Source organism: Aegilops tauschii, chromosome 2 (assembly GCF_002575655.3).
Source record: "Aegilops tauschii subsp. strangulata cultivar AL8/78 chromosome 2, Aet v6.0, whole genome shotgun sequence".
Lineage (NCBI taxonomy): Eukaryota > Viridiplantae > Streptophyta > Magnoliopsida > Poales > Poaceae > Aegilops > Aegilops tauschii.
The window spans coordinates 126,152,201-126,224,289 of NC_053036.3; positions in this window are offsets into that span (position 1 = coordinate 126,152,201).

The following is a 72,089-nucleotide window of genomic DNA, read 5'->3' on the forward strand; positions in this document are numbered from 1 at the left end:
CAGAATATAATATAGCATGAAGCAATCAAAAATTATAGATACGTTGGAGACGTATCAGCCCACGCGTAACTCCTCCTGCCGTCACTCCTCGATCTCCACCGCCTCCTACATCTCCAGCTCCCGCTCGGCGATCTCATGAGGAAGCAGGTGCCCCATGGCCGCCGCCGCCTTTTCGGATGTGGGGTGCAAGCTGGATTCTGAGGTGGCCTGGAATATCTTGGCGTGTGCGTCCTCGATCTTGGCATGGATGGCCTCGACCCGGTCCAGGGCGACATCGACGGCACGGACAGCAGCTCGAGCATGATACGTCCATTTTCCATCATGCTTTTATATCGATATTTATTGCATTATGGGATGTTATTACACATTATGTCACGATACTTATGCCTATTCTCTCTTATTTTACAAGGTTTACATGAAGGGGGAGAATGCAGGTAGCGGGAATTCTGGGCTGGAAAATGAGCAAATATTAGAGACCTATTCTGCACAACTCCAAAAGTCTTGAAACTCCACGGAAGTTATTTTTGGAATTAGTAAAAAATATTGAGTGAAGAAAGTACCAGAGGGGGGCCACCCACCATCCACGAGGGTGGGGGCACACCCTACCCCCCTGGGCGTGCCCCCTGCCTTGTGGGCCCCCTGGCAGGCCTCCGGTGTCCATCTTTGGCTATATGGTGTCTTTCACCCTGGAAAAAATCATAAGCAAGCTTGCGGGACGAAACGCTGCCGCCACGAGGCGGAACCTTGGCGGAACCAATCTAGGGCTCTCGCGGAGCTGTTCTGTCGGGGAAACATCCCTCCGGGAGGGGGAAATCATAACCATCGTCATCACCAGCGATCCTCTCATCGGGAGGGGTCAATATTCATCAACATCTTCACCAGCACCATCTCCTCTCAAACCCTAGTTCATCTCTTGTATCCAGTATTTGTCTCAAAACCTCAGATTGGTACCTATAGGTTGCTAGTAGTGTTGATTACTCCTTGTAGTTGATGCTAGTTCGTTTATTCGGTGGAAGATAATATGTTTAGATCCTTTATGCATATTTATACCCCTCTGATTATGAACATGAATATGCTTTGTGAGTAGTTATGTTTGTTCCTGAGGACATGGGAGAAGTCTTGCTATAAGTAGTTATGTGAATTTGGTATTCGTTAGATATTTTGATGAGATGTATGTTGTCTCTCCTCTACTGGTGTTATGTCAACGTCGACTACATGACACTTCACCATTGCTTGGGCCTAGAGGAAGGCATTGGGAAGTAATAAGTAGATGATGGGTTGCTAGAGTGACAGAAGCTTAAACCCTAGTTTATGCGTTGCTTCGTAAGGGGCTGATTTGGATCCATATGTTTCATGCTATAGTTAGGTTTACCTTAATACTTGTCCTTGGGGATGCTTGAAATAGGGGTTAATCATAAGTGGGATGCTTGTCCAAGGAAGGACAGCACCCAAGCACCGGTCCACCCACATATCAAATTATCAAAGTACCGAACGTGAATCATATGAGCGTGATGAAAACTAGCTTGACGATAATTCCCATGTGTCCTCGGGAGCGTTTTCCTTCCTATAAGAGTTTGTCCAGGCTTGTCCTTTGCTACAAAAAGGATTGGGTCACCTTGCTGCACTTTATTTATCCTTGTTACTTGATACCCGTTACAAATTACCTTATCACAAAACTATCTATTACCGATAATTTCAGTGCTTGCAGAGAATACCTTACTGAAAACTGCTTGTCATTTCCTTCTGCTCCTCGTTGGGTTCGACACTCTTACTTATCAAAAGGACTACGATAGATCCCCTAGACTTGTGGGTCATCAAGACTCTTTTCTGGCGCCGTTGCCGGGGAGTGAAGCGCCTTTGGTAAGTGGAATTTGGTAAGGAAAAATTTATATAGTGTGCTGAAATTTACTGTCACTTGTTACTATGGAAAGTAATCCTTTGAGGGGCTTGTTCGGGGTATCTTCACCCCGACCAGTAGAGCAGAGAGTTGCTCCTCAACCTACTAAACCTACTGAAAATGTTTACTTTGAAATTCCTTCGGGTATGGTAGAGAAACTGCTAGCTAATCCTTCTACAGGAGATGGCACAATACATCCCGATTTACACCTAATCTATGTGGACAAAGTTTGTGGATTATTTAAGCTTGCAGGTATGCCCGATGATGTTATCAAGAAGAAGGTCTTCCCTTTATATTTGAAGGGAAAAGCATTGACATGGTTTAGGCTATGTGATGATATGGGATCATGGAACTACAACCGATTGAAATTGGAATTTCATCATAAGTTTTATCCTATGCATCTTGTTCATCGTGATCATAATTATATATATAATTTCTAGCCTTGCGAAGGAGAAAGCATCGCTCAAGCTTGGGGGAGGCTTAAGTCAATGTTATATTCATGCCCCAATCATGAGCTCTCAAGAGAAATTATTATTCAAAAAATTTATGCTCGGCTTTCTCTCAATAATCGCTCCATGCTCGATACTTCTTGTACTGGTTCTTTTATGATGAAGACTATTGAATTCAAATGGTATTTATTGGAAAGAATTAAATGCAACTCTGAAGATTGGGACCTCGACGAAGGTAACGAGTCAGGTATAACACCTAAGTTTGATTGTGTTAAATCTTTTATGGATACCGATGTTTTCTGTGAATTTAGCACTAAATATGGACTTGACTATGAGATAGTAGCTTATTTCTGTGAATCATTTGCTACTCATGTTGATCTCCCTAAGGAGAAGTGGTTTAAATATAATCCTCCCATAGAAGTAAAAGTAGTTGCACCTATTAAAGTTGAAGAAAAGACTGTCACTTATAGTGATCCTATTGTTCCTACTGCTTATGTTGAGAAACCACCTTTCCCTGTTAGAATAAATGATCATGCTAAAGCTTCAACTGTGGTCAATAAAAGTAATATTAGGACACCCAAACCCCCTGAGCAAATTAAAGTTGAACCTAGTATTGCTATGGTTAAAGATCTCTTGGCCGATAATATTGATGGGCATGTTATTTACTTTTGTGATGAAGCTGCTAGAATTGCTAGACCTGACACTAAAAATAAAAATAGAACTGTGGTAGGCATGCCTGTTATTTCTGTTAAAATAGGAGATCATTGTTATCATGGCTTGTGTGATATGGGTGCTAGTGCAAGTGCAATACCCCATTCCTTATACAAAGAAATTATGCATGATATTGCACCTGCTGAGATAGAAGAAATTGATGTTACAATTAAGCTTGCCAATAGAGATACTATTTCACCAGTTGGGATTGTTAGAGATGTTGAAGTCTTGTGTGGGAAAGTTAAATATCCTGCTGATTTTCTTGTTCTTGGTTCCCCACAAGACAACTTTTGTCCCATCATATTTGGTAGACCCTTCTTGAATACTGTTAATGCTAGGATAGACTGTGAAAAGGATGTTGTTACTATTGGTTTGGGGGATATGTCTCATGAGTTTAATTTTGCTAAATTTCGTAGACAACCCCGTGATGACGAATTGCCTAGTAAAGATGAAATTATTGGTCTTCCTTCTATTGCCGTGCCCCCTAATGATCCTTTAGAACAATATTTGCTTGACCATGAAAATGATATGTTTATGAATGAAAGAAGGGAAATAGATGAAGTATTCTTTAAAAAGGGACCTATTTTGAAACACAACTTGCCCGTTGAAATCCTAGGGGATCCTCCTGCACCCAAGGGTGATCCCGTGTTTGAGCTTAAACCATTACCTGATACGCTTAAATATGCTTATCTTGATGAAAATAAGATATATCCTGTTATTATTAGTGCTAACCTTTCAGAGAAGGAAGAAGAGAAATTATTGAAAACTCTGAAAAAGCACAGTGCTGCTATTGGATATACTCTTGATGATCTTAAGGGCATTAGTCCCACTTTATGCCAGCACAAAATTAAATTGGAGAAAGACGCTAAACCAGTTGTTGATCACCAACGACGGTTAAATCCTATTATGAAAGAAGTGGTAAGAAAATAAATACTAAAGCTTCTGGAGGCAGGTATAATTTATCCCGTTGCTGATAGTCAGTGGGTAAGTCCTGTCCATTGTGTCCCTAAGAAGGGAGGTATTACTGTTGTCCCTAATGATAAAGATGAATTGATCCCACAAAGAATTGTCACAGGTTATAGGATGGTAATTGATTTCCGCAAATTAAATAAAGCCACTAAAAAGGATCATTACCCTCTACCTTTTATTGATCAAATGCTAGAAAGATTATCCAAACATACACATTTTTGCTTTCTAGATGGTTATTCTGGTTTCTCTCAAATACATGTGTCAAAAGAGGATCAAGAAAAGACTACTTTTACTTGCCCTTTCAGTACCTTTGCTTATAGACGATGCCTTTTGGTCTATGCAATGCACCTGCTACTTTTCAAAGATGCATGATGGCTATATTCTCTGATTTTTGTGAAAAGATTGTTGAGGTTTTCATGGATGATTTTTCCGTATATGGAACTTCTTTTGATGATTGCTTGAGCAACCTTGATCGAGTTTTGCAGAGATGTGAAGAAACTAATCTTGTCTTGAATTGGGAGAAGTGCCACTTTATGGTCAATGAAGGTATTGTCTTGGGGCATAAAATTTCTGAAAGAGGTATTGAAGTGGATAAAGCTAAGGTTGATGCTATTGAAAAGATGTCGTGTCCCAAGGAAATCAAAGGTATAAGAAGTTTCCTTGGTCATGCCGGTTTTAATAGGAGGTTCATTAAGGACTTCTCAAAAATCTCTAGGCCTTTGACTAATTTATTACAAAAAGATGTTCCTTTTGTGTTTGATGATGATTGTGTAGAAGCATTTAAATTCTTAAGAAAGCTTTGATTTCTGCACCTATTGTTCAGCCACCTGATTGGAATTTACCCTTTGAAATTATGTGCGATGCTAGTGATTATGTTGTAGGTGTTGTTCTAGGACAAAGAGTTGATAAGAAATTAAATGTTATCCAGTATGCTAGTAAAACTCTAGACGGTGCCCGGAGAAATTATGCTACTACTGAAAAACAATTTTTAGCAGTTGTATTTGCTTGTGATAAGTTCAGACCTTATATTGTTGATTCAAAAGTAACTATTCACACTGATCATGCTACCATTAAATATCTTATGGAAAATAAAGATGCTAAACCTAGACTTATTAGATGGGTTCTCTTACTACAAGAATTTGATTTGCATATTATTGATAGAAAGGGAGCTGAGAACCCCGTTGCAGACAACTTGTCTAGGTTAGAAAATGTTCTTGATGACCCACTACCTATTGATGATAGCTTTCCTGATGAACAATTAGCTGTCATAAATGCTTCTCGTACTGCTCCATGGTATGCTGATTATGCTAATTACATTGTTGCTAAATTTATACCACCAAGCTTCACATACCAGCAAAAGAAAAAAAATTCTATGATTTAAGACATTACTTTTGGGATGACACACATCTTTATAAAGAAGGAGTAGATGGTGTTATTAGACGTTGTGTACCTGAGCATGAACATGAACAGATCCTACGCAAGTGTCACTCCGACGCTTATGGAGGACACCACGCTAGAGATAGAATTGCACATAAGGTATTGCAATCCGGTTTTTATTGGCCTACCCTCTTCAAGGATGCCCGTAAGTTTGTCCTGTCTTGTGATGAATGTCAAAGAATTGGTAATATCAGTAGACGTCAAGAAATTCCTATGAATTATTCACTTGTTATTGAACCATTTGATGTTTGGGGCTTTGATTATATGGGACCGTTTCCTTCCTCTAATGGGTATACACATATTTTAGTTGCTATTGATTACGTTACTAAGTGGGTAGAAGTTATTCCAACTAGTAGTGCTGATCATCACACCTCTATTAAGATGCTTAAAGAAGTTATTTTTCCGAGGTTTGGACTCCCTAGATACTTAATGACTGATGGTGGTTCACATTTTATTCATGGTGCCTTTCGTAAAATGCTTGCTAAGTATGACGTTAATCATAGAATTGCATCTCCATATCACCCACAGTCTAGTGGCCAAGTAGAATTGAGTTATAGAGGGCTTAAATTAATTTTTCAAAAGACTGTTAATAGATCTATAAAGAATTGGTTCAAGAAACTTGATGATGCATTATGGGCCTATAGAACTGCATATAAAAATCCTATGGGTATGTCTCCGTATAAAATGGTTTATGGAAAATCATGTCACTTACCTCTCGAACTAGAACATAAGGCATATTGGGCCATTAAAGAGCTCAACTATGATTTCAAACTTGCCGGTGAGAATTGGCTATTTGACATTAGCTCACTTGATGAATGGAGAACCCAAGCTTACAAGAATGCCAAATTGTTTAAAGAAAAAATTAAAAGATGGCATGACAAAAGGATACAAAAGCGTGAGTTTAATGTAGGTGATTATGTGTTGCTATTCAACTCTTGTTTAAGATTGTTTGCAGGAAAGCTTCTCTCTAAATGGGAAGGTCCTTACGTTATCGAGGAGGTCTATCGTTCCGGTGCCATAAAAATCAACAACTTCGAAGGCACAAATCCGAAGTTGGTGAACGGTCAAAGAATCAAATATTATATTTCAGGTAATCCCATAAATGTTGAAACCAATGTTATCAAAACCGTCCCCGAAGGAATAGATAAGGGACACTTTCCAGAATGTTTCAGACTCCGAAAAGGAATAGGTACGTGGTACGGTAAGTAAACTGACTCCAAAACAGTTCTAATAGCAATTTTTCTCCGTTTTGGAATATTTAAGAAAATAGGAAAATAAGAAGTAGTCCGAAAGGGACACAAGGCATCCACGAGGGTGGAGGGCGCGCCCCCCTGCCTCGTGGGCACCTCATGTGCCCTCCGGACTCCGTTTCCTTGCACGATACTTCTTTGGGTCGATAAAAATTCATTATATAATATCCCAAAGGTTTTGACCACCGTACCACGCAAATATCCTCTATTTTTGTTTCGAGCTGTTTTTCTGAGAGATCTAGATCACCATGACGTCTCCAAGCACCCCCAAGGACAAGTTCTTCGAGAAGGTCATCAACCCCTACCTCGCGGAGGTGCTGCAACATCCTCAAACCATTGAGATGCGTGAGGGGTTGCTGCACATCCGCGATGTTCAGGGACCAAGGAGGACCAGAAGCGTGGAGACAAGGCTCGAGGCAATGGAGCAACAAGTTTTCAAGTGCCAGGAGATGGTGGAACGTGGACTCGACGCCAATCACATAATGATCACGGAGTTCACCAACAACCACAAGTTGGACGCCAAGAACATTGGGGAGGCCATCTTCAAGCTTCACGAGAAAATCGAGCACCTCCAAGCCTAGATCTATGACCTGCAAGACCAAAACTGTGAGTATGAATATAGATTCAAGAGGACGAGTTTGGCTGCAGATTTGAGGATCCCGGAGACTCGATCATCCTTCTATGATGGTGAGTCTATGCCTTGGAAGACAGACGACAAGCCTACATCATCAACAACTCCATTATCACCACCTCTGAGGAAGGAAAACTGAGTATCGGGTATGGGCACTCCCCTTGGCAACTGCCAAGCTTGGGGGAGGTGCCCCGGTATCGTATCACCATCACACTCCTATCTTTACCGTTTTTCTTAGTTCGATCCTTTTGGTAATATCTTGATCTAGTAGAATAAAATTTTAGTATGATCTAGTTTTGAGTTTTGCTTTATGATTCCTCTATGTAATCGAGTCCGTGAGCTATATAATAAAGATTAGTGTTGAGTCAAGGGCTTGATTATCTTGCTATGATCTTGAGGGAATAAAAGAAAAAAGCAAGAATTAAAGAGATCATATTGATCTTATGGAGAGTAATGACTTCACATATAAAGAGTATGATGAATAAAAGTTGTTGAGAGTTGACAAGCATAGTTTTGGTCATCGTTGCAATTAATAGGAAGTAATAAAGAAAGAGAGGTTTTCACATATAAATATACTATCTTGGACTTATTAGTGTGGAGAAAATAAGCTTTATACGATCTTGTCATGTGGAAGAAATAAAAGCGACGGACTGCATAATAAAGGTCCATATCACAAGTGGCAATATAAAGTGACGTTCTTTCGCATTAAGATTTTGTGCATCCAACCATAAAAGCACATGACAACCTCTTCTTCCCTCTGCGAAGGGCCTATCTTTTACTTTTATCTTCTACCCTTATGCAAGAGTCATGGTGATCTTCAACTTTCCTTTTTACATTTTATCCTTTGGCAAGCACGTTGTGTTGGAAAGATCCTGATATATATATATATATATATATATATATATATATATATATATATATATATATATATATCCAATTGGATGTAAGTTAGCATGAACTATTATTGTTGACATTACCCTTGAGGTAAAAAGTTGGGAGGCAACACTATAAGTCTATATATCCAATTGGATGTAAGTTAGCATGAACTATTATTGTTGACATTACCCTTGAGGTAAAAAGTTGGGAGGCAACACTATAAGTCCCTATCTTTCTCTGTATCCGATTAAAACTCCATACCCATAAGTATTGCATGAGTGTTAGCAATTGTGAAAGACTAGATGATAGTTGAGTATGTGGACTCGCTGAAAAGCTCTTACATAGACTCTTTACGATGTTATGATAAATTGCAATTGCTTCAATGACCGAGATTATAGTTTGTTAGTTTTCAATGAAGTTTCTGATTCATACTTGACATTGTGAATAGATTATTACTTGAGCATAAGAAATCATATGACCATATTTATATATGTTGTTGTTATAAGAATGATCATGATGCCCTCATGTCCGTATTTTATTTTATCGACACTTCTATCTCTAAACATTTGGACATATTTATCATTATCTGCTTCCGCTTGAGGACAAGCAAGGTTTAAGCTTGGGGGAGTTGATACGTCCATTTTGCATCATGCTTTTATATCGATATTTATTGCATTATGGGCTGTTATTACACATTATGTCACGATACTTATGCCTATTCTCTCTTATTTTACAAGGTTTACACGAAGGGGGAGAATGCCTGCAGCGGGAATTCTAGGCTGGGAAAGGAGCAAATATTACAGACCTATTCTGCACAACTCGAAAAGTCCTGAAACTCCATTGAAGTTATTTTTGGAATTAATAAAAAATACTGAGCGAAGAAAGTACCAGAGGGGGCCACCCACCATCCACAAGGGTGGGGGCGCGCCCTACCGCCCTGGGCGCGCCCCCTACTTCATGGGCCCCCTGGCAGGCCTCTGGTGTCCATCTTTGGCTATATGGTGTCTTTCACCCTGAAAAAATCATAAGCAAGCTTGCGGGACGAAACGTCGCCGCCACGAGGCGGAACCTTGGCAGAACCAATCTAGGGCTCCGGCGGAGCTGTTCTGCCGGGGAAACATCAATTGGATGTAAGTTAGTATGAACTATTATTGTTGACATTACCCTTGAGGTAAAAAGTTGGGAGGCAACACTATAAGTCCCTATCTTTCTCTGTATCCGATTAAAACTCCATACCCATAAGTATTGCATGAGTGTTAGCAATTGTGAAAGACTAGATGATAGTTGAGTATGTGGACTCGCTGAAAAGCTCTTACATAGACTCTTTACGATGTTATGATAAATTGCAATTGCTTCAATGACCGAGATTATAGTTTGTTAGTTTTCAATGAAGTTTCTGATTCATACTTGACATTGTGAATAGATTATTACTTGAGCATAAGAAATCATATGACCATATTTATATATGTTGTTGTTATAAGAATGATCATGATGCCCTCATGTCCGTATTTTATTTTATCGACACTTCTATCTCTAAACATTTGGACATATTTATCATTATCTGCTTCCGCTTGAGGACAAGCAAGGTTTAAGCTTGGGGGAGTTGATACGTCCATTTTGCATCATGCTTTTATATCGATATTTATTGCATTATGGGCTGTTATTACACATTATGTCACGATACTTATGCCTATTCTCTCTTATTTTACAAGGTTTACACGAAGGGGGAGAATGCCTGCAGCGGGAATTCTAGGCTGGGAAAGGAGCAAATATTACAGACCTATTCTGCACAACTCGAAAAGTCCTGAAACTCCATTGAAGTTATTTTTGGAATTAATAAAAAATACTGAGCGAAGAAAGTACCAGAGGGGGCCACCCACCATCCACAAGGGTGGGGGCGCGCCCTACCGCCCTGGGCGCGCCCCCTACCTCATGGGCCCCCTGGCAGGCCTCTGGTGTCCATCTTTGGCTATATGGTGTCTTTCACCCTGAAAAAATCATAAGCAAGCTTGCGGGACGAAACGTCGCCGCCACGAGGCGGAACCTTGGCAGAACCAATCTAGGGCTCCGGCGGAGCTGTTCTGCCGGGGAAACATCCCTTCGGGAGGGGGAAATCATCGCCATCGTCATCGACAACGATCCTCTCATCGGGAGGGGGTCAATCTTCATCAACAACTTCACCAGCACCATCTCCTCTCAAACCCTAGTTCATCTCTTGTATCCAATCTTTGTCTCAAAACCTCAGATTGGTACCTGTAGGTTGCTAGTAGTGTTGATTACTCCTTGTAGTTGATGCTAGTTGGTTTATTCGGTGGAAGATCATATGTTCAGATCCTTTATGCATATTAATACCCCTCTGATTATGAACATGAATATGCTTTGTGAGTAGTTACGTTTGTTCCTGAGGACATGGGAGAAGTCTTGCTATAAGTAGTCATGTGAATTTGGTATTCGTTAGATATTTTGATGAGATGTATGTTGTCTCTCCTCTAGTGGTGTTATGTGAACGTCGACTACATGACACTTCACCATTGCTTGGGCCTAGAGGAAGGCATTGGGAGTAATAAGTAGATGATGGGTTGCTAGAGTGACAGAAGCTTAAACCCTAGTTTATGCGTTGCTTCGTAAGGGGCTGATTTGGATCCATATGTTTCATGCTATGGTTAGGTTTACCTTAATACTTCTTTTGTAGTTGCGGATGCTTGCAATAGGGGTTAATCATAAGTGGGATGCCTGTCCAAGGAAGGACAGCACCCAAGCACCGGTCAACCCACATATCAAATTATCAAAGTACCGAACGTGAATCATATGAGCGTGATGAAAACTAGCTTGACAATAATTCCCATGTGTCCTCGGGAGCGTTTTTCTTCATATAAGAGTTTGTCCGGGCTTGTCCTTTGCTACAAAAAGGATTGGGCCACCTTGCTGCACTTTATTTACCCTTGTTACTTGATACCCGTTACAAATTACCTTATCACAAAACTATCTGTTACCGATAATTTCAGTGCTTGCAGAGAATACCTTACTGAAAACTGCTTGTCATTTCCTTCTGCTCCTCGTTGGGTTCAACACTCTTACTTATTGAAAGGACTACGATAGATCCCCTACACTTGTGGGTCATCAGAGCGCTCTCGGCATTTACAGCCGTCATCGCAGCAGCAGCTGTAGCCGTCTCGGCTGCTGTAGCTGCCCTGTCGGCTGCCGTAGACGCCCTATCGGCGAATGCAGCCGCGCTCAATACGGATGCGGTGGCACTCTTGGCGTAGGCGGCGGCGCTCTCGGCGCAGGCGGTGGCGCTCAGGGAGGACGCGGCCATCGTACATGCCTTCACGAAGCGTTTCCACGGCGTCATCTTTGCAAGAAGGGGGTGCGGGAATGGGGATCGGGATTCGTGGATTCAGGGGTTGCTAGCACTAGAGCTGACGAGCTGACGAAGCTTAAGGAGGAAGACTTAAATAGACCCAGAAATTTTCATCGCAAACGGTTCATACAAAAAACTGTGTGTGATGTTGATATTTTTTATTAGCCGTGAAAGACGAATTTGGAGTAAAGTGGCACCGGATGGTGTTTTAAATGTACGAGAAAATTTGTAGTACTAATACAACTGTCATGTCAAATTTTGGAAAATTTCAGGGGTCATTTGACCTTTTAAGACATTTAAGTGATTTTCTAGCCATTTAATGACCATAATTCAAATTTGAACTGCATGTACATGCAACAGCTAACCATAACGGTTTGAAAAGTCATATTTTGTGTACTTGTGTGCGATTTAATTCCATGTGCAGTAAATTGGAAGGAATTTTCAAACATATTGGTCTAACGGCTATGACACAATTAAGCATGGAGTGCCATGGCATTTAAATTCCAAAAAATAAAAAAAGACCAAAAACACATAAACCTTGCTTGATGTAATGTCATGCCACCAAGATGATGAGGTAAATTTTCTGGCATTTTTTGACGAAAGTTTGGACACACACCCCTCACAAACCGAAGCAACTCACTAGAAGGCTCGTGGTTCCGAGAGGGAACAGTCATTTTTTATGACGAACGGGAGATAGCTTCCCCTTACGGCCTTCAATTTTTTTCTACACTAGATGATGCCCCGCACGTTGTTGCGGGGATGTTTTGCAATATTTTAATGAGGTTTTGGTTATATGAATCATAAATATTTTAAATAATAGTTTTGAGAGAATATGAGAATTAAATGTAAATAGCATAATAGAATGGAATTTTCCATACATGCATGTTTGCATGTTGAAGTGGGTTTTTATCATGCATAGTTGCATATTGAGGTGGGCCTTTTTCATGCATGTTGAATGATGAGGTGGCATACTTGCATGTTAAGAGAAATATGTTAGTGGGGGCTAGCTATTTAGATATAGAAGATTTAACATGCACTAATACAACTGTCATGTGAAAATTTGGAAAATTTCAGGGGTCATTTAACCTTTTTAACACATTTAAGTGATTTTCTAGCCATTTAATGACCGTAATTTAAATTTGACTACATGTACAAGCAACAGCTAACCATAACGGTTTGAAAAATCATATTTGTGTACTTGTGTGCGAGTTAATTCCATGTGCGGTAAATTAGAAGGATTTTTTAAAACATATTGGTCTCACGGAATGGACATATGCATGGAGTGCCATGGCATTTTAATTCCAAAAAATTAAAAAATAATCAGAAAAACATGAAACATTGCTTGATGTAATGTCATGCCACAAAGATGATGTGATAAAAAAATTGGTCTGTTTGACGAAAGTTTGGACATACACCCCTCACAAACCGGAGCAACTCACTAGAAGGCTCGTGGTTCCGAGAGGGAACAATGCATGTTTGATGACGAACGAGAGATATCTTCCTCTTACGGCCTACAATTTTTTTTCTACGTTTAACGTGCACTAATACAACTTTCATGTGAAAAATTGGAGAATTCTAGGGGTCATTTGAACTTTTAAAGACATTTAAGTGATTTTATAGTCATTTAATGACCGTAATTCAATTTGAACTACATCTTTATGCAATAGCTAACCATAACGATATGAAAAATCATATTTGTGTACTTGTGTGCGAGTTAATTTCATGTGAAGTAAATTAAAAGGAATTTTCAAACATATTGGTCTCACGGCATGGACACATGCATGGAGTGCCATGGCATTTTAATTCCAAAAAATTAAAAAATGATCAGAAAAACATGAAACCTTGCTTGATGTAATGTCATACCACCAAGATGATGTGGTAAAAAAATTGGCCTGTTTAACGAAAATTCGGACACACACCCCTCACAAACCGGAGCAACTCACTAGAAGGCTCGTGCTTTCAAGAGGGAACAATGCATATTTGATGACGAACGGGAGATAGCTTCCTCTTACGGCCTTCAATTTTTTGTACGTTTAACGTGCACTAATACAACTGTCATGTGAAAAATTGGAAAATTTCAGGGGTCATTTGACCTTTTAAAGTCATTTAAGTGATTTTCTAGCCATTTAATGACCGTAATTCAAATTTGAACTACATCTACATGCAACGCCTAACCATAACGGATTGAAAAATCATATTTTTGTGTACTTGTGTGCGAGTTAAAAAATCATCAGACGATGTAAATATCTGGTGTTCAAAAAAGAAAATGTAAAGATCTGGAACCGGCCCCCACACGATTGGCACTCTATTTCGCGCGTCAAGGTTTGGAAGGTGATTGGCGGGGGTTATTAATCAGACACGGTTCTGTATTGGAAACCGTCAGCTATTAAGTTCACACACGGATTTTACTGCGGGAATCGTGTGTAATTCAAACTACACTACTCGTAAATTCCGGCGATCGGCGCGTGTACTGTTCCCGTCGATCTAGATTCCGGCCGCCAATAAATAATACCTTGCTCATGTCGTCCCACCTGCATTCTCATCTACATACTCCCCTCGCTCGCCCTCTCTCTCTCTCTCTCTCTCAAATCTCTGCCATGGCGCCGCCAGTCTGCCCACACACCGAAGAGGAGTCGCCGCCCCCCGAGGACGCTCAGTCGAAGAGCAATGACAAAGAGGACCCCTACACGTCGCCGGACGAGGTTGCACCGGACCCCCCAACTTTGGATTTTTTTTGGGTCAGAACATTCTTTGTTTGTGGAAGTCGCTGTCGCCGGCTGAGAAAGCTAGGCAAGTGGCGTTCAAGAAGGTGATGGCGGATGAGGAAGCCAGGTACCAGGTGGCCTGTGAAACGCGTGATGCCGCCTGGCAAAAAGAGGTGGTGGAGCTTTGGGGGCGGGCGCGTCGTCGTGCGGAGGAGGTGTATGAAAACAGGTACTTCGCGAGGAAGGTCAAAGGCGCTAGGCGCCTCATCGCTGCATGGAGGTGGGCCGATAAGCTCTAGCGTGCCACCGACAAGGAGCTCCGGTGGGCGCCCAACGAAATGGCAAGATTGTTCGTGCTCGTCCGCCAGCAAGAGGCAGATCGGTACGTCAAGCGCTGCAAGGCGGAGGAGGCGGAGTACTGCCTCCGCGCTGGGAAGACACCGCGCACCAGGGAGCTGCTGGCGAGGAGTGATGACCCACAAGTATAGGAGATCTATCATAGTCCTTTCTATAAATAAGAGTGTCGAACCCAACGAGGAGCAGAAGGAAATGATAAGCGGTTTTCAGCAAGGTATTCTCTGCAAGCACTGAAATAATAGGTAACAGATAGTTTTGTGATAGGATAATTTGTAACGAGCAACAAGTAACAAAAGTAAATAAAGTGCAGCAAGGTCGCCCAATCCTTTTTGTAGCAAAGGACAAGCCTGGATAAACTCTTATATAAGGAAAAGCGCTCCCGAGGACACATGGGAATTATCGTCAAGCTAGTTTTCATCACGCTCATATGATTCGCGTTCGGTACTTTGATAATTTGATATGTGGGTGGACCGGTGCTTGGGTGCTGTTCTTACTTGAACAAGCATCCCACTTATGATTAACCTCTATTGCAAGCATCCGCAACTACAACAAAAGTATTAAGGTAAACCTAACCATAGCATGAAACATATCAATCCAAATCAGCCCCTTACGAAGCAACGCATAAACTAGGGTTTAAGCTTCTGTCACTCTAGCAACCCATCATCTACTTATTACTTCCCAATGCCTTCCTCTAGGCCCAAATAATGGTGAAGTGTTATGTAGTCGGCGTTCACATAACACCACTAGAGGATAGACAACATACATCTCATCAAAATATCGAACGAATACCAAATTCACATGACTACTAATAGCAAGACTTCTCCCATGTCCTCAGGAACAAATGTAACTACTCACAAAGCATATTCATGTTCATAATCAGAGGGGTATTAATATGCATAAAGGATCTGAACATATGATCTTCCACCAAATAAACCAACTAGCATCAACTACAAGGAGTAATCAACACTACTAGCAACCTACAAGTACCAATCCCGGACTTAGAGACAAGAATTGGATACAAGAGATGAACTAGGGTTTTGAGAGGAGATGGTGTTGATGAAGATGTTGATGGAGATTGCCCTCTCCTGATGAGAGGAGCGTTGGTGATGACGATGGCGATGATTTCCCCCTCCCGGAGGGAAGTGTCCCCGGCAGAACAGCTCTGCCGGAGCCCTAGATTGGTTCCGTCAAGGTTCCGCCTCGTGGCGGCGGAGTCTCGTCCCGAAAGGTTGCTTATGATTTTTCTTCGGACGAAAGACTTCATGTAGCAGAAGATGGCCACCGGAGGGCCAACAGGGGGGCCACGAGGCAGGGGGGCGCGCCTAGGGGGGTAGGGCGCGCCCCCCACCCTCGTGGCCAGGTGGGGCCCCCTCTGACGTACTTCTTCCGCTCAATATTTTTTATTATTTCCAAAAATAACTTTCGTGGAGTTTCAGGACTTTTGGAGTTGTGCAAAATAGGTCTCCAATATTTGCTCCTTTTCCAGCCCAGAATTCCAGCTGCCGGCATTCTCCCTCTTTATGTAAACCTTGTAAAATAAGAGAGAATAGGCATAAGTATTGTGACATAATGTGTAATAACAGCCCATAATGCAATAAATATCGATATAAAAGCATGATGCAAAATGGACGTATCAACTCCCCCAAGCTTAGACCTCGCTTGTCCTCAAGCGAAAGCCGATAACGATGAATATGTACACATGTTTAGAGGTAGAGGTGTCGATAAAATAAAATACGGACATGAGGGCATCATGATTATTCTCATAACAGCAACATATATGGATATTGTCATATGATTTCTTATGCTCAAGTAATAATCTATTCACAATGCCAAGTATGAATCAGAAAATTTATTGAGAACCAACAAACTATAATCTCAGTCATTGAGCAATTGCAATTTATCATAATATCAGAAAGAGTCTATGTCAGAGCTATCTAGCAAGTCCACGTACTCAACTATCATTTAGTCTTTCATAATTGCTAACACTCACACAATACTTGTGGTTACCGAGTTTTAATCGGACACAGAGAAAGATAGGGGCTTATAGTTTCGCCTCCCAACCTTTTACCTAAGGGGTAATGTCAACAATAATAATTCATGCTAACCCATATCCAATTAGATGTATGTATCAGGATCTTTCCAACATCCCGTGCTTGCCAAAGGATAAAATGTAAAAAGGAAAGGTGAAGATCACCATGACTCTTGCAAAAGGTAGAAGATAAGAGTAAAAGATAGGCCCTTCGCAGAGGGAAGCAGAGGTTGCCATGCGCTTTCAGGGTTGGATGCACAAAATCTTAATGCGAAAGAACGTCACTTTATATTGCCCCTTCTGATATGAACCTTTATTATGCAGTCCGTCGCTTTTATTTCTTCCACATCACAAGATCGTATAAAGCTTATTTCCTCCACACCAATCAATCATACATATTTAGAGAGCAATTTTTATTGCTTGCACCGATGACAACTTACTTGAAGGATCTTACTCAATCCATAGGTAGGTATGGTGGACTCTCATGGCAAAACTGGTTTAAGGGTATTTGGAAGCACAAGTAGTATCTCTACTTGGTGCAAAGAATTTGGCTAGCATGAGGGGGAAAGGCAAGCTCAACATGTTGGATGATCCATGACAATATACTTTATCTCAGATATAAGAAAACATAACCCATTACGTTGTCTTCCTTGTCCAACATCAACTCTTTAGCATGTCATATCTTAATGAGTGCTCCCAATCATAAAAGATGTCCAAGATAGTATATTTATATGTGAAACCTCTCTTTCTTTATTACTTCCTATTAATTGCAACGATGACCGAAGCTATGTTTGCCAACTCTCAACAATTTTTAATCATCATACTCTTTCTATGTGAAGTCATTACTCTTAATAAGATCAATATGATCTCTTTGTTTCTTTTTATTCTTTTTCTTTTATTTTATTCACTCAAGATCATGGCAAGATAATCAAGCCCTTGACTCAACACTAATCTTTATTATATAGCTCACGGACTCGATTACAAAGAAGGGATCATAAAGCAAAACTCAAAACTAGATCATACCAAAACTTTAATTCTACTAGATCAAGATACTACTAATAGGATCAAACTAAGAAAAACGGTAAAGATAGGAGTGTGATGGTGATACGATACCGGGGCATCTCCCCCAAGCTTGGCAGTTGCCAAGGGGAGTGCCCATACCCATATGATTATGTCTCCTTTGCTGGTGAAGGGATTGTTGATGATGTAGGCTTGTTGTCCATCTTCCAAGGCATAGGCTCACCATCATAGAAGGATGATCGAGTCTCCGGGATCCTTAAATCTGCAGCCAAACTCATCCTTTTGAATCTATATTTATACTCACAGTTTTGGTTTTGCAGGTCATAGATTTGGGCTTGGAGGTGCTCGATTTTCTCATGGAGCTTGAAGATGGCCTCCCCAATGTCCTTGGCATCCAGCTTGTGGTTGTTGATGAGCTCTGTGATCATTATGTGATTGGAGTCAAGTCCACGTTCCACCATCTCTTGGCACTTGAAAACCTGTTGCTCCATTGCTTCAAGCCTTATCTCCACGCTTCCGGTCCCCCGTGGTCCCTCAACATCGCGGATGTGCAGCAACCCATCATGCATCTCAATGGTTTGAGGGTGTTGTAGCACCTCCGCGAGGTAGGGGTTGATGACCTTCTCGAAGAACTTGTCCTTGGGGGCGCTTGGAGACGTCATGATGATCTAGTTCTATTCCTTTTTGGAGTCTGAGATATAATGTTTGATTCTTTGACCGTTCACCACCTTCGGATTTGTGCCTTCGAAGTTGTTGATTTTTATGGCACCGGAACGATAGACCTCCTCGATAACGTAAGGACCTTCCCATTTAGAGAGAAGTTTTCCTGCAAAAAATCTTAAACGAGAGTTGTATAGCAATACATAATCACCTACATTAAACTCACGCTTTTGTATTCTTTTGTCATGCCATCTTTTAACCTTTTCTTTAAACAACTTGGCATTTTCATAGGCTTGGGTTCTCCATTCATCAAGTGAGCTAATGTCAAATAACCTCTTCTCTCCGGCAAGTTTGAAATCATAGTTGAGCTCTTTAATAGCCCAATATGCCTTATGTTCTAGTTCGAGAGGTAAGTGACATGCTTTTCCATAAACCATTTTATACGGAGACATACCCATAGGATTTTTATATGCAGTTCTATAGGCCCATAATGCATCATCAAGTTTCTTGGACCAATTCTTTCTAGCTATTAACAGTCTTTTGTAAAATTAATTTGAGCTCTCTATTACTCAATTCTACTTGGCCACAAGACTGTGGGCGATAAGGAGATGCAATTCTATGATTAACATCATACTTAGCCAACATTTTACGAAAAGCACCATGAATAAAGTGTGAACCACCATCAGTCATTAAATATCTAGGGATTCCAAACCTCGGAAAAATAACTTCTTTGAGCATTTTAATAGAAGTGTTATGATCAGCACTACTAGTTGGAATAGCTTCTACCCACTTAGAACATAATCAACAGCAACTAAAATATGTGTATATCCATTAGAGGCAGGAAAAGGTCCCATATAATCAAAGCCCCAACCATCAAATGGTTCAATAACAAGTGAATAATTCATAGGCATTTCCCGACGTCTACTAATATTACCAATTCTTTGACACTCATCACAAGACAGGACAAACTTACGGGCATCCTTGAAGAGAGTAGGCCAATAAAAACCGGATTGCAATACCTTATGTGCAGTTCTGTCTTCGGCGTGGTGTCCTCCATATGCCTTGGAGTGACACTTGCGTAGGATCTATTCCTGTTCATCCTCAGGTACACAACGTCTAATAACACCATCTACTCCTTGTTTATAAAGATGTGGGTCATCCCAAAAGTAATGTCTCAAATCATAGAAAAACTTTTTCTTTTGCTGGTATGTGAAACTAGGTGGTATAAATTTAGCAACGATGTAATTAGCATAATCAGCATACCATGGAGCAGTACGAGAAGCATTTATGACATTTAATTGCTCATCAGGAAAGCTATCATCAATAGGTAGTGGGTCATCAAGAACATTTTCTAACCTAGACAAGTTGTCTGCAACTGGTTCTCAGCTCCCTTTCTATCAATAATATGCAAATCAAATTCTTGTAGCAAGAGAACCCATCTAATAAGTCTAGGTTTAGCATCTTTCTTTTCCATAAGATATTTAATAGCAGCATGATCAGTGTGAATAGTTACTTTGGAATCAACAATATAAGGTCTAAACTTATCACATGCAAATACAACTGCTAAGAATTCTTTTTCAGTAGTAGCATAGTTTCTTTGAGCATTGTCTAGAGTTTTACTAGCATATTGAATAACATTTAATTTCTTATCAACTCTTTGCCCTAGAACAACACCTACAGCATAATCACTAGCATCACACATAATTTCAAAGGGTAAATTCCAATCAGGTGGCTGAACAATAGGTGCAGAGATCCATGCTTTCTTAAGTATTTCAAATGCTTCTACACAATCATCATCAAAGACAAATGGTATATATTTTTGTAATAAATTAGTTAGAGGCCGAGAAATTTTTGAGAAGTCCTTAATGAACCTCCTATAAAAACCGGCATGACCAAGGAAACTTCTTATACCTTTGATGTCCTTGGGACAATGCATCTTTTCAATAGCATCAACCTTGGCTTTATCAACTTCAATACCTCTTTCAGAAACCTTATGCCCCAAGACAATACCTTCATTAACCATAAAGTGGCACTTCTCCCAATTCAAGACAAGGTTAGTTTCTTCACATCTCTGCAAAACTCGATCAAGGTTGCTCAAGCAATCATCAAAAGAGGATCCATACACGGAGAATTCGTCCATGAAAACCTCACAAATCTTTTCACAAAAGTCAGAGAATATAGCCATCATACATCTTTGAAAGGTAGCAGGTGCATTACATAAACCAAAAGGCATACGTCTATAAGCAAAAGTACCAAAAGGGCAAGTAAAAGTAGTCTTTGATTGATCATTGGCTGACACAGGTATTTGAGAGAAACCAGAATAACCATCTAAAAAGCAAAAATGTGTATGTTTAGATAATCTTTCTAGCATTTGATCGATAAAAGGTAAGGGGTAATGATCTTTTTTAGTAGCCTTATTTAATTTGCGGAAATCAATTACCATCCTATAACCTGTAATAATACTTTGCGGGATCAATTCATCTTTATCATTAGGAACGACAGTAATACCTCCCTTCTTAGGGACACAATGGACAAGACTTACCCACTGACTATCAGCAATGGGATAAATTATACCTGCCTCAAGGAGCATTAGTATTTCCTTTCTTACCACTTCTTTCATCTTAGGATTCAGCCGTCGTTGATGATCATGAACTGGTTTGGCATCTTCTTCCAAATTTATTTTATGTTGACATAGAGTGGGACTAATGCCCTTAAGATCATCAAGAGTATATCCAATGGCAGCACGGTGCTTCTTCAGAGTTTTCAATAATCTCTCTTCTTCATGCTCTGAAAGGTTAGCACTAATAATAACAGGATATATCTTTTTCTCATCAAGATAAGCATATTTAAGAGTATCAGGCAACGGTTTAAGCTCAAACACGGGATCACCCTTGGGTGGAGGAGGATCCCCTAGGATTTCAACAGGCAAATTGTGTTTCAGGATAGGTTCCTGTTTAAAGAATACTTCATCTATTTCCCTTATTTCATTCATAAACATATCATTTTCATGGTCTAGCAAATATTGTTCTAAAATATCACTAGGAGGCACGGCAATAGAAGCAAGACCAATAATCTCATCCTTACTAGGCAATTCTTCTTCACGGTGTTGTCTACTAAATTTAGAGAAATTAAACTCATGAGACATATCACCCAAGCCTATAGTAACAACATCCTTTTCGCAGTCTATCCTAGCATTGACGGTGTTCAAGAAGGGTCTACCAAATATAATGGGACAAAAGATATCTTGTGGGGAACCAAGAACAAGAAAATCAGCAGGATATTTAGTTTTCCCACACAAGACTTCAACATCTCTTACAATTCCCATTGGTGAAATAGTATCTCTATTGGCAAGTTTAATTGTGACATCAATATCTTCTATCTCATTAGGTGCAATATCATGCATAATTTCTTTGTATAAGTCATAAGGTATTGCACTAACACTAGCACCCATATCACACAAGCCATTATAACAATGATCTCCTCTTTTAACAGAAATAACAGGCATGCCTACCACAGGTCTATGTTTATCTTTAGCACAAGGTTTGGCAATTCTAGCAGTTTCACCGCAGAAATAAATAACATGCCCATCAATATTATCAGCCAAGAGATCTTTAACAATAGCAATATTAGGTTCAACTTTAACTTGCTCAGGAGTTGTATAAGTTCTAATATTGCTTTTACGAACCACAGTTGAAGCTTTAGCATGATCCTTTATTCTAACAGGGAAAGGTGGTTTCTCAACATAAGAAGTAGGAACAATAGGATCATTATAAGTGATAGTCTTTTCTTCAACTTTAATAGGTGGAGCTACTTTTACTTCTATGAGAGGATGATATTTAAACCACTTCTCCTTAGGGAGATCAAAATAAGCAGCAAAAGATTCACAGAAAGAGGCTACTATCTCAGAGTCAAGTCCATATTTAGTGCTAAACTTACGGAAAACATCGGTATCCATAAAAGATTTAACACAATCAAACTTAGGTGTCATACCTGACGCCTTACCTTCATCGAGGTCCCAATCTTCAGAGTTGCATTTAATTCTATCCAATAAATTCCATTTGAATTCAATAGTCTTCATCATAAAAGAGCCAGCACAAGAAGTATCGAGCATGGTGCGATTATTTTCAGAAAGCCGAGCATAAAAACTTTGAATAATTATTTCTCTTGGAAGCTCATGATTGGGGCATGAATATAACATTGATTTAAGCCTCCCCCAAGCTTGAGCGATGCTTTCTCCTTCGCGAGGCCAAAAATTATATATATAATTGCTATCACGATGAACAAGATGCATAGGATAAAATTTCTGATGAAATCCCAATTTCAATCGTTTGTAGTTCCATGATCTCGTATCATCACATAGCCTATACCATGTCGATGCATCTCCCTTCAAAGATAAAGGGAAGACCTTCCTCTTAATAACATCACCGGGTATACCTACAAGCTTAAATAATCCACAAACTTCATCCACATATATTAGGTGCTCATCAGGATGCTTTGTTCCATCTCCTGCAAAAGGATTAGCTAGCAGTTTTTCTAACATACCCGAAGGAATCTCAAAGTGGACATTTTCATTTTCATTTTCATTTTCAGTAGGTTCAGTGGGTTGAGGAGCAACTCTTTGCTCTACTGGTCAGGGTGAAGATACCCCGAGCAAGCCCCTCAGAGGATTACTTTCCATAGTAACAAGTGACAGTAAATTTCAGCACACTATATAAATTTTTCCTTACCAAATTCCACCTACCAAAGGCGCTTCACTCCCCGGCAACGGCGCCAGAAAAGAGTCTTGATGACCCACAAGTATAGGGTATCTATCATAGTCCTTTCGATAAGTAAGAGTGTCGAACCCAACGAGGAGCAGAAGGAAATGATAAGCGGTTTTCAGCAAGGTATTCTCTGCAAGCACTGAAATAATAGGTAAGATATAGTTTTGTGATAGGATAATTTGTAACGAGCAACAAGTAACAAAAGTAAATAAAGTGCGGCAAGGTGGCCCAATCCTTTTTGTAGCAAAGGACAAGCCTGGATAAACTCTTATATAAGGAAAAGCGCTCCCGAGGACACATGGGAATTATCGTCAAGCTAGTTTTCATCACGCTCATATGATTCGCGTTCGGTACTTTGATAATTTGATATGTGGGTGGACCGGTGCTTGGGTGTTGTTCTTACTGAACAAGCATCCCACTTATGATTAACCTCTATTGCAAGCATCCGCAACTACAACAAAATTATTAAGGTAAACCTAACCATAGCATGAAACATATCGATCCAAATCAGCCCCTTACGAAGCAACGCATAAACTAGGGTTTAAGCTTCTGTCACTCTAGCAACCCATCATCTACTTATTACTTCCCAATGCCTTCCTCTAGGCCCAAATAATGGTGAAGTGTTATGTAGTCGGCGTTCACATAACACCACTAGAGGATAGACAACATACATCTCATCAAAATATCGAACGAGTACCAAATTCACATGACTACTAATAGCAAGACTTCTCCCATGTCCTCAGGAACAAATGTAACTACTCACAAAGCATATTCATGTTCATAATCAGAGGGGTATTAATATGCATAAAGGATCTGAACATATGATCTTCCACCAAATAAACCAACTAGCATCAACTACAAGGAGTAATCAACACTACTAGCAACCTACAAGTACCAATCCCGGACTTAGAGACAAGAATTGGATACAAGAGATGAACTAGGGTTTTGAGAGGAGATGGTGTTGATGAAGATGTTGATGGAGATTGCCCTCTCCCGATGAGAGGAGCGTTGGTGATGACGATGGCGATGATTTCCCCCTCCCGGAGGGAAGTGTCCCCGGCAGAACAGCTCTGCCGGAGCCCTAGATTGGTTCCGTCAAGGTTCCGCCTCGTGGCGGCGGAGTCTCGTCCCGAAAGGTTGCTTATGATTTTTCTTCGGACGAAAGACTTCATGTAGCAGAAGATGGCCACCGGAGGGCCAACAGGGGGGCCACGAGGCAGGGGGCGCGCCTAGGGGGGTAGGGCGCGCCCCCCACCCTCGTGGCCAGGTGGGGCCCCCTTGACGTACTTCTTCCGCTCAATATTTTTTATTATTTCCAAAAATAACTTTGTGGAGTTTTAGGACTTTTGGAGTTGTGCAGAATAGGTCTCCAATATTTGCTCCTTTTCCAGCCCAGAATTCCAGCTGCCGGCATTCTCCCTCTTTATGTAAACCTTGTAAAATAAGAGAGAATAGGCATAAGAATTGTGACATAATGTGTAATGACAGTCCATCATGCAATAAATATCGATATAAAAGCATGATGCAAAATGGACGTATCAAGGAGCTGCCGGAATACTGCCCCCAGGAGGGATTATTAGTTTTAGTATTGTTCGTTTTTAATTTTATGCATTGTACCTAGTAGTTAAGTATCATCACGTATATGTGATGATGTTATATATATTATGTGATGAAGTAATGAACAATTAATATATATATATATATTATGAATTCCATTTTCTATCTGTTTTTGTATACTAATTTGTATCTAGCTGTTATCATCCACATATACAGAATGGAAAGCGTATATACACACATTAAAACAAGATATATAAGAATGGAAAACAGAGTACACACATTGAAACAGAGCAATAAACAGAGCAATGTTATGATTGTTTTGAATACATAGCTATCCACGTCGAAGCGACTCAACAAAATAAAACGAGTCCATGAGACCATTACCAGCAGCCCTTGCCTACGGTATCTCTTGGCTCTGCCTGAACTCGTGCAGGCGTTCGTCCAAGTGTTCGACACACTCGCGGTACATCTGGAGTGCGATCTCGAGCTCCAAGTTGGCTATTTCATCGGAGATCACCAGCTCGAGGATGCGACGGCCATGTTCCTCTACTATGCCCGGGTGGACGCCTGGCCAAGGAGGCGACCGAGCCTACCGACCAGCGCGTTGGCATCGTGCGGGCCGCAGACAAGGCGAACGGCGCGACCCATGCGAACGGCACGGCAAGTGTCTGGTGCAAGTATGGCGCGGCCGGCCTCTGGTGCAAGTACAGCGTAGAGGGCCTCTTCCCACTCCTTGCGAGAAATGGGGTACTGACGGGACGTGTACCCAGCTGCGACGCCCTGTCGACAGCAGGCAAGCATCGATGTATCTGCTCTTGCTGTGCGGCGCGCCGCGCCTCTCGCTCTGCGGCACTCCAACGGCCTAGCCATGCGGCGAGCCGCAGCCTATCGGCGCGGACGCGCCTAGCTTGCTCTGCGGCGCGCCATCGATTATGTTGTGCGGCAAGCTGCAGCCTCTCGGCGCTGACATGCCTATCTTGATCCGCGGCGCTGAAGCGCCATGCGCCAATGGTCTGCTCAACCCTGGCGATGACGCGCATCACGGTGTTGTAACGCCTGGATAATTAGGCTACAGTAAAACTCTCCTAATGATGCCATGTCATCTCTGATTACTGTTGCTAATCTCTCGTTAGTTCAAAACCCTTTCAAAAGTCAAATTCAAAATATGTCAAACAACGAAAGTTTTCAAAAGTTAAAACAAAAATGTTCGGACAGTGCCAAATATGGCATAGGTAATTATGGTATAGAAGACCCAATTTTATAAAATACTTAAATGCCCTAAATTAAATAAAAGAGAAAAGGAAAAGAAAATACAAAAGCAGAAAACAAAAAAAAGAGAAAAGGGCCCCCACTGGACCAGGCGGCCCAGCTCACAGGCCAGACCGGCCCACCTGGCCCAGCTTCCCAACAGCCGGCCCGGCCCCCCTGCCTTGTCTCTCTTCCCTGTTCCCCCGACCCGGGTCGGAACAGGGGCGCGTCCCCGCCGGACCTCCTCCCCGGCGTCAAGGAGAGGATAAGGCCGCCACACCCTCGTCTCCTCGATCCCTTCTCCCACTCGCCCCCGCTCTCTCCCTCGGTCCCTGCGCCTCCCCCCTCAGATCCACCTCGCTCTCCCCCTCGTTCCCCACCACGTCCGAACGCCTCCATGGACCTGCCGCCGTAAATCGCGCGGCCACAGCCATCGCCTCGCCGCGCCTGCGTGTCCGTCGTCGCCGCCGTCGTCCTCCTCGTCGACCGGTGGCCGCAGCTGGAGCTCGGAGGCGCTGCTGCAACGCCCCCCTTCTTCCACATCTCCAGTCGCCGCCGTTCTTCACCAACTCCGGCGACGCCCCCTGCTGCTACTAAACCACCACGGGCCATCTTGCGTGCCGCACGGTGAGCTCCCCCGTCTCCTACTCCTCCTCGTTAAGCCCCTCGCGCACCGTAGCTACCTCGTCGCCGTTGCCGAGAGCCCTTCGCCGCGGATCACCTCGCCACTGTGGCCATGCTCTCCGTCGTGCTCGCCTGAGCACGGCATCGTGTTCCTGGCGCGTCCAGGGACCGAACGCACTCGCGCACGCGCATCCATATGGCCCCTATGCCCTAGCTCGTTGAGCGCCCGAATGCGCTGCCGCCTGCGCTCGTCGCCGGCGTGCCTCCGGTGACCAAATGGTCACGGGCCAGCGCCCGTTGTATTCGCCACCTGACGCATGTCTCGCCTGGCCTCTCAGTTCGCTCGCTAGCGTGCTGCGTCACCGTTCCCTCTCGCGTCTGACTCCGGTCGCCCGCCGATGAGCTTGCCGCGCTCGATTCCGGTCACCCCTGCCACCACAACCACCACCGTTGGACGCGGCGCAGCCGTAGCTTTCGAACGCGCCCAAAAACTCCATGAACGGTGCCCTGTAGGTGTTTTCCGGCCACCTCCCGAGCCGCGCGCCGCGTTTTGCCTCGCTGGCGTCGTTCCGGCGCCGTCCGCCGACGTGGCTAGGCGGGCCCCACCCCTGGGTCACTGCCAGTGGGCCATGGGGGCCCCGTTGACTGGGTTGACCCAGTCAACGTGCTGACTGGGCAGCCCAGTGGCACTGACATGCGGGGCCCACGCCATAAATGAATAAAATTGAATAGATAAATTCTTATTAATTAAATTAGTTAATTAAAATCTTAATCTCTCACTGACTACTGGGCCCCACCCGCTAATTAACCCATTTAGTTAGTCTAAACCCTCCTGTTAGTGCCCCTAACAATGACATGTGGGTCCCAATGGACCCACCTGTCTAGTTTGACTGGTCAACCGACCAGTTGACCTGCTGACATCACTCTGATGGCATGCCTGCATCATCATTCACTATTCTGGATAATGTTGGATTTAAATAAATAATTAAAATCAGAAAATGATTAAATCTTTAGAAAATCATATAAAATAATCCGTAACTCAGATGAAAATACTTTCTACATGAAAGTTGCTCAGAACGACGAGACAAATCAGGATACGTAGCCCGTTCGTCCGCCACACATCCCTAACATATCGAACTCGCAACTTTCCCCCTCCGGTTCATTTATCCGAAAACGCAAAACACCGGGAATACTTCCCGGATGTTTCCCCCCTTCGTCGGTATCACCTAGTACCGCGTTTGGGCACACCTAGCCTCACGCTTTGTCATGTCATGCATCGTTATGCATCTGTTTGCATTGTATTCATTGTTTCTTCCCCCTCTTCTCTCCGGTAGACTACGAGACCGACGCCGCTGCTGGTGCCCCGACCGACTACGCTGTTGACGACCCCTCCTTCTTGCCAGAGCAATCAGGCAAGCCCCCCCTGATCACCAGATATCGCCTATTCTTCTCTATACTGCTTACATTAGAGTAGTGTAGCATGTTACTGCTTTCCGTTAATCCTATCCTGATGCATAGCCTGTCCTTGCTACTACTGTTGTTACCTTTACCTGCAATCCTACATGCTTAGTATAGGATGCTAGTATTCCATCTGTGGCCCTACATTCTTGTCCGTCTGCTGTGCTATACTATCGGGTCGTGATCACTTGGGAGGTGATCACGGGTATATACTTACATACTTTATACATGATACATGTGGTGACTAAAGTCGGGTCGGCTCGAGGAGTACCCGCGAGTGATTCACGGATTGGGCGCTGAAAGGACATTTGTCCCGACGGCCCTCTGGGTGGATCTTTGTGGCGGAGCGACAGGGCAGGTTGAGACTACCTAGGTGAGAGGTGGGCCTGGCCCTGGTCGGCGTCCGCGGTTACTTCAAAATAATACGCTTAACGATTTCTTGGTATTTGATCTGAGTCTGGCCGCTGGCCTATACGCACTAACCAGCTACGCGGGAACAGTTATGGGCACTCGACGTCGTGGTATCAGCCGAAGCCTTCGTGACGTCAGCGACTGAGCGGCGCGCGCCAGATTGGACCGCGTAACGTGACTTCCTTTGTAATGGAGGCTGCTAGGTCTGCTTCCGGCCGCCCACGCAACGTGCAGGTGTGCAATGGGCGATGGGCCCAGACCCCTGCGCGCTTAGGATTAGATCGGCGTGCTGACCTCTCTGTTTTGCCTAGGTAGGGCTGCGACGTGTTGATCTTCCGAGGCCGGGCATGACCCAGGAAAGTGTGTCCGGCCAAATGGGATCAAGCGTGTTGGGTTATGTGGTGCACCCCTGCAGGGAAGTTTATCTATTCGAATAGCCGTGTCCCTCGGTAAAAGGACGACCCGGAGTTGTACCTTGACCTTATGACAACTAGAACCGGATACTTAATAAAACACACCCTTCCAAGTGCCAGATACAACCCGGTGATCGCTCTCTAACAGGGCGACGAGGAGGGGATCGCCGGGTAGGATTATGCTATGCGATGCTACTTGGTGAACTTACCATCTACTCTCTTCTACATGCTGCAAGATGGAGGTGGCCAGAAGCGTAGTCTTCGACCGGATTAGCTATCCCCCTCTTATTCTGGCATTCTGCAGTTCAGTCCACCGATATGGCCCTTTACACATATACCCATGCATATTTAGTGTAGCTCCTTGCTTGCGAGTACTTTGGATGAGTACTCACGGTTGCTTTTCTCCCTCTTTTCCCCCTTTTCTTTCTACCTGGTTGTCGCAACCAGATGCTGGAGCCCAGGTGCCAGACGCCACCGTCAACGACGACTCCTACTACACCGGAGGTGCCTACTACTATGTGTAGGCTTTGACGACGACCAGGAGTAGTTAGGAGGATCCCAGGCAGGAGGCCTGCGCCTCTTTCGATCTGTATCCCAGTTTGTGCTAGCCATCTTATGGCAACTTGTTTAACTTATGTATGTACTCAGATATTGTTGCTTCCGCTGACTCGTCTATGATCGAGCACTTGTATTCGAGCCCTCGAGGCCCCTGGCTTGTATTATGATGCTTGTATGACTTATTTTATTTTTAGAGTTGTGTTGTGATATCTTCCCGTGAGTCCCTGATCTTGATCGTACACGTTGCGTGTATGATTAGTGTACGATTGAATCGGGGGCGTCACAGGCGTCGTCCATCGCGTTGCCGGGGAGCACCTCGGCCTCGACGGCCCGTGGCGCCTTCTCGTTTTCCTCGTCGACAAGGTTGATGGCAGAGGTGGTGCTTTGGTGGGTTGGCATGCTTGGAAAAGGTGGATGTGCTACAGGTTGCGCTTGTTGTCTCTATGCGTCGCGCGCCGCCTAGGTTTATGTGCAATATCGCTGGTGGCGGGAAACAAGTGAGGAAATGGCGGAAAATGGTGGCGTGTTCATAAAACGCCATCAATTAATGGAAACTTAGCATAGAAGGAACATCGAGCTAGCACAAGAAGTAGATGATGATCAGATGAACACAAACCACACTAGGGAACCCGTCGGTGATGAATTCATCAATCGCAAACGGTTGTATACTAGCAAGCGTTTGCCCACAACACACATGGCTTATTCCATCACAAACTGTTCGGATGGATCAACTGTATGCCACGTATCGCACATTGTCAAAAAGTTATGCGGTAGACCTTCTTTAACATGTGTTAAAAAAATAAAATAAAAACAAGGACCTCGAGGTTAATTTAACTGATGGGATGGATTATAGAGGTCATTTACTTTGACCTCTATGACTCATCCCATCAGTTAATTTAACATCAAGACAACTTCTCATCCAGTCACCCATCTGATGGCTGCTCCAGCGTGAGCACAGTTAACTTGAGAGTTCTCTTAGATGAGCTATTGGTGGAACAGGTAGTCCTTGCTGATATCGGATGCCTCCTCACATCCTTATGGCGTACTCGGATGACCGCCCGTCGCCCAATGGCCAATAGATGTTGTGTAGACAGAGCATATCACATCGCACAACACATACGTCTTATTAGTAGCAATCGTGTGTGTTATTATCGGTCTTCGCACACATTTCTGATTACAGATCTGTTTGTCATGTATCACACACATCTTGTTATATTGAACTGTTTCTGTTATCTTGGCTCAACGCAAACAGTTCATCCGAGTGAACTGTTTGCCCTCTATCGCACACACACCTTGATCTGGCTGACCGTTTCTTTTGTTCCGCGTAATCACAAACAGTTCATCTGAGTGAACCGTATGCCGTATATCGCACACACATTCATCCGGCTGCCCGTTTCTGTTTTTCTGCCTCACCGCAGATAGTTTATTGAACTGAAGCGTATGACGTATACTTCGCCGGTATCACCTAGTACCGCGTTAGGGCACACCTAGCCTCAGGCTTTGTCATGTCATGCATCGTTATGCATCTGTTTGCATTGTATTCATTGTTTCTTCCCCCTCTTCTCTCCGGTAGACTACGAGACCGACGCCGCTGCTGGTGCCCCGACTGACTACGCTGTTGACGACCCCTCCTTCTTGCCAGAGCAATCAGGCAAGCCCCCCCCCCTTGATCACTAGATATCGCCTATTCTTCTCTATACTGCTTGCATTAGAGTAGTGTAGCATGTTACTGCTTTCTGTTAATCCTATCCTGATGCATAGCCTGTCCTTGCTACTACTGTTGTTACCTTTACCTGCAATCCTACATGCTTAGTATAGGATGCTAGTATTCCATCTGTGGCCCTACATTCTTGTCCGTCTGCTGTGCTATACTGTCAGGCCGTGATCACTTGGGAGGTGATCACGGGTATATACTTATATACTTTATACATGATACATGTGGTGACTAAAGTCGGGTCGGCTCGAGGAGTACCCGCGCGTGATTCACGGATTGGGGGCTGAAAGGATGTAACGCCCACGATGCGGCTATATCTCCCACGTGTCGAGGCACAACTTAGAGGCATAACCGCATTGTGGTTTTGTCGCAAGAAGGGTCATCTTCACACAATCCCATGTAATGAACAAGAATGGGATAAAGAGTTGGCTTACAATCGCCACTTCACACAATACATAAATAAATCATACATCATTCAAGATACACACATAGGTCCGACTACGGAACCAAAATAAAAGAAGACAACCCAACTGCTAGATCCCTGATCGTCCCAACTGGGCTCCACTACTGATCAACATGAAAAGAAACAACACAACGAACAAGATCTTCATCGAGCTCCCACTTGAGCTCGGTTGCGTCACCTGCACTGGTATCATCGGCACCTGCAGCTGTTTGGAAGTATCTGTGAGTCACGAGGATTCAGCAATCTCACACCCGCGAGATCAAGACTATTTAAGCTTATAGGAAAGGATGGTGTAATGAGGTGGAGCTGCAGCAGGCACTAAGCATATATGGTGGCTAACATACGCAAATAAGAGCGAGAAGAGGAGCAACGGAACGGTCGTCAACTAGTAATGATCAAGAAGTGATCCTGAACTCCTACCTACGTCAGACATAACCCAGAAACCATGTTCACTTCCCGGACTCCGCCGAGAAGAGACCATCACGGCTACACACGCGGTTGATGCGTTTTAATTAAGGTCAAGTGTCAAGTTCTCTACAACCGGATATTAACAAATTCCCATCTGCTTCATAACCGCGGGCACGGCTTCCGGAAGATAATACCCTGCAGGGGTGTCCCAACTTAGCCCATTATAAGCTCTCACGGTCAATGAAGGATAAACCTTCTCCCGGGAAGACCCGATCAGTCTCGGAATCCCGGTTTACAAGACATTTCGACAATGGTAAAACAAGACCAGCAAAGCCGCCCGCTGTGCCGACAAATCCCGATAGGAGCTGCACATATCTCGTTCTCAGGGCACACCGGATGAGCCAGACGTCGGGTTGGCATAGACCCTGGTTGCCCAGGGGGCGCCGGACATCGCTCGGTTTGGACCAGCACTTGAAGGAGAACTGGCCCGGGGTAAATAAAGATGACCCTTGGATCTGCAAAACCCAAGGGAAAAAAGGCTTAGGTAGGCGAATGGTAAAACCAAGGTTGGGCCTTGCTGGAGGAGTTTTATTCAAAGCGAACTGTCAAGGGGGTCCCATAAATCACCCAACCGCGTAAGGAACGCAAAATCAAGGAACATAACACCGGTATGACGGAAACTAGGGCGGCAAGAGTGGAACAAAACACCAGGCATAAGGCCGAGCCTTCCACCCTTTACCAAGTATATAGATGCATTAATAAAATAAGAGATATTGTGATATCCCAACATAAACATAATCCAACATGGAGCAATCTTCATCTTCTCCTGCAACTAGCAACGCTATAAGAGGGGCTGAGCAAAAGCGGTAACATAGCCAAACAACGGTTTGCTAGGACGGGTAAAAAGGTTAGAGGCTGACATGGCAGTATGGGAGGCATGATATAGCAAGTGGTAGGTAGCGCGGCATAGCGATAGAGCGAACAACTAGCCAAGCAAAGATAGAAGTGATTTCGAGGGTATGGTCATCTTGCCTGAGATCCTGTAAGGAAGAAGAACGAGTCCATGAAGAACACAAACGGGTGTAGTCGAACGAATCCTCACAACCCCGGAACGAAACCGAAGCTAACGAGAGAAGTGACCCGGAAAGAAACAAACAACATAGTAAACAACCATCACAGAAACATGGCATGATGCACAATCAAGTATGATGCATGTCCGGTTTAATGAGGCATGGCATGGCAAAGTGCAACAAACAACACTACAAATTAAGTGGAGCTCAATATGCAACGAGTAGCAAATTGACAAAACACCACATTCCAGTTATTTAGTTCGCTCTTGTTTATGTACCCAACAATATTAAATGTTGTTAACCAAGGCAAGAGGTGAAGCATAAGGAAACTACCTATTTTAGGCAATTTAAATGAGGCCGGAACAACAAACAACAATTTCCGGAAAATCCTCATGTCCATAATTTAGATTTGGTACTGTTCTGCCATAAACGCAATTTTAATATTGTTAAACAGCAAAATAAAGTGCACCATGTTAATCTATGCATTTTTCCAAGCAAGTTACATATATAGTTTATCAAAATCCGAGTTACGGTTAATAAGTAATGAATTAAATCATTTTAGCATGTTATTTATGCAAAATAAATGTAAACAGCAACTTAAACATTTTATCATGGGATCAAAGTGGCATATTATTAATCTACACAAAATTCTAAGTATTTTACATGTTTGAAACATTTTAATCCGATGCATGGTTGTGGAGTTATTAAAGCATGAACATGGAGGGTTTTGCTGTAAACATGCAGTTTCTCTGGAAATTAGATAAATCGTCTAGATCAGGAAAAAAATAGATCGGGCTGGAACTGGTGCGTTGCTCACATTGAGCCCAGAGGAGAAGATGGGCCGGCTTGGTGAAGGAGCTGGCAGGCCGCGGCTGGAGCGGGGGCTGGGCTGACTTGCGCGGGAGGCTAGGCCGAGGCGCTCGCTTGGCTTGGTCAATGCGAGCGGGCTGGAGCGGTTCGACGCGAAGCAGGGGAGGCAGCAGGCGCGGCTTGGACTCCGGCGAGGATGAGGCAGAGCAGCGGCGCCCTGGAACTTGTGGGAGACGGCGAAGCGGGACTTGGCAAAGGGACGAAGCAGCTTCGGTGGTGGCGCTCGCCGGCGGAGGGAGCTCCGGTGGTGTTGCGGCTTGCCGCGCGCGAAGGACGGCCGAGGACGGAGGGGAACGAGGCAGGAGCTCGAGCTCCTGGCTGATGAGGGGGCGAGGAGGTGGCGCATGAGGTCGGGCTCCAGGCGGTGCTCGGGCGCCGCGGATGAGGCGAAGGCCTCCGGCGAAGAAAACTCCGGGCGGCGGCGCAGCAAGAAGACGAACTTGGCGCGGGGTGCTGGTTCGGTCAGCCGGCGGCGGGGCTGCAACTGCTGGGCACGAAGGACGCCGGCTGCGGGCGAAGACGGCTGCTGGAGGAGCTCCTCTCCTCGGCACTTGGGCGACGGGTATTTGGCGGCCTGGTGCTGCAGAGGGAGGTGGCGACGGGCGACGATGCGACGAGGAGCGGGACGGGTGCTCCTCTCCTGATCCAGATTGGATCGAGGAAGCTGTGGCTGCGGGAGCTACAGGGGCACCTCTTGGACGTTGGATTTCGATCCAACGGTTCGGATGGTTGGATCTGGAGTCTGGGGTGAACCGGGTGGTGGCTGAAAACGAGGAGAGAATTGGCTGCGCAGGTGACGGCGGGGAGGATCCCGAGGTGGAGCTGGATTGGCAGCGGGGTGACGAAAATGAGGGAGTTGGTCTAGGGTTAGATTGTTTATATAGGTAGGGGATTAGGGTAGGGGCTAATCCGGTCCTACGATCAAAATCGGACGGTCCCGGAAAAATAGGCTAGGGACCCCAAATAACAAAACTGAGATGTTTTGTAGATGTTAGGGGATGATCCGGACCCAACGGTAACAACAAACCGGGTCAGGTACGGGACAACTTTTGGACGCGTGGGAGGGGATCGCGGGCTGACGAGAGAGGTTAGTTGGTTTGACAAGAGGGAACCGAAAACATGGTTGGTCTCGGACTGGTCAACGAAGACAAGGGGGGAACGCGGCAACTACGAACGAATGCAAGTTTTTAAAACATGACGGCAACGAAGTGCCGATGCAATGCAAATGATGCGATGATGAATGCAACACACAAATAAAACACAGCTGACTCGCAAAACAAGGAAGGTGTCGTGGAATTGTCACGGCAGATGTCCTCGTGCTAGGACTTAGTCGTGGAGCCATCGCAACTAGGAAGGTTAAAGGGGTTAACGGGACAAGGAACACGAGGGTTATACTGGTTCGGCCCCTTACGGTGAAGGTAAAAGCCTACGTCCAGTTGAGGTGGTATTGCTTATGGTTTCGATGACCAGGGAGCTTAATTGCTATGCCTGGCTTTCGACGAGTTCTTACTTGTCCTGAACCGCCGCCGGGTCGCCCCTTTATATAGAGAGGTTGACGCCCAGCGGCCCTCAGAGTCCCGGCCGGTTCATAAGAGTGTCCGGCTCGGACTCTCAACTATACTTGCCTTACACTACAAGTTTTACCCTAACGGCGGCTAATGCTACGGGCCTTAAGCCATCTCCGGGTCTTGGGCCCGTTAGTGACCCGCCGTCTTCATCTTTGGTACTGGGCTTCGCGTAGTGACCATCATGGGTAACCTGGACCCTCCTGGGCGGGTGACTCCAACGGTTATATCCTCAACATTAGGCCCCAGATTGATTTGAGCCGGCTCATGTCAATCTTCGATCCTTTCGATAGAAAATCTTCCGGCTTACAATTGTGTGAAGGCTATAACCCGTCGTGACGTCATCTTCTGGATTCCGGGTAACCCGCCGTGACGTCATCTTCCATTAAGTCCATTTTTTACTCCACCATATCCGCAAGGGATCTTATCTTTAATTGTCGTCCTGAAAATCAAGGCGTTTATATGGCGAGATAACCACGCCGTGGCCTCCTCGTTTCTTGCGCCCACTTATGAGCCTCACCTTATAAATAGCCCGGCCCATGAGCCTCTGGTCACTCGTCGCCTCTATCTTCTTCCTCCTCTCGCCTACTGTGCTGTCACCCGAGCTCCGCCGCCGCCACTGCGGATCTCCTCGTCCTCACCAACTCCGGCCACTGCATCAACATGTCGTGTCCAGAGAAAACGGCGGCGACCTCCGCGACACACCAGCACCCGTAAGCCCTCGCCACTCCATAGTAGATCCACATTAGGTTCTTTGCTGTTCTTCCCATGTTCTTCGCCGTTCATCACGAGTTCTTGATAGATTTCATTTTTACCACCCTTTCTTGATCTTTAGACTGTATAGAACTGTTGCGGTAGTTGTTTCACGCCCGTTTCCAATGTACATAGATCCCTTCTCATTGCATAAAGGCTCTGTTCAAACTTATGAACTTCTTCTGCGTCTGTTTTAGGTCTAGAGACTTTCCCTTTCCAGTCGATCGTTTGATCCAGAATAATTACTGTGATGTGTGAAACTTGTTTGCGCCACACTTAGTCAAAAATTGCGTCTGTTTAGCTATGGCGGCTCATATCTCCGGCTTAAAGAGGTCACACGCTGTAGAAATTTCTGACTTATTCATAATAGGGCTTTAGACCATCACATTTACTGATGATGCCCTCAGCGGCTTAGATAACCCGATGCATTTAGCCATATGTCATTAGGCCCCTTCATAAGCCACCACTTTAAACATTGAACTGTAAACTTCCTCCGGCTTATAATTAAACCGAACATTTCCTTTTATCATAGGCTTCCGTCTTTCACAATGCCTCCCAAAGCTCCCAAGGCACCCATCACGTGCAACTGGATGAGATCCAATGTAACTGACGAAACCTTAGCGGACTTTGTGAAGACGGGTCACCTGCCCAAGAAGGATGTCATGTCTTACCGTGCCCTTGACCCATCGGAGGAGAGACCACTACCAAGGGAGGGTGAGGTAGTGATTTTTGCTGATCACATGAGCCGGGGCTTCGCACCGCCTGGCTCAAAGTTCTTTAGAGATGTGCTGAATTTCTTTGATCTGCGGCCACAAGACATATGACCCAATTCTGTGTCAAATATATGCAACTTCCAAGTATTATGCGAAGTCTACCTTGGAGAAGAGCCCAGCCTTCTGCTCTTTAGAGAGCTATTCTATTTGAACCGCCAGAATGAGTGCGCCAATGGACCGAGCCTGGAACTTGGTGGAATCTCCATTCAACGCCGGAGAGACTGTCTCTTTCCTTACGCTGAGCCGCCCAGCCATCCAAAGGACTAGAACCAGACGTGGTTTTATTGCCAGGACACTTCTCCGGCTGACGAGAGCCCTCTGCCCGGCTTTCGTGCCGTGCGTCTGGAACCAAACCACCCTCTGCCAGACAAACTATCTCAGGCGGAGCGTCAACCTCTGATCCCCACCATCAACAAGATCAAGGCTCTCCTGGGCAACGGCCTCAACGGCATTGATCTAGTCCGGGTTTGGATCTCCTGGCGGGTGATCCCTTTGAGCCGCCGCCCCGGCTTAATGTGTGCTTATACGGGCCGGAAGGACGGCCCTCTGCGGCACAGTCCCAATGATCTTCCTGAAGATGTTGTGGACGACATGACCAAGTCTCTCCTGAATGAGAGCCTAGCCGACTGTGGGAGAACCGGCTTGAACCCCTTCTGCTAAGCTAACCCGGCTCCGGCGGTAAGTCCCTGACCTGAACACCTTGGTTTTCCTTTGAATAATTTCCCTCTGAACTTTAAGAAATCTTTGTTGTATATTTCAGGCTAATGATAAGTTCTGGAAGGTCAAATATGACCATGAGGCGGCCAAGAAGGCCAGGAAGGCTAAGAAAGCCGCGAGGAGAGCCGCTCCTCGCAAGAAGGGAAGCAGGCCTACTGCCTCAGAGCTGCTTCAGCTAAGCGATAGCTTCGAGTCAGAGGTAACCCCTGAATCTGTAGGCTCTTGTTTTTGTTTCCGCTTTTCTGCTGTCTTTTGGCCACCTTATTAACTTGACTATCCACAGGATGACACCGGAGCAAGTAACCCGGTGACTGAAGAGGTAATGACACTTTCCTCCGACTCGGAGCCCTTGCCAAGGCTGAAAGTCCGAAGAGTAACCCGAAAAGTAAGATTTTCACATCCTTTAGCTTATCAAGATCCTCAATTTCTTTTGAAGCAACAGATTCATGAGAGCCGGCGACACACCCGGACCAACAAAGATGCAGACCTCTCCTCCGGCTTACCTGAAGCGTCGAGGAAGCGCCGGACCGAGGTTATCTCCAACTTATATCCTTTTCATCCTTTGGCGGGTGTTATACGTCAACCGCTCAATTCTTCTGATTCAAACTATCAGGAAACTTCACCTTCCTCTGGTGACTCGATGCAATCGAACCTGCCGGCTTTCAAGACCGTACCCGGGTAATGATGATCATCTCTTGTTGTGCTTATCCTTACTCATACTTTTGTACTAACCTTTTGTTCTTTCAGTGCCCAGGCAAAGCTCAGTAAGAGAGCGAAGAAGAATAAGCCGGTCGAAGAGCCGGTCTTGCCTGAGCCGGAGGTTTCAGCTCAAGAGCCGTCAGCTGCCTCTGTTCCTGAAGCCACCACTCCAACCGACGAGCCAGCCATGGAGACTTCCACCAACCCGGACATCTCCAGCCTGGCTCAGCCGGCCGATGACCCGGACGTGGTAATCACCCGGACGGAGTTTGTCGATCCGGGGAGACCCACTGCGCTGGCTAAGTGCTCTGCGAAGGAAGAGTTGCTAGAACGCCGCCGGGCCAAGCTGGACATCACCAACTACGCCAACCTGAGCATTGGAGAGATCATCTTCGGCTATGTCAATCAGGTGCACAGCAGCCGAGACTTGAAAATTGACATGGTGAAGCAGATACAGCAGAAGTCTGAGGTACCACTCTATTGCTTACTGCATAGTCCTCCTTACCATACTCTAGCCCCCAAGTCTACTACTTATGATAGAATATGTTGTAGACTTAACTTCCGGCTTACTTGCATGAACCGGTAATTTTGTAGATAGAAACTTTCGACATGCATTAGCCCCCAAGTGCCAAGTGTCTTTGCTTGGAAAGTGCTTGGGACTTTAAAGTTGTATAATAATTGTTCATACTATAACCCGGAAATTGTACAGGCTGCTTGCAAGAAGTTTGAGGCTGATATCTCTGAGCTGAAGAACCGCCTGAAGACTCAGGAAACTGAGACCCGGAAGGCCAACGCCAAATTTGAATCCAGTATTGCTGCTCAAGAGAAGCTGAAGAAAAAATTTGAAGCTGAAAGGAAGACTTGGGCCGAAGAGAAGGCTGCTCTGGTAAGCCGGGCCGAACAGGCGGAGAAGGCTCTGACGGAGAGAATCACCGAACTCTCCGGCTTAAAGCGCCACGTGTCTCAGATGGTCGCCGCAATCTTCGGTAAGTCATTCCGCCGGCTCTCGACAAGTTTATAGTCTTTATGTCTCATAACTCCCATCATTGCCAGCAGCTTATCTTACTTTGTTAAACAGGTCCCAGAAGCGCCAACCTCAATCAAAATGTGTTGACCAAGTTGAAGGCCGTGTACACTCTGGTGGAGCAACTCTACACCGGGTCACAGCGCGCCTTGGCCGTGGTGGCCCTATCCAATGAGGTTCCGAATCACCTGGCAGACGTACTTCGCCGGCTCGCCGTTCTTCCTCAGCATTTCCAAGAGCTGCGACGAGCTTCTGCACGAGCCGGAGCCATAGCTGCTCTGAGCCAGGCCCAGGCTTTCCTTCCAGAGCTAGACCCGGCGGACATTGCACTTGGTTACCCCAGCCTGAAGGAAGACGGCACCCCCTTCGACCAAAAGGACTTTGCTGCCTGTGTGAAGATCGTGCGCCCGGTGGCCACCCTGATTGGGAATGACACCGATCTGACCAAGTACTAGCCGGGCTACGACGCAGAGAATCAGAGGATCCCCACTCCGCGTTATGAAGCCATCAGCTTAGTCCCGCCGACTCGTAAGCACACCTTTGCCCCGGAAATTGACCCGGCCGGGTTAATTGACGAGGAAGCTCAATTTGAAGCTTTGAGCGGCATTGACTGGAAATCGTCAACCTTCCAGGTCTTGGGAATAACCGGAGTAGCGGAGAGGGATGAGCCGGAAGCTTCAACCCGGCAAGCATCTTGACCCTTTAGGCGGCTTGTTAAACAATGCTTCACCCTTTTGGACTCGGGGAGTCTTGTAATAGAGTAGGACCAACGTTTTAACTTTGTCGTGCCATCGTGCACGTGTTGAATGCTTAACTCCAGTGAAGTTGCTTCCTTATATTCTTCCGGGTCATAATTGATCATTTATTTTCCTTAAGCTCAAATAGCTGTCTTTAACTATCCTGCATAGAAAAACAAGTCACAAGTCCCTAGGCGGCTTACTGCACTGAGAATCATAGTCTCATACATATAACCCGGAATATGAATCTAAGTCACCAAAGACTGGTCCTCAATTATGTCCTTGATATAACCGTAATAACATACTTCAGGCCTTCAAGTCCGCTTCCGGTTTATATAACCCGGATAATAAGGTTGGTACCTCAACTCCGGTTTACCAGTCTTGATAATGCTGATTGTGTGTGACTAACCTTGTGAATCAAAGTTAAGTCGGCGGAATAAGAACCGCCGTGTACACTGTTGATACAACCAGAAGAACTTGTTGTAAACCAGAAAATCAAAACTTAGGGGCTTCCGGTTCGAATACGACCAGAGACCCGTCCCAAAGGGGTTAAGCTAAGATTCGAATGCGACCATATAGCCCCCAGTGGGTTTGGCGATGCCGATCAAGAGGGTACCGACAGCTATGTTCTCTTTGGTTCGAATATGACCCATGTTTGAACAGGAAGCCCCCAAATGACCTTAAGAGTTGTTTAACAACGCTGATTCGAATATGATCCACGTCGGTTCCCAAAGGGGATTGAGCTATGATTCAAATATGATCAAAGAAAAACTCCCCAATGAGCTCGGCACTTTGCCAATCAAATGGGTATCGACAGCTATGTTCTCTTTGGTTCGAATACGGCCTGTGTTTGAACAGGAAGCCCCCAAGTGATTATACTGCGTACGGCTAGATTCAAATACAATCATAAGCTGGATCCACCTCCAAGTTACCATGTGATCTTGTAATGGAAATAACACATTTACCTTTGGAGGAGAAAAAAGGACAGAGGTCCTGCTTTATTGCTTATCATAATATACACATGGCTATAGAAATATGTACATTATGAGAGCCGGTGGCTCAGGTGTGATAAGGCCGCAGCTGAGCTATGTTCCACGGCCGACGGGTCTCCTCCTTCGACTTGCGTGAATCTTTGTGCTCCCGAATGTCAATGAGGTAATATGACCCGTTGTGCAAGTTCTTGCTAACCACAAAGGGTCCTTCCCAAGGCGGGGATAGCTTGTGCGCATCTGTTTGATCTTGGATGAGCCGGAGCACCAGATCACCTTCCTGGAAGACCCGGGACTTAACCCAGCGACTGTGATAACGACGCAGGTCTTGTTGGTAAATCGTTGATCGAGCTGCTGCCACATCACGCTGTTCGTCCAACAAGTCAAGAGCATCTTGGCGCGCCTGTTCATTATCCGCCTCAACATAAGCCGCCACTCGAGGCGAGTCATGACGGATGTCACTGGGGAGGACTGCCTCCGCTCCATAAACCATGACGAAAGGCGTGAAACCCGTAGACCTGTTAGGAGTAGTATTGATGCTCCATAACACGGAGGGTAACTCCTCCACCCAACAACCCGGCGTCCGTTGCAAAGGGACCAAAAGCCGGGGCTTGATGCCTTTCAGAATCTCCTGATTAGCCCTCTCAGCTTGACCATTGGATTGAGGGTGAGCCACTGATGAAACATCAAGTCGAATATGCTCTCGTTGACAAAACTCCTCCATGGCGCCCTTGGACAGATTGGTACCATTGTCAGTTATAATGCTGTGTGGAAAGCCAAAACGAAATATCACCCTTTTCATGAACTGAACCGCCGTGGCTGCATCACACTTGCTAACTGGCTCTGCTTCAACCCACTTTGTGAATTTGTCAACTGCCACCAAGAGGTGGGTCTTCTTGTCCTTGGACCTTTTAAAAGGCCCAACCATATCAAGCCCCCAGACCGCAAATGGCCAAGTGATTGGTATCATCCTCAGCTCCTGAGCCGGCACATGAGCCCGCCGCGAGAACCTCTGGCAACAGTCACACTTACTGACCAAGTCCTCCGCATCAGCATGAGCCGTCAGCCAATAAAAACCATGACGAAAAGCTTTGGCCACAAGGGATTTTGAGCCGGCATGATGGCCACAATCCCCTTCATGAATCTCACGCAAGATTTCTTGACCTTCCTCAGGGGAGACACAACGCTGGAATGCTCCCGTAACACTGCGGCGATGCAGCTCACCATTGATAACAACCATTGACTTAGACCGCCGGGTTATTTGTCTGGCCAAAGTTTCATCCTCAGGCAAATCTCCCCGGGTCATGTAAGCCAAGTATGGCACCGTCCAGTCCGGGGTGATGTGGAGAGCCGCCACCAACTGTGCCTCCGGGTCAGGGACAGCCAAATCTTCCTCTGTAGGTACCTTAACAGAAGGGTTATGCAAGACGTCCAGGAAAGTCTTAGGCGGCACCGGTTTTCGCTGAGAGCCCAGCTGGCTCAATGCATCAGCCGCCTCGTTCTTCCTGCGATCGATGTGCTCTACTTGGTAACCCTGAAAGTGTCCAGCAATGGCATCAACTTCACGGCGATAAGCCGCCATGAGAGGGTCCTTGGAATCCCACTTGCCTGATACTTGTTGAGCCACCAAGTCTGAGTCGCCGAAACACCTTACCCGGCTCAAGCTCATCTCCTTAGCCATCCGAAGACCATGGAGCAAAGCGTCGTACTCAGCCGCATTGTTAGTGCAAGGAAACATCAACCGTAGCACATAATGAAACTTGTCACCTTTAGGGGAAGCCAATACAACTCCAGCCCCCGAGCCCTCCAATTGCCTGGACCCATCGAAGTGAATAGTCCAATATGTGTTATCTGGCTTTTCTTCGGGCACTTGTAGCTCTGTCCAATCATTGATGAAATCCACCAAGGCTTGAGATTTAACAGCAGTGCGTGGTACGTATTTCAGGCCATGTGGCCCGAGCTCTATAGCCCACTTAGCCACTGTTCCTGTGGCTTCTCTGTTTTGGATGATATCTCCAAGGGGAGCAGAACTGACCACAGTGATAGGGTGACCCTGGAAATAATGCTTAAGCTTCCGGCTTGCCATGAACACACCATAAACAAGCTTCTGCCAATGTGGATACCGCTGCTTGGACTCGATGAGCACTTCACTGACGTAATAAACCGGCCGCTGAACCGGATGCTCCTTACCCTCTTCCTTGCGCTCCACCACCACAGCCACACTGACGGCCCGTGTGTTAGCAGCTACATACAGTAATAAAGGCTCCTTGTCAACCGGAGCAGCAAGGACTGGGGGCTCCGCCAGCTGTCTCTTCAAATCCTCAAAAGAAGTATTAGCAGCATCATTCCAGACAAAGTCATCCGTTTTCTTCATCAACTGGTACAATGGCATGGCCTTCTCACCCAAACGGCTTATAAACCGGCTTAAAGCAGCGATACGACCCGCCAGGCGCTGGACGTCGTTTATACACGCCGGCTTAGCCAGAGAGGTGATTGCCTTGATCTTCTCCGGGTTAGCTTCAATGCCTCTGTTAGAAACCAGGCAACCCAAGAGCTTGCCTGCAGGAACACCAAAAACACACTTGGCCGGGTTAAGCATCATCTTGTAGACCCGTAGATTATCAAAGGTTTCTCTCAGATCATCTATCAAAGTTTCCTTCTCTCTGGACTTAACCACAATATCATCCACATAGGCATGAACATTGCGCCCAATCTGGTTATGAAGACAGTTCTGTACGCAACGCTGATAAGTCGCCTGTGCACTCTTGAGCCCAAAAGGCATAGACACATAACAGAAGGCTCCAAAGGGAGTGATGAACGCCGTCTTCTCCTGGTCCTTAACTGCCATTTTAATCTGATGGTATCCAGAATAAGCATCCAAGAAACTTAAGCGATCGCAACCCACCGTAGCATCAATGATTTGATCAATACAGGGAAGGGCAAAAGGATCAGCCGGACATGCCTTGTTTAAGTCCGTGTAGTCCACACACATCCGCCAGGTGCCATTCTTCTTGAGCACGAGCACCGGGTTAACTAACCACTCTGGGTGGAAGACTTCAACAATAAATCCGGCCACCAAGAGCCGGGCCACCTCTTCACCAATGGCTTTCCGCCTCTCTTCATTAAACCGCCGAAGGAATTGCCTGGCCGGCTTAAATTTTGGATCAACATTGAGAGTGTGCTCAGCGAGTTCTCTAGGTACACCTGGCATGTCAGAAGGTTTCCATGCAAAGATGTCCCTGTTCTCACGGATGAACTCGATGAGCGCGCTTTCCTATTTCGGATCCAAATTGGCACTGATGCTAAACTGCTGAGATGAGTCACCTGGAACAAAATCAACAAGTTTAGTCTCATCAGCCGACTTAAATTTCATTGCCGGCTCATGCTCCGTAGTCGGCTTTTTCAGAGAGGTCATATCTGTTGGGTCAACATTGTCCTTGTAAAATTTCAACTCCTCTGTTGCACAAACAGATTCTGCATAAGCCGCATCGCCTTCTTCACACTCCAAGGCCACCTTCCGGCTGCCATGAACCGTGATGGTCCCATTGTGACCCGGCATCTTAAGCTGCAAATACACATAACACGGCCGTGCCATGAACTTGGCGTAAGCCGGCCGCCCAAATATGGCATGATACGGACTCCTTATCTTGACCACCTAAAAGGTCAATTTTTCCACCCTGTAGTTGTACTCGTCTCCAAAGGCCACTTCCAACTCAATCTTGTCAACTGGATAAGCCGACTTGCCAGGCACCACACCATGGAAAATAGTGTTGGACTGGCTGAGGTTCTTATCAATCAACCCCATACGACGGAAAGTCTCATAATAGAGGATGTTGATGCTGCTGCCTCCATCCATGAGCACCTTAGTGAACTTATATCCTCCCACCTGAGGAGCCACCACCAAGGCCAAGTGACCCGGATTATCAACCCGGGGAGGGTGATCCTCCCTACTCCACACGATAGGCTGCTCAGACCATCTTAAATAGCGTGGAACCGCCGGCTTAACAGCATTCACAGCCCTCTTATGAAGTTTCTGATCTCGCTTACACAGACTGGTGGTAAATACATGATACTGTCCATTGTTAAGCTGCTTTGGATTGGTATGATAACCCCCTGCTGCTGTTGATGACCCTGGCCAGACGGCTGATTAAAGCCCCCTTGACCGTTCTGAGGATTAGAATTTGAGCCGCCGCCCGGGCCATGAAAACCGCCAGCGCCTGAGCCGCCGCCCGGGCCATTGTTGCCATTAAAGGCATTGGAATTCTTAAAGGCCTTCATGATTGCGCAATCCTTCCATAGATGAGTAGCTGGCTTCTCCCTAGAGCCATGCCTTGGACAAGGCTCATTCAACAGCTGCTCCAGCGTCGGGCCTGACCCGCCGGCTCGGGGAGGTGGCCTCCCCATGCGTCGCTGGTTATTACCCTGTGAGCTGGCGTTGCCCACGAACTCTAGGCTGCCGTCGGCCTTACGCTTTCCACCTCCTTGGTTCCCCGGGTTATGCTAAGGACCCTTGCCATTGCCGTTCTTCTTTCCCTTCCCTATCCTTTCATCATCTGAAGCGGGGTCCTTGGTACTATCAGAGTCGGCGTACTTGACGAGAGCCGCCATCAGCGTACCCATATCATTGCAGTAGCGCTTAATCCGCCTGAGTTTCATCTTCAGGGGCAGGAAACGACAATTCTGCTCCAACATTAAGACTGCAGAGCCGGCATCCATCTTATCAGATGAATGTATGATCTCTTTGACCCGGCGAACCCAATGTGTCGTAGACTCACCCTCCTGCTGTTTACAGTTAGTCAAATCCACAATTGACATAGACTGCCTATAGGTATCCTTGAAGTTTTGGATGAAACGGGCTTTCAGCTCAGCCCAAGACCCGATGGAATTCGGTGGTAGCCCTTTCAACCAAGTGCGGGCAGTCCCATCTAACATCCTGGTGAAGTACTTGGCCATCGCCGCTTCACTGACCTCCAGCAATTCCATGGCCATCTCGTAACTCTCGATCCAGGCTCCGGGTTGTAAATCAGCCGTGTAATTAGGCACCTTCCTAGGCCCTTTGAAATCCTTGGGTAGACGCTCATTGCGGAGAGCCGGCACTAAACAAGGGACACCTCCAGTCCTCGTAGGGATACCCACGTCAACGGAAGTCGTCGGATAAGCCGGGGAGTCTGGTAAGCCGTCAACTGAGGCACCTGCTCCGCCTCTTGCCGCGCTCTGTCTTGGTCTGTTGCGTGAAAGGCCCCGTTATGAGCCGGGCCATGGCCAGGGGGCAAGTCATGGCGTCGGACATTACTTGAGCCGGTCGCTGAAACCATGTGTCTGCTATAACTCGGGCTTCGGCCTGGACGAGGGGTTGAATGGATCCTGTCCCGGCTGTAAGAATACGCCTCTTGCTGCGCCAGAGCTGTCTGGAGGAGCCCCCTGACCCGGCGGGTTTCAACCGCCGTTGGAGAATCACCATCAATTGGGAGAGCCGCCAGCCGTGCTGCTGCGGCGACCATGTTTTCCAGCGGGTTAGCATAATGACCCGGTGGTATTGGCACATACTGCGGCGGGGCAGGGTTCACCCAGGGAGGCCCCATCACTTGTGGCTGAATAGGTGTCCCAGCCCCGGGCACTATGACCCCCGGAGGGTTACTAGACCCTGCACCTGGCGTGTTGAAGAGGTTTCGAGGATCGCAGACCAGAGGGAGTCGAGATTGGGCCTTTTGATGCCTCCTTCTCATGACCTCATTGGACGCGTTCTGATCCATCGTGAGCCGGAAGGACTGCGCCTGAATCAACTGAGTCTGGGCGTCGAGAGCCGCCCTCTCCGTAGCCATCCTGATCCCTTCCGCCGCCAGATCCTCCTTGGCTTTCACTAGATCTAACTTTAACTGCGCCACCTCCGCGTCATGCTGAGCTTGATCCGCCGGGTCAACCGTGCCGGTCAACAGGGCCGTCATCTTGTCTGTGAGATCCATCATCACCTGAGCCGGCGAGGGCACCGGGTTTCCTGACCCGGCGGCAGGGTTTTGAACAGGCTGTGCCCCGGCCATGAAGATTCCAACCCGGCTCGGCGGCTCAAAGGGGTCCGGAATACTCTCACCATCGGAACAACCCCTGAGCCTGCCATCTTGAAGTTGATACAACGAGTTTGACTCATCTGTGGACGACTCGCCGTCAGAGCCGGCGGCCATCTCATCACCAGATCCAGATCCATTAGAGAGCCCTCCATGGATACACCCCACAAAAGCATGCTTCAAGGCAGGTAGGGCCCGGGCGGGTCGTGCGCGCTGAGCCGTCTCGATGAGATCGGTGCAGAGATCCGGCTCAGGGCCCGGCTCACCAATTTTGCTAATGAAGACATGAATTCTGCCGAAGGGGACCCGGTACCCGCACTCAACTGAGCCGCGTCGGGGCCCCAGTTTGCATCGTCGATGTAGAGCTTTCCGCGACGACTCTTGGTCATCCGGCCCACAGCGTATCCCTTGAGCCCTTCGAAGCTGCCCTTCAAGAACTCAAATCCACCGTGCGCTGGCCCCATGGTGGGCGCCAACTGTCGTGGAATTGTCACGGCAGATGTCCTCGTGCTAGGACTTAGTCGTGGAGCCATCGCAACTAGGAAGCTTAAAGGGGTTAACGGGACAAGGAACACGAGGGTTATACTGGTTCGGTCCCTTACGGTGAAGGTAAAAGCTACATCCAGTTGAGGTGGTATTGCTTATGGTTTCGATGACCAGGGAGCTTAATTGCTATGCCTGGCTTTCGACGAGTTCTTACTTGTTCTGAACCGCCGCCGGGTCGCCCCTTTATATAGAGAGGTTGACGCCCAGCGGCCCTCAGAGTCCCGGCCGGTTCATAAGAGTGTCCGGCTCGGACTCTCAACTATTCTTGCCTTACACTACAAGTTTTACCCTAACGGCGGCTAATGCTACGGGCCTTAAGCCATCTCTGGGTCTTGGGCCCGATTGTGACCCGCCGTCTTCATCTTTGGTACTGGGCTTCGCGTAGTGACCATCATGGGTAACCCGGCCCCTCCTGGGCGGGTGACTCCAACGATTATATCCTCAACAGAAGGCAATCGGAGCGTCGGTCTCGGGGCGTTACAACACTCCACCACTACAAGAGGATCTCGTCCCGAGATCTAGGATGGCACCAGAGAGAAATGGAAGGGGAAGAGGTAAAACAAATTGCTTCTTTGATAAACAAGTGAAACCACGAACCTTGAGAGGTTGAACAATTTGAAAGAAAGAATGCAACAGAGACAAATAAGATTGCAAACACTCTGTTGGCAAAGAGGAACAAGGAACATCACGAGAACCTTGTAGGTTGAAAGACGAACAAAAATGGTTACGATGGACAAGAAGTACATGCAAGCACTCCGGTTGAAACGAGATGTATAAGGAACGATAAAGATCAATTACGACAACACTCTGGTTAAAACAAGATACAGAAGGAATAAGAGTGATATAATTTGGACAGCACTCCGACTGTAAATGGAAGGAATTGAACATGATCTTGACAAGATGAGAGGATACTTAATGAAATCAAGAACACACTGCCTCCGGTACTAATGAAAGAATGGCACAAGGGGTAAGAAAGATTTCAGACAGCACTCCGGTTGAGGGAGGAGACAAAACTTGATAAGATGAGAGAACTCGAATGAAAACACGACACTCCGGCAAAATGGATAAGAAAGGAAAAATTGCATGATCTTGACAAAACAAGATGATTGGTCGAAGAGAGCAACGTCACAAAACCCCCGGAAGAAATAATAGAAGATAGTTGGAATGAATAGAACGAAGAATGAAAACAACATCTCCTACCATAAATGAATTTTTAAAGAGCATCCTTACGAAGTAGGATTGGAGGGAGTTGTTGGAAAACTAACAACGAAAAGAATAAGCTTGTAGTGGGCTTATGGAAACATCTCAACATTATGAGGTGACAAACGGCCACTAAAGGAAGCCATTGGTTTGAGTGGGAGCACCAAGGCGATGAAAAACTTCTTTCACCAAGAGGAGAAGGAGAAAATTTGGATCATTGATAAACACCACAAATAGCTACATTCCTTAGGGAAGGCTATAGGTGAAATATAACCCAATACAACTCCAACAGAAGATTGATTGGTTGAAAAGATCTCTTGAACAAAGATAAAATGATGGATTTAAATATGTCACTCCTGAAAACTTTGTGAATCATGAAACCCGAAGGAAAATTATCGAGAATGACATAACACCACCTCAAAAGATAAGAGAAAGAATTGCACTTCGGAATGCAAGATGAAGAATACTTGAACTCCTCAAAGCAAGACATGTGTTGAACACCATGTTTATTTTAGAGTATAGCTTGACGGACCTTAATTCCGAGAGAAATCTTGAAGAACAATTGAAGAATGAAACGAATCCTTGATGAGCCACCATGTTGATCCTCCATGAAGAACTCCGATAATAAAAGAATGATCAAACGAAAGGGAAAGTTGAAAAGAACTCCGGGAGAAGCCTTGCAATGATTTGATGAAGCTTTGAAAAGATATAATTGAAATAACTTGGAGCTCCAGAAAGAAAAGATGAACAACTTGGAACCGAAAATTTGATATCGTGAATGAACTCCGGAAGAAGGAATTAATCACTTGGAGGAAACAAGAATAAGAATTACATTATGCGTATCCTTCACCAATTTAGATTGATGACAAGCAACAGATTTGGCATACTACTTATTCTCGTAGAAAGGATTAAGAGGGATATAGCGTAAATTTGAATAAGGTCTTCAACGAATCGTCGGTAGGATTGGAAAGAACGAATGAATCTATATGATAACGAAGGAAGAGAACTCTTGAACGAACCATCGTAAGAATTGAAAACAATTGAAGAAAAGAGGACGAAACCCCGGTAGAATTAAAGAACGCGCAAAAATACTCGAGGGAATTTGATACACGAGAACGAAGAGATCACGAGCTGATTAGAGAATACTTGAACAATGCACCAGAAGAATATGGAGATGAACGGAGAGACATCAATTTAGAATAATTGGAGAACGAGGCTGAAAACTTAGAACGAAGAAATCTTCTGAAATGATGGCCTTCGGAGAATCAAACTGAAAAGACTCCTGAAGTGCTCCGGATGGGTGAAAAGAATTCTCACAATCAAAAACAATTATGAGAGGATGGCATGAAGCAAGAACCATGAATCTTTGGAAGAACGGGTAAGGATTTAAGAGGAACTCTTCTTCGGTCTTCAAAACCCGAGAATGACGACGAGAAATACAACCAAAATTATTGAGATACTCCGGAACAATGGATAATAGAAATGATGAACCAACGATGAAAGAATTTGAAAGATCTTGGAGAAAGACATATGACTGATGATAACCCATTCTTACGTCAAACTTTGCCATGAATTCGAGAATAACTCCGAAAAGAATTAGAAGAGTCAGGTAAGATCCTGGGAAAAAACTTGTGGGTTAGGGCCCACTCAAAAGAAACACCGTTGAATGATTAAAAGAAAGATTGCGCCGGTTGAATTAAATAGCTTGAATGAGATAACAACCTCAAAATAGTTAGAATTGATGCAGAGTGGAAACATGAATCTTCAGAGATATCTTCAGCACTCCGGAACAATTGAATAGCAAGCGAGGAATGATTAAGAGATATACCGGCATGAGAAAGCATTTGAAACAAGGAAAGGAATGTGACCAACATTGAAGGCTTGAAATTAGTCCACCGGAGAAGAAAAAGCATGAAGAATGATAAACTTGAAGAACATCTTCATGAGAACCACCGGGTAAGAACATTGATTGAAAAGAATGAAGGTACTTCACGTGAATAAAAATGGATACTAGATTAAGCAATCTGATTCCTTGAAGGAAGAAGGGTGGGAGGGTGAGAAAAACAAAGGCAACTTGGGGCAGATGGAATAAACACCGTTGAGAAAACTTAGAGTTGATCTTGCGGATGTTGAAAAGATCGGATCCACTTGAAGAGAAGCACGCCGGTTGGAAAAGAAATTACCATGACGACCTCGATGATCAAGAAGGATTAGTATTCACATAGCAATATGAGAACACCGTTTAGGAAAGGTATGGATTCAACATTTGACTTCGAAGCAACTCGAATACCACAAAACAAAACAAAACAAAGGATTGGCTTGCAGAATAAGCCGGAACAAACATATGATAGAGATTTCGTCCGAAGTTTTCGTGGTGGGGCCCACACGGGCTCGATCGTACAGCACCATCATGTACAAGGCAGTGCACATGACATACGAAGCGTCCCCGAGTCGGCATAGCCAAGGACTCTTTAAGACACTACAAGACCACTGTAAAACCAACCGTGGAAAGGCGGACCACTAGACGTCGAACCCCAATCTCATATCATGCATCTGTCAGAAAGATATCCTAGGAGCTACTTGAATTCCCACTTATAAACTCCCGAAACTTTCTGGTTATGCAATCAGGTGTTGGGGATACAGGGGACACAAAATATATATCACCCAAACTAACAATACCTAGATCCAGCTGTATCCATCCGTCAACACATAACCAAGAAAACTCCGGAAATCGTTTACCTCAACCTTTGAAAAGCATCCGTTATACTAGTTATGGCAATACTCCCGAACTCCCGCCCCAGTACTGGGTGGCGTCGAGGTGATCTCACCAACAACTGTATAAAAGAGATTTCGATGTCGGCGAAACTCAGGTATTCCAGAACTGCAACGATAAAATTGTGACGACAACACCTCGGAGCTCAACTCCCCGGGACACTGCCACAACCCCTAAATGTCAGGAGGCACCAAGAACAATGTTCTCGTCACAAAACCATCGGAACAATTCCAAGATACCCGCGTGATCCTAAAAAAATTTTTAGTGAAATTTGAGGAGAGAAGAGTCAAAACTTCAACTTCAGGAGACCTCACCAGAGCGACGAAGGGACTGAGGAGTAAAATGAATCCTACTCTTCGATATATATAATCCTAAGACTCAAAACATTTTTGTTCTAGACTCAACAACGCCAGCGATTCGATCAAGCAGGGGGCTCCTAAGTCGGGGATGGCTCTGATTACCAACTTGTAACGCCCACGATGCGGCTATATCTCCCAAGTGTCGAGGCATGACTTAGAGGCATAACCGCATTGTGGTTTTGTCGCAAGAAGGGTCATCTTCACACAATCCCATGTAATGAACAAGAATGGGATAAAGAGTTGGCTTACACTCGCCACTTCACACAATACATAAATAAATCATACATCATTCAAGATACACACATAGGTCCGACTACGGAACCAAAATAAAAGAAGACAACCCAACTGCTAGATCCCTGATCGTCCCAACTGGGCTCCACTACTGATCAACATGAAAAGAAACAACACAACGAACAAGATCTTCATCGAGCTCCCACTTGAGCTCGGTTGCGTCACCTGCACTGGTATCATCGGCACCTGCAGCTGTTTGGAAGTATCTGTGAGTCACGAGGACTCAGCAATCTCACACCCGCGAGATCAAGGCTATTTAAGCTTATAGGAAAGGATGGTGTAATGAGGTGGAGCTGCAGCAGGCACTAAGAATATATGGTGGCTAACATACGCAAATAAGAGCGAGAAGAGGAGCAACGGAACGGTCGTCAACTAGTAATGATCAAGAAGTGATCCTGAACTCCTACCTACGTCAGACATAACCCAGAAACCGTGTTCACTTCCCGGACTCCGCCGAGAAGAGACCATCACGGCTACACACGCGGTTGATGCGTTTTAATTAAGGTCAAGTGTCAAGTTCTCTACAACCGGATATTAACAAATTCCCATCTGCCTCATAACCACGGGCACAGCTTCCGAAAGATAATACCCTGCAGGGGTGTCCCAACTTAGCCCATTATAAGCTCTCACGGTCAACGAAGGATAAACCTTCTCCCGGGAAGACCCGATCAGTCTCGGAATCCCGGTTTGCAAGACATTTCGACAATGGTAAAACAAGACCAGCAAAGCCGCCCGCTGTGCCGACAAATCCCGATAGGAGCTGCACATATCTCGTTCTCAGGGCACACCGGATGAGCCAGACGTCGGGTTGGCATAGACCCTAGTTGCCCAGGGGGCGCCGGACATCACTCGGTTTGGACCAGCACTCGAAGGAGAACTGGCCCGGGGGGTAAATAAAGATGACCCTTGAGTCTGTAGAACCCAAGGGAAAAAGGCTTAGGTAGGCGAATGGTAAAACCAAGGTTGGGCCTTGCTGGAGGAGTTTTATTCAAAGCGAACTGTCAAGGGGGTCCCATAAATCACCCAACCGCGTAAGGAACGCAAAATCAAGGAACATAACACCGGTATGACGGAAACTAGGGCGGCAAGAGTGGAACAAAACACCAGGCATAAGGCCGAGCCTTCCACCCTTTACCAAGTATATAGATGCATTAATAAAATAAGAGATATTGTGATATCCCAACATAAACATAATCCAACATGGAGCAATCTTCATCTTCTCCTGCAACTAGCAACGCTATAAGAGGGGCTGAGCAAAAGCGGTAACATAGCCAAACAACGGTTTGCTAGGACGGGTGAAAAGGTTAGAGGCTGACATGGCAGTATGGGAGGCATGATATAGCAAGTGGTAGGTAGCGCGGCATAGTGATAGAGCGAACAACTAGCAAAGCAAAGATAGAAGTGATTTCGAGGGTATGGTCATCTTGCCTGAGATCCCGCAAGGAAGAAGAACGAGTCCATGAAGAAGACAAACGGGTGTAGTCGAACGAATCCTCACAACCCCGGAACGAAACCGAAGCTAACGAGAGAAGCGACCCGGAAAGAAACAAACAACATAGTAAACAACCATCACAGAAACATGGCATGATGCACAATCAAGTATGATGCATGTCCGGTTTAATGAGGCATGGCATGGCAAAGTGCAACAAACAACACTACAAATTAAGTGGAGCTCAATATGCAACGAGTAGCAAATTGACGAAACACCACATTCCAGTTATTTAGTTCGCTCTTGTTTATGTACCCAACAATATTAAATGTTGTTAACCAAGGCAAGAGGTGAAGCATAAGGAAACTACCTATTTTAGGCAATTTAAATGAGGCCGGAACAACAAACAACAATTTCCGAAAAATCCTCATGTCCATAATTTAGATTTGGTACTGTTCTGCCATAAACGCAATTTTAATATTGTTAAACAGCAAAATAAAGGGCACCATGTTAATCTATGCATTTTTCCAAGCAAGTTACATATATAGTTTATCTAAATTCGAGTTACGGTTAATTAGTAATGAATTAAATCATTTTAGCATGTTATTTATGCAAAATAAATGTAAACAGCAACTTAAACATTTTATCATGGGATGAAAGTGGCATATTATTAATCTACACAAAATTCTAAGTATTTTACATGTTTGAAACATTTTAATCCGATGCATGGTTGTGGAGTTATTAAAGCATGAACATGGAGGGTTTTGCTGTAAACATGCAGTTTCTCTGGAAATTAGATAAATCGTCCAGATCAGAAAAAAATAGATCGGGCTGGAACTTGTGCGCTGCTCACATTGGGCCCAGAGGAGAAGATGGGCCGGCTTGGTGAAGGAGCTGGCAGGCCGCGGCTGGAGTGGGAGCTGGGCCGACTTGCGCGGGAGGCTAGGCCGAGGCGCTCACTTGGCTTGGTCAACGCGAGCGGGCTGGAGCGGTTTGACGCGAAGCAGGGGAGGCAGCAGGCGCGGCTTGGACTCCGGCGAGGATGAGGCAGAGCAGCGGCGCCCTGGAACTTGCGGGAGACGGCGAAGCGGGACTTGGCGAAGGGACGAAGCAGCTTCGGCGGTGGCGCTCGCCGGCGGAGGGAGCTCCGGTGGTGTTGCGGCTTGCCGCACGCGAAGGACGGCCGAGGACGGAGGGGAACGAGGCAGGAGCTCGAGCTCCTGGCTGACGAGGGGGCGAGGAGGTGGCGCACAAGGTCGGGCTCCAGGCGGTGCTCGGGCGCCGCAGACGAGGCGAAGGCCTCCGGCGAAGAAAACTCCGGGCGGCGGCGCAGCAAGAAGACGAACTTGGCGCGGGGTGCTGGTTCAGTCAGCCGGCGGCGGGGCTGCAACTGCTGGGCACGGAGGACGCCGGCTACGGGCGAAGACGGCTGCTGGAGGAGCTCCTCTCCTCGGCACTTGGGCGACGGGTATTTGGCGGCCTGGTGCTGCAGAGGGAGGCGGCGACGGGCGACGATGTGACGAGGAGCGGGACGGGTGCTCCTCTCCTGATCCAGATTGGATCGAGGAAGCTGTGGCTGCGGGAGCTACAGGGGCACTTCCTGGACGTTGGATTTCAATCCAACGATTCGGATGGATGGATCTGGAGTCTGGGGTGAACCGGGTGGTGGCTGAAAACGAGGAGAGAAGTGGTTGCGCAGGTGACGGCGGGGAGGATCCCGAGGTGGAGCTGGATTGGCAGCGGGGTGACGAAAATGAGGGAGTTGGTCTAGGGTTAGATTGTTTATATAGGTAGGGGATTAGGGTAGGGGCTAATCCGGTCCTACGATCAAAATCGGACGGTCCCGGAAAAATAGGCTAGGGACCCCAAATAACAAAACTGAGATGTTTTGTAGATGTTAGGGGATGATCCGGACCCAACGGTAACAACAAACCGGGTCGGGTACGGGACAACTTTCGGACGCGCGGGAGGGGATCGCGGGCTGACGAGAGAGGTTAGTTGGTTTGACAAGAGGGAACCGAAAACACGGTTGGTCTCGGACCGGTCAACGAAGACAAGGGGGGAACGCGGCAACTACGAACGAATGCAAGTTTTTAAAACATGACGGCAACGAAGTGCCGACGCAATGCAAATGATGCGATGATGAATGCAACACACAAATAAAACAGCGATGATTCGCAAAACAAGGAAGGCAATCAGAGCGTCGGTCTCGGGGCGTTACAAAGGACCTTTGTCCCGACGGCCCTCTGGGTGGATCTTTGTGGCGGAGCGACAGGGCAGGTTGAGACTACCTAGGTGAGAGGTGGGCTTGGCCCTGGTCAGCGTCCGCGGTTACTTCAAAATAATACGCTTAACGAGTTCTTGGTATTTGATCTGAGTCTGGCCACTGGCCTATACGCACTAACCAGCTACGCGGGAACAGTTATGGGCACTCGACGTCGTGGTATCAGCCGAAGCCTTCGTGACGTCAGCGACTGAGCGGCGCGCGCCAGATTGGACCGCGTAACTTGACTTCCTTTGTAATGGAGTTTGCTAGGTCTGCTTCCGGCCGCCCACGCAACATGCAGGTGTGCAATGGGCGATGGGCCCAGACCCCTACGCGCTTAGGATTAGACCGGCGTGCTGACCTCTCTGTTTTGCCTAGGTAGGGCTGCGACGTGTTGATCTTCCGAGGACGGGCAGGACCCAGGAAAGTGTGTCCGGCCAAATGGGATCAAGCGTGTTGGGTTATGTGGTGCACCTCTGCAGGGAAGTTTATCTATTCGAATAGCCGTGTCCCTCGGTAAAAGGACGACCCGGAGTTGTACCTTGACCTTATGACAACTAGAACCGGATACTTAATAAAACACACCCTTCCAAGTGCCAGATACAACCCGGTGATCGCTCTCTAACAGGGCGACGAGGAGGGGATCGCCGGGTAGGATTATGCTATGCGATGCTACTTGGTGAACTTACCATCTACTCTCTTCTACATGCTGCAAGATGGAGGTGGCCAGAAGCGTAGTCTTCGACCGGATTAGCTATCCCCCTCTAATTCTGGCATTCTACAGTTCAGTCCACCGATATGGCCCTTTACACATATACCCATGCATATGTAGTGTAGCTCCTTGCTTGCGAGTACTTTGGATGAGTACTCACGGTTGCTTTTCTCCCTCTTTTCCCCCTTTCCTTTCTACCTGGTTGTCGCAACCAGATGCTGGAGCCCAAGAGCCAGACGCCACCGTCGACGACGACTCCTACTACTACGTGCAGGCCGCTGACGACGACCAGGAGTAGTTAGGAGGATCCCAGGCAGGAGGCCTGCGCCTCTTTCGATCTGTATCCCAGTTTGTGCTAGCCATCTTATGGAAACTTGTTTAACTTATGTCTGTACTCAGATATTGTTGCTTCCGCTGACTCGTCTATGATCGAGCACTTGTATTCGAGCCCTCGAGGCCCCTGGCTTGTATTATGATGCTTGTATGACTTATTTTATTTTTAGAGTTGTGTTGTGATATCTTCCCGTGAGTCCCTGATCTTGATCGTACACGTTGCGTGTATGATTAGTGTACGATTGAATCGGGGGCGTCACAAGTTGGTATCAGAGCCGACTGCCTGTAGGAATCCCCCTTTCCAACTCCTTGGCCGAAGTCGAGTCTAGTCATTGAGAAATTTTTACTAACATGGCTATGCGGCTTACGGGCCCACGTTGCCATTGGGTGGTAGTAGGATCTTTTATTCCTCACCCTTTACTCTGGGACTCTGAACTCTCTTCTATTCGGGTTAAATGATTTTGCTAAAATCTAACTTTAGGTTCTCGAAAATACTTCCTCCCGGAGAACCCCTTCAAGCCAGATGATTGCCTGCTGCACCAGAAGATTCTGAAGACACTCTCTGATGTTTTCCCGAGACCCTTGTGCCCTTCGCCGTTGCAATCCCTACCACCGATAAATCTTTATGGATAACTACATAATTTTGTCGTTCATACCTTCATCCCCAGTTGCCCTTGTTATTACAAGGTGCCCTCAAATACTCTCCGATGTTGCAAGCATCCTTTATGCTTACTACCCCGCAGTTCCTTGCCGCATGAATACCCCTACGAATAATTCTTCGCCCTTATCAAGGAACTGTTCATTACTAGTTGATCATATGATCCACAAGGTACATTGATATACTATCCGGTCTTCCGGTAATTCTCTGCAAGCTGTTGTTGTGCAAATACTTGTCTGCTTGCATTATGGTTGCATTCCATATGTCTAGCAATATTGATTAGTATCCCTTGTCATCGTCATTTTTAGCCTTTGATTTGATATGTGGTCAATGCTCGCAATCCTCAGTCGAAAACCTAGAATTCATCCTTCCAGATCAGACGTCATTCTAAACATGAACTGGTTCTCGACCAACCGAATTGCCGTCGGTTGTACCCCTAAGTCTACTCAACTTATCCATCCTTAATTAGAGCGTTTCCTTCTGATCCCTTGTCTTGGAATTCATAATTCCTTTGCATTTAAGCTTTGAGTTAGTCAGTTGTATCTATAATCCAATGCACTTGCATTCCTACTTCCTTTGATAGAGTACCGATACTCACATCAGCTCCGTTGTAGGCCACCGGACCTCTTGTTGGATTATTATCTGACAGTGTCCTTCATATTCAAATAACCTTGTGAGTCTTTCCACGGATATATAAAGCCTTGGGTAAATTGTATCCTCTGTTTTCTCAACCATGCTTTGTTTTCAAGCTGGTGGTATTTACTATTGAAGCTTGTGGTATATGTTTCCACGATACCCTGATAGGTTGAACCTATGCCTTCCTTAATATGTGTGAACTCAGAAGTTTTCACGAGTCATACTCATCTGGTATTTCACCAGGTAAAACTTCCAACATTAATGCCTTCATCAAAGCGAGAAGTGAATGGAAGATTATACATTGAAGAAGTGGGATTCGACCTTGAACCTTGCGTTCATGCCCATGGACACGATGTATAACTTATCATGGAAGCTGCTCGTAAAAATAATTACCCCCTTGTTATAAGTTCATCTTGTATCCGTGGTTCGATCGTTTATGATCGTGGTTTCTGAAACGCCCATGATGCGGCTATATCTCCCACGTGTCAAGGCACGACTTAGAGGCATAACCGCATTGTGGTTTTGTCGCAAGAAGGGTCATCTTCACACAATCCCATGTAATGAACAAGAATGGGATAATGAGAGTTGGCTTACAATCGCCACTTCACACAATACATAAATATAATTCATACATCATCCAACATCCACACATAGACCGACTACGGTCAAAATCCAAATGAAAATACGATACCCCAAATGCTAGATCCCCGATCGTCCCAACTGGGCTCCACTACTGATCATCAGGAAAAGACACATAGTAACGACCACGTTCCTCATCGAACTCCCACTTGAGGTCAATCCCATCATCTGCACTGGCATCGTCGGCACCTGCAACTATTTTGGTAGAATCTGTGAGTCACGAGGACTCAGCAATATCACACCCGCGAGATCAAGACTATTTAAGCTTATAGGAAAGGATGGTGTAACGAGGTGGAGCTGCAGCAGGCACTAAGCATATATAGTGGCTAACATACGCAAAAGAGAGCGAGAAGAGAAGCAACGGAACGGTCGTCATCTAGCAATGACCAAGAAGTGATCCTGAACTCCTACTTACGTCATTCATAACTCAACCGTGTTCACTTCCCGAACTCCGCCGAGAAGAGACCATCACGGATACACACACGGTTGATGTATTTTAATTGGGTCAAGTGACAAGTTCTCTACAACCGGACATTAACAAATTCCGATCTGCCTCATAACCGCGGGCACGGCTTTCGAAAGATAATACCCTGCAGGGGTGTCCCAACTTAGCCCATCATAAGCTCTCACGGTCAACGAAGGATAAACCTTCTCCCGGAAAGACCCGATCAGTCTCGGAATCCCGGTTTACAAGACATTTCGACAATGGTAAAACAAGACCAGCAAAGCCGCCCGAATGTGCCGAAAAATCCCGATAGGAGCTCCACATATCTCGTTTTCAGGGCACACCGGATAAGCGAAGCGTACAGGTACCAACATAACCCAAGTTGCCAAGGGACGGTCCCGCACGGTGCTCTAGTTTGGACCAGCACTCAGAGGAACACTGGCTCGGGGGTTAAAATAAAGATGACCCTCGGGCTCGCGAAAACCCGGGGGAAAAGGCTTAGGTGGCAAATGGTAAAACCAAAGTTGGGCCTTGCTGGAGGATTTTTATTCAAGGCGAACTGTCAAGGGGGTCCCATAAATCACCCAACCGCGTAAGGAACGCAAACTCAAGGAACATAATCCCGGTATAACAGAAACTAGGGCGGCAAGAGTGGAACAAAACACCAGGCATAAGGCCGAGCCTTCCACCCTTTACCCAGTATATAGATGCATTAATTAAATAAGAGATATTGTGATATCTCAACATATCCATGTTCCAACATGGAACAAACTTCAACTTCACCTGCAACTAGCAACGCTATAAGAAGGGGCCGAGCAAAAGCGGTAACTTAGCCAAACAACGGTTTGCTAGGAAGGGTAAAAAGGTTAGAGGCTCATGGCAATTTGGGAGGCTTGATAACCAAGTGGTAGGTAGCGCAACATGGCAATAGAACGAACAACTAGCAAAGCAAAGATAGAAGTGATTTCGAGGGGTGGTCATCTTGCCTGAAAGGTTCTCAGAGTTGTCGAAAGCTTGATCCTCGTAAGCGTACTCAACAGGTTCCTCGTTCACGAACTCGTCTCCCGGCTCTACCCAACACAAGAACACAAGCAATGGAACCACAATCAATCACGGGAAATGCACAAGCAACATGATGCAAAACATGAATGATATGCGAGATGGGATATGCGATGCATATGCGTGCTCCGGAAGGAAAATGATGAACAAGGCAGTAACTTGGCAAACCAAGCATCCACTGGAAAGATGAGATGATTTCGACCGAAATCGATATAAATATCACCGGAAACGGATGCACGGTTTGCAAACGGCAAGCAAAACAAGAATGACACGAATCTGCGATTAACAACATGATAGCACTTAGAATGCAACAAGTAACAATGCTACAACGCTCCAACATAGCAACAAAGCATATGGAAGTAATCTACAGGAGATGCTTGACAAAAGATGAACACTGAGCTACGGCTAGATCACACCACAGCAGGTTCAAACAAGCATGGCAAAAGTGTAAAAGATACCAGGTTCACAGACTTAGTGAAATTACTGGACATGCCTGAAACAGCATCAGGTAGCAATGTTCATAGCACAAAATCAACATTCTACAGGAATTTAACATGGCAAAACAAGGCATGGAAGTATTATACTAAATACATATGACAAAAGTCCCTTACTGACCATAAGCCAAAAAGGATCAGAAGATATGATGCTAACCATGTAAACATAGCAAGTTTCGTTAACAGGTTTCAGACTTGGCAGAAAACAGAGAATGACAGAATCAATAATATGAAGCCATCTTGGTGAGCTTGATGCACTCACTACAAAGCAATTCATGACAAAACAAGCATACCTACAGCAAGATGACAAGTTTATGAAGATATCCATGGCAAGATCAAGTACATAGCATATATGAAACAACTACAACAAGCTTGGAAAATTTGAATATCATGTTAACAATCTGCCAGAAATATTTTATAGCAAAAGTAGAGCAAGATTGAGTCATGCTATGGCACTCCATAATTGCAAACAAGGGCAGTAATGGATCAATTACAATAATATCTACAAAACATCCTTAGTGAACATCACCAAAATAAGCATGGATCTCTCTGTAGCATCTAGTTTACATGGCAACAAAATAACAGCAGTCTCAGACTCGGAGAAATCACTGTCCCTGAAATCAGAAACATCACGAAGCCTAGTTTGCATGCTTGTGCTAGTCACCACATAGATCACAAAAATACATGGCATACACCCCTGGAAAGATGGAATGGCATATAACAAAACACATGTAGAGCTCATGCCCATAAGATGCACAGATTAAATGCAACAAAAATAACAAATCCACAAGTTCTGATAAGTAACAGCAGATAACAGCAACTAGCACTCTTGCACCAAAGATTTGGGCATCAAGATGGACTCAAATGAACATGATGCAATGAAACAAAATAAATAACATCCCGAGACGAACATTTTGATATATCACACGCGTGAAACGGAGTTATATGGAGAGAGTTATGATGCGATGAACATGGGCATGTAATGTCAAAATTACTAGGACTTGGAAAAAAAGGGGGGGAGGAGAAAGTCAACCGTGGCTCTCTGGATCCAGATCGGATCGAGCGGCTTCGAGCTCGCCGGCGACAGGGGAAGACGATGGCGAGGGAGAGGATGGCGGCCGGCGGGGAAGAGAGGAGGATGGCGAGGGAGACTCGGAGGAGGACGGCCGGACGGGGGCGCGGGCGCGCGGAGGAGGACGGCGCGGCGGCGGCCTCGGGTGATGGCAGCGGCGATGCGGCGGCGGTGAGCTCGCCGGCGCGGCGACGGCGCGGGCGCCGGAGGAGGCGAGGCGGCGGGCGGCGGCGCTGGAGGAGACGGGCGGCGGGGAAGGCGATGTGGGCCGCGGGGGCCCGACGTGGGCTTCCCGGGCCGCAGTGGCGCGGCGTACGGAGGCGACACGTGTCGCCCTCTGAGTGGCTGGGGGCGGCGGCGCTGATGTGTCCGGCCCCGGGCGGACACGTCCGGCGGCGCGGAGGAGCCGGTTAGGGTTTTGGACTGCGGGAGGATTTCGGGAGAGACACTTATTTATAGGTAGAGGGAGCTAGGAGACTCCAAATGGAGTGCGGTTTTCGCCCACACGATCATGATCGAACGACCTAGAGCATGGAGATGACTTAGAGGGGTTTTGGGCTGTTTAGAGAGGGGTTTTTCTGCAACACACAAATGGACTTTGCGGATGCCCGGTTAACCATTGGAGTACCAAGCGACCTCCAAATGGAACGAAACTTGACCGGTGGTCTCCCGGTGGTATACCAAGGCCACTTGACAAGTCTCGGTCCATTCCGAGAACATTCAACACCCGCTCACAAAAAGAAACAAGAGGGGTGCGCCGGAGGAGGTGGGAGTGCCGGATTGCAAAACGGACAACGGGGAAAATGCTCGGATGCATGAGACGAACACGTATGCAAATGCAATGCACATGATGACATGATATGAGATGCATGACATGAACAAAATGCAAAACGAAAGACAAAACCCGACCACGAAGGGAATATCATAACACATAGCCGAAAATGGCAAGAGTTGGAGTTACAAATATGGAAAGTTACATCCGGGGTGTTACAATTTCCGACCATGTTCTCCTTTAAATACCATTTCTCGTGCAAGTTTAAGCACTTGTCTTCTGCAGAGTAATACCCCAGTCCAACCTCTACTTTGATTTGTCATCGAGTATTACCCCCTGTTATCTCAAGATTATCACGGAATTGCATAACTTCTTATGAGTTCTTCATCAAGTGCTACATTCTCATTGATTCCAATTTTTCACGAGCTCTGAGTTATTAAACACTCAAAGACACCGATAACCGACTCGAGTCCGCATCGCGATTAAGCAACTCTTGGTAACCTTCATTACTTACGAGTTTGAACTCAATCACGTCATTCCTAGCCTGTTTGGCTATATCCTTGTCGTGCCGATTTTAACTGTGCTACCTGGTCCTTCTTCCCAGAGCACAATTTTTTGACGATGAGCTAAGCTTACGTCGATCTTTCCTCATCATATCATTTCGCTTTGGACGGCAAGCTTGCTTTGGAGTTTGTGTCGTACCCTTGGTTCCATTAACCTTTCGCTTCATCATTCCTTTGACTTGATGTCATCGCCGATCTATTACATCTTCGTGGAGCCTCTCGACAAAATTTGTCGTGATCATCATCAACATCTTGACTCCTTCCTGGATATCAATTGAATTCATGATGAGAAATATCATCCTTGCCCTTGATGAATTTTCTTATCATCGACCACATTATTGCCTTCCGTTCAACACAAATTTGTTGTGTTTTGTGTTATACCTTGAGATCCTTGGTATCCAGCATTTGTTCTTCTTAACCTTGGAGTATTACCATCCTTTAATATCAAGGATGTTGTGAGGATTGCTCCACCTCTTAAGAATTCTTGGTATAGTAATACTTATCGCCATCTCCATTCATTTCTTTGTCTCCGTGTTGTTTCTAACCGGAATATCGACAAATGGACTGTGAGGTGTAAAATTCCAAACTTCTAGCAACCCTATTACTTGTAAGTTAATGAATGATAGTTTCATTCTTTGTGTATTGGTTAATGAATCACCATTCTAAACATTGACCATGCTAACCATCCCATATTTCGGGTGCACCTTCCAACCAATGTTTAATTGTGTTTGTTTTCCTCGAGCATACATCATTATATCATTTGTTCTGACAATTGTTATCTCCTTGTTCACATAGTTGTGGAAATCCATCCTTTTTGGAAATGTCAATGGATTGTCGTTGAGTCAATCAATCACCTCCTCACCTCTCCTTGATTTGATGATGAACTCTTGTTTCAGAACTCGCTTCCCTAGTTCAATTCCCGAGAATCTTACAATGTCATCTCGTCAATCTGTATCGCACCTTTTCTTCTTAGGCATACTGAGTCTGAGGTATCCTGACACCAATCAGATCTGAATCTCGGTCAGATATGATGGTTGGGACATATTTCCAAGAGTTATAACATTGGTCTCTACATAACCCGGTAAGGTGGTGTCTTTGCTCAGCACCCCTAGCTAGAGGACCTTTTGTTATAATTTCCTTTTTAGCAAGGTTAACCATTCTTCCATGAGGAAATTGAAAGACTTATTCTATATGTTGTTCCTGATGAATCCTTTTTGTATCCAAGTCCGACCTTTGCTTGAAGACCATGTCAATGCTATCTCGAAGCATGTCTGTGTTACTCCGATTTTCAACAAGAACACTTATCCCAATGCTAATTGTTTCTTGCTCAATTATCCAAACACCGTTGTATGGGTAATGTCATGAAAATTTCTCTCCCCCTACCTAGAGGGTTTTCTACATTATATCCTGTCACGGATATCATGCCCCGCTTGTCCTTGGGAAGGATATATCCCTGAAATATGTGCTTAAACACATTTTCCTTTCCATTGTTCTGTTTACTCTGATAATCATATTTTCCTTTCCATTGTTTGGTTTAACCTTTCTTGTGATCTATATGATCTAAGCCTTAATATTCCCTGCTTATGTAAACACCTCGGTGTACAATTCTGTCAGTAAGACCCTGTTACTTTTGTTGATGACATTCCGGTAACCGCCGATGGACGAGAACTTTGCCTACTAGTCTGCCTCGTTTCAACGAGCAGGAAAATGGTTTTCTTCGTCCCTCGCCCTTGGTACCGACGTTGTTACCGACATAACCGACAGGTTATTCGCTGACATGCCTTGCTATCATGACCGTGCAAAATGCCAATGCTCTTCCTACTTTAACCCACATGGTGGGCCCATAACCCACAGTTCCACAGGATCGAAACCTGACTCTCCTGTACACCCCCATTCCCAAAGTTATTCCTCGCGCGTGGCCTCGTGTGTAATTCACGAGCCACCTTCCGATGAGATCATCAAATCTGGTATCAGACGCAATACTTATTCCCATTGCTCTGAACCCCTTTCACACTTCGTTTCAGGCAATGAACGATTGCCTATGCGCTTGAAACTTCTATTTTGCACCTTCTTACTTTGCTCTCGATATTGTCTTAAATTTCAATTCGAGAGTTACTTTCCGCCACCTTCCTTGTTGTTGTCTACCAGATAGTCTACCCTGCAAAAGTCCATTCTTCCGGTATACCCCCTTATTCTTTCGTTAGTATGATGAAGACTCTGAAGGAAGGATGGACACTTCATCATGATGACCTGGAGCAGAGAAATGAAGACATCACCAAAAGGGATCAACTACTTTGGGAAGAGCAACCAAGACCGGGAAGAATCGTTTGAATTTCGTAACCAGAACTTTCCCTCTTAAATCTCGGGACGAGATTTCTTGTAGTGGAGGAGATTTGTAACGCTCGGATAATTAGGCTATAGTAAAACTCTCCTAATGATGCCATGTCATCTCTGATTATTGTTGCTAATCTCTCGTTAGTTCAAAACCCTTTCAAAAGTCAAATTCAAAATATGTCAAACAACGAAAGTTTTCAAAAGTTAAAACAAAAATGTTTGGACAGTGCCAAATATGGCATAGGTAATTATGGTATAGAAGACCCAATTTTAAAAAATACTTAAATGCCCTAAATTAAATAAAACAGAAAAGGAAAAGAAATAAAAGAAAAGAAAATACAAAAGCAGAAGACAAATAAAAAAAGAGAAAAGGGCCCCCCACCGGACCAGGCGGCCCAGCTCACAGGCCAGACCGGCCCACCTGGCCCAGCTTCCCAATAGCCGGCCCGGCCCCCCTGCCTTGTCTCCCTTCCCTGTTCCCCCGACCAGGGTCGGAACAGGGGCGCGTCCCCGCCGGCCCCCTTGCCGGTGTCGAGGAGAGGATAAGGCCGCCATGCCCTCGTCTCCTCGATCCCTTCTCCCACTCGCCCCCGCTCTCTCCCTCGGTCCCTGCGCCTTCCCCCTCAGATCCACCTCGCTCTCCCCCTCGTTCCCCACCACGTTCGAACGCCGCCATGGACCCGCCACCGTGAATCGCGCGGCCACAGCCATCGCCTCGCCGCGCCTGCGTGTCCGTCGTCGCCGCCGTCGTCCTCCTCGTCGACCGGTGGTCGCAGCTGGAGCTCGGAGGCGCTGCTGCAACGCCCCCCTTCTTCCACATCTCCAGTCGCCGCCGTTCTTCACCAACTCCGGCGACGCCCCCTGCTGCTACTAAACCACCACGGGCCATCTTGCATGCCACATGGTGAGCTCCCCCGTCTCCTGCTCCTCCTCATTAAGCCCCTCGTGCACCGTAGCTACCTCGTCGCCGTTGCCGAGAGCCCTTCGCCGCGGATCGCCTCGCCGCCGTGGCCATGCTCTCCGTCGTGCTTGCCTGAGCACGGCATCGTGTTCCTGGCGCGTCCAGGGACCGAACGCACCCGCGCACGCGCTTCCATATGGCCCCTATGCCCTAGCTCGTTGAGTGCCCGAACGCGCTGCCACCTGCGCTCGTCGCCGGCGTGCCTCCGATGACCAAATGGTCACGGGCCAGCACCCGTTGCATTCGCCACCTGACGCATGTCTCGCCTGGCCTCTCAGTTCGCTCGCTAGCGTGTTGTGTCGCCGTTCCCTCTCGCGTTGACTCTGGTCGTCCGCCGATGAGCTCGCCGCGCTCGATTCCGGTCACCCATGCCGCCACAACCACCACCGTTGGACGCGGCGCAGCCGTAGCTTTCGAACGCGCCCAAAAACTCCACGAACGGTGCCCTGTAGGTGTTTTCCGGCCACCTCCCGAGCCGCGCCACCGCGTTTTGCCTCGCCGGCGTCGTTCCGGCGCCGTCCGCCGACGTGGCTAGTAGGGCCCCACCCCTGGGTCACTGCCAGTGGGCCATGGGGGCCCCTTGACTGGGTTGACCCAGTCAACGTGCTGCTAGGCAGCCCAGTGGCACTGACATGCGGGGCCCACGCCATAAACGAATAAAATTGAATAGATAAATTGTTAATTAATTAAATTAGTTAATTAAAATCTTAATCTCTCACTGACTACTGGGCCCCACCCGCTAATTAACCCATTTAGTTAGTCTCAACCCTCCTGTTAGTGCCCCTGACAATGACATGTGGGTCCCAATGGACCCACCTGTCTGGTTTGACTGGTCAACCGACCAGTTGACCTGCTGACATCACTCTGATGTCATGCCTGCATCATCATTCACTGTTCTGGATAATGTTGGATTTAAATAAATAAATAAAATCAGAAAATGATTAAATATTTAGAAAATCATATAAAATAATCCGTAACTCAGATGAAAATACTTTCTACATGAAAGTTGCTCAGAACGACGAGACAAATCCGGATACGTAGCCCGTTCGTCCGCCACACATCCATAACATATCGAACTCGCAACTTTCCCCCTCCGGTTCATTTATCCGAAAACGCAAAACACCGGGAATACTTCCCGGATGTTTCCCCCCTTCGTCGGTATCACCTAGTACCGCGTTTGGGCACACCTAGCCTCACGCTTTGTCATGTCATGCATCGTTATGCATCTGTTTGCATTGTATTCATTGTTTCTTCCCCCTCTTCTCTCCGGTAGACTACGAGACCGACGCCGCTGCTGGTGCCCCGACCGACTACGCTGTTGACGACCCCTCCTTCTTGCCAGAGCAATCAGGCAAGCCCCCCCCCCCCGATCACCAGATATCGCCTATTCTTCTCTATACTGCTTACATTAGAGTAGTGTAGCATGTTACTGCTTTCCGTTAATCCTATCCTGATGCATAGCCTGTCCTTGCTACTACTGTTGTTACCTTTACCTGCAATCCTACATGCTTAGTATAGGATGCTAGTATCCATCTGTGGCCCTACATTCTTGTCCGTCTGCTGTGCTATACTATCGGGTCGTGATCACTTGGGAGGTGATCACGGGTATATACTTACATACTTTATACATGATACATGTGGTGACTAAAGTCGGGTTGGCTCGAGGAGTACCCGCGAGTGATTCACGGATTGGGCGCTGAAAGGACCTTTGTCCCGACGGCCCTCTGGGTGGATCTTTGTGGCGGAGCGACAGGGCAGGTTGAGACTACCTAGGTGAGAGGTGGGCCTGGCCCTGGTCGGCGTCCGCGGTTACTTCAAAATAATACGCTTAACGAGTTCTTGGTATTTGATCTGAGTCTGGCCACTGGCCTATATGCACTAACCAGCTACGCGGGAACAGTTATGGGCACTCGACGTCGTGGTATCAGCCGAAGCCTTCGTGACGTCAGCGACTGAGCGGCGCGCGCCAGATTGGACCGCGTAATGTGACTTCCTTTGTAATGGAGGCTGCTAGGTCTGCTTCCGGCCGCCCACGCAACGTGCAGGTGTGCAATGGGCGATGGGCCCAGACCCCTGCGCGCTTAGGATTAGATCGGCGTGCTGACCTCTCTGTTGTGCCTAGGTAGGGCTGCGACGTGTTGATCTTCCGAGGCCGGGCATGACCCAGGAAAGTGTGTCCGGCCAAATGGGATCAAGCGTGTTGGGTTATGTGGTGCACCCCTGCAGGGAAGTTTATCTATTCGAATAGCCGTGTCCCTCGGTAAAAGGACGACCCGGAGTTGTACCTTGACCTTATGACAACTAGAACCGGATACTTAATAAAACACACCCTTCCAAGTGCCAGATACAACCCGGTGATCGCTCTCTAACAGGGCGACAAGGAGGGGATCACCGGGTAGGATTATGCTATGCGATGCTACTTGGTGAACTTACCATCTACTCTCTTCTACATGCTGCAAGATGGAGGTGGCCAGAAGCGTAGTCTTCGACCGGATTAGCTATCCCCCTCTTATTCTGGCATTCTACAGTTCAGTCCACCGATATGGCCCTTTACACATATACCCATGCATATTTAGTGTAGCTCCTTGCTTGCGAGTACTTTGGATGAGTACTCACGATTGCTTTTCTCCCTCTTTTCCCCCTTTCCTTTCTACCTGGTTGTCGCAACCAGATGCTGGAGCCCAGGTGCCAGACGCCACCGTCAACGACGACTCCTACTACACCGGAGGTGCCTACTACTACGTGTAGGCCGCTGACGACGACCAGGAGTAGTTAGGAGGATCCCAGGCAGGAGGCCTGCGCCTCTTTCGATCTGTATCCCAGTTTGTGCTAGCCATCTTATGGCAACTTGTTTAACTTATGTATGTACTCAGATATTGTTGCTTCCGCTGACTCGTCTATGATCGAGCACTTGTATTCGAGCCCTCGAGGCCCCTGGCTTGTATTATGATGCTTGTATGACTTATTTTATTTTTAGAGTTGTGTTGTGATATCTTCCCGTGAGTCCCTGATCTTGATCGTACACGTTGCGTGTATGATTAGTGTACGATTGAATCGGGGGCGTCACAGGCGTCATCCATCGCGTTGCCGGGGAGCACCTCGGCCTCGACGGCCCGTGGCGCCTTCTCGTTTTCCTCGTCGACGAGGTTGATGGCAGAGGTGGCGCTTTGGTGGGTTGGCATGCTTGGAAAAGGTGGATGTGCTACAGGTTGCGCTTGTTGTCTCTATGCGTCGCGCGCCGCCTAGGTTTATGTGCAATATCGCTGGTGGCGGGAAACAAGTGAGGAAATGGCGGAAAATGGTGGCGTGTTCATAAAACGCCATCAATTAATGGAAACTTAGCATAGAAGGAACATCGAGCTAGCACAAGAAGTAGATGATGATCAGATGAACACAAACCACACTAGGGAACCCGTCGGTGATGAATTCATCAATCGCAAACGGTTGTATACTAGCAAGCGTTTGCCCACAACACACACGGCTTATTCCATCACAAACTGTTCGGATGGATCAACTGTATGCCACGTATCGCACATTGTCAAAAAGTTATGTGGTAGACCTTCTTTAACATGTGTTAAAAAAATAAAATAAAAACAAGGACCTCGAGGTTAATTTAACTGATGGGATGGATTATAGAGGTCATTTACTTTGACCTCTATGACTCATCCCATCAGTTAATTTAACATCAAGACAACTTCTCATCCAGTCACCCATCTGATGGCTGCTCCAGCGTGAGCACAGTTAACTTGAGAGTTCTCTTAGATGAGCTATTGGTGGAACAGGTAGTCCTTGCTGATATAGGATGCCTCCTCACATCCTTATGGCGTACTCGGATGACCGCCCGTCGCCCAATGGCCAATAGATGTTGTGTAGACAGAGCATATCACATCGCACAACACATACGTCTTATTAGTAGCAATCGTGTGTGTTATTATCGGTCTTCGCACACATTTCTGATTACAGATCTGTTTATCACGTATCACACACATCTTGTTATATTGAACTGTTTCTGTTATCTTGGCTCAACGCAAACAGTTCATCCGAGTGAACTGTTTGCCCTCTATCGCACACACACCTTGATCTGGCTGACCGTTTCTTTTGTTCCGCCTAATCACAAACAGTTCATCTGAGTGAACCGTATGCCGTATATCGCACACACATTCATCCGGCTGCCCGTTTCTGTTTTTCTGCCTCACCGCAGATAGTTTATTGAACTGAAGCGTATGCCCTGCACCACACACGCAACTAAAATCTGAACCTGTTTGATGCATCCGTAATCGCAAAGTTTTGCACCTTTTAGACGTTTTTTTACATCACAGTTTGCGATTATTGCATCGCACACAGTTTCATCGAAGGGTCTCTGATCGTAGTGTCTCGTTAGCAGCATCCTGCAGTAGTGATGGCTCTTTCTCCCCTTCGAAGAGCCACACCCAAACACATCATGGGTTCTCTCCCTATTGCACATATGGGCTCCTTCCCCTTGGAAGAGCAATCATAGTCGGCGCCCTCCCCGTCATCGTGGATGAGATCTGACTTGGCCGCTGAGGATCCCAACCCGCCGGTGCAGAAGCGTCCTTTGGAACTGCCTGGACCATGCGATGGACGAGATCAGCGGCAGGCCCTCGAGGAGATTGGTGGCGGCAAAGCCCGAGGCGTTATCAGTTGGGAACTTCATCTGGGCCAAAGCCTGCCCCAAGCCGTCATTTTCGACGAGATCGATGTCGTAGCGAGTAACAAAATACGGAAATATATGGTAGCTGGCTGATATGTAGCATGCGTAGCGGCCTCGGCGACGAGGTGTTCCTCCGGGACCACAAGGTCGGCAAACACGGCTTCCACCTCGTCCTCGTACGCCGATGAGGTCGCGGTAAACCTATTTTTGGCCATCTCCTCGTCGAGCTCCCTGTGATATGTGTTGGGGCTTAGGCGACAATGCTTTGGAGTAGGGGGTGAGGATTTGAAAGCAAGAGAGTGTTATGTAGGCGCCGTCTAAGCAAATCGGGCTGGGTGGGGATGGTGATCGGCGGGTTACCTAACTAGACCAGTAAGGCACGAGCAGACCGCGGTAGAGGACGAAGTTGGATGCGATAGCATGGGATTGAACAAGGGGAGGGGGAAAGGTGGCGATATTGAAATGTGGTGGGGGGAGGGGTAAAACACTGAAATTGCGTGGCTGCCGAAAATTTTGCTAGGAAACTAAGAACCGACACGGAAGAAACACACATCACAAATGGTGAAAATATAATACTCGTGTGCAGTAAAAGAGAAAACCCGTGATTACCATCTCGAAAAATATTAGATCACTTATGAGAGGTGGCA